This window comes from Solanum dulcamara, chromosome 3 (assembly GCF_947179165.1).
Source record: "Solanum dulcamara chromosome 3, daSolDulc1.2, whole genome shotgun sequence".
Classification (NCBI taxonomy): domain Eukaryota; kingdom Viridiplantae; phylum Streptophyta; class Magnoliopsida; order Solanales; family Solanaceae; genus Solanum; species Solanum dulcamara.
This window is the reverse complement of record NC_077239.1, coordinates 36,709,518-36,770,465: the sequence shown is the minus strand read 5'-3', so window position 1 is coordinate 36,770,465 and position 60,948 is coordinate 36,709,518. Positions and strand designations below refer to the sequence as shown.

At 37.1% G+C, this 60,948-nt stretch overlaps 1 protein-coding gene across 4 annotated transcripts; it reads right to left on the bottom strand.

Moving 5' to 3' along the window:
* Positions 1-15,059: 15,059 nt before the first annotated feature.
* On the bottom strand, positions 15,060-28,948 carry LOC129882532 (protein FLC EXPRESSOR-like). Of its 4 annotated transcripts, none has more exons than XM_055956870.1 (4): positions 28,316-28,948; positions 25,875-26,074; positions 25,689-25,732; positions 15,060-15,436 (listed from the first exon to the last, which is right to left on the bottom strand). In XM_055956870.1, the coding sequence occupies exons 1-4, from the start codon at positions 28,861-28,863 to the stop codon at positions 15,356-15,358; spliced, it is 873 nt and encodes a 290-aa protein (XP_055812845.1). In that variant the 5' UTR covers positions 28,864-28,948; the 3' UTR covers positions 15,060-15,355. The 4 variants fall into 4 exon arrangements, with proteins under 4 accessions (XP_055812845.1, XP_055812846.1, XP_055812844.1 ...); XM_055956871.1 differs by having other exon boundaries at positions 25,859-26,074; positions 28,316-28,946; XM_055956869.1 differs by having other exon boundaries at positions 25,689-25,771; positions 28,316-28,945.
* Positions 28,949-60,948: the final 32,000 nt, after the last annotated feature.

The window sequence follows — 60,948 nt, the reverse complement described above, 5'->3', positions numbered from 1 at the left end:
CTTAACTGGAATAAAATGGGCGAACTTGGTCAGTCTGTCAATCACCACCTATATAGAGTCATAGCCACCCACGGTGGGAGGTAAACCCACAATGAAGTCCATAGTGATCATTTTCCACTTCCAATTGGGAATAGGCATCCTCTGACTCACACCCTCAGGCTGTTGGTGCTCAAACTTTACCTGCTGGCAAGTCAAACACTTGGATATGAACTCTGCGATGTCCTTCTTCATCCCACACCACCAATAGTGCTGGCATAGATCATGATACATCTTGGCTTCTCCCAGATGGATGGAATACCTTGAACAATGAGCCTCTTCGAAAATAAGTCTAGTCAGGTCACCCACCTTTGGCACACAAATCCTACTGTCAATCCTCAATACGCCTTCCGAATCAAGTACCGCCTCATTAGCTTCATCTCTTAATACCTTATCTCGAATGATACATAACTTCTCATCCTCAAATTGCCTATCCTGAATCTGCTCAACCAAGAAAGAACGAGCCTCCACAAAGGCAAGAACACCATTGTAGCATCCCCTTTGGGAGGATGCCACTTACGAAACAAAAGTTAATTTTGCTTACGTCATTTAGAAGAAACTTATGCCAAAAGATATTCACAAACATATTTAACGGCGGAAAGAGGCCCATGCGAATATAAGATTGAAAGTGCGACCCATTTTTTTTCCTTGCGCCCTCCAAAAATTTCTTAGATGAAATACACTATTAGAGTTTCATTTTAAAAGGGTTATCCCCCTTCTCAAATAGTCAACACATTTAGAAGAGTTTATTGTGAAATTTTATTTCCAATTCAACACCATTACCGGTTCATAAAATACACAACTCAAACTAGTAATTACCACAAAACTATTAGATTCCTTTCTGCATAATGACAAATCAAAGTATAAACCTATTACATGGCATGGCTTGAGTTAAAAACACACTTTAAAATAGCAAAACTAGTCACCCAAGTCAAGTTACAAGCATATAGTTTTGTTTTCACAAGCCTTCAAACTTTCATACATAAGAGTCACATGTATCATGTACAAGTCCCCAAAATATTTACAAAAACTAGATGCATATGCAAATGTGATCTTCACTAGGTTTCCCAAATAGTCTACTCCAAATGGCCATCTTCAAATCTCGTCTCGCGCATTACCTATGATAGAAAATAAATATCACTAAGAATAAAGCTTAGTGGTGTATAAACTTTGGGCTTGGAACCATGAAATTCGCCAATTCCCTTATTCGTCGTAGGTGGCTCAATAAGTCCAAGTGAACAAGTATAACAAAGTATCGAATAAAAACCTTGGATAGTTTTAAAATATCAACACTAATATTCGAAGGCTCAAGTATCAAGAAAGCTTATAATTCAATTCAAAAGAGTTGTCAAATAATTAATTTCGCCCAATATGTACGTCATGCCATCACACTAAGCACAATCATTATCAAGACGGACCGAAGCCCAAAAATCAAGAATTACCAAAGCCCATATCAAAAAAGACCATCACCCAATATCAAGAGGATCAAAGACCATGTTGAAAGTGGCTTTCCACTCGTACTCGAGAATGGACGAAAACCCATCATCAAGATAAAATATAAATCCAAAGTCAAGATGGGCAAGATCCAAATCAATAGGCATGCCAATATCGATGATAATTCACCTTAACAAGAAGCACAAAGTCCCAACAAGAATGCAAAATGATCAAGCAATTCATACAAGTGGGCGATTTAGCAAAAGTTTTGCAATACTTGAGATAACAATCATACCATGATATAAGAAGAAGTGTAAGGAGACAACCCATTAAGATACTTTAAATTTCAGAAAATAAAATATTCCAAGTTCAAGTTTATATACAAAACATGGCATTTTAGCACACAACAAGTTCTACCACCACTCGAGGAGTTCAATTCCTCTATGGCATAGACCAACCAAAATCTCCTTCGTCAAACAGTTTCTCTTAGCTTGTATAAGAGAATATACACTTTAAATATACAATAAAATATCTACTTAAGTTTAAAAGTCTCAACATATCGAAACTAAATATGAAATCAATGAAAATCAGCCCAAACTATCAAAACAGAAATTCTGGGCAGCACTACTGCCTTGTATTGTTGCTCAGTTTTGAAGGGGTAAATGGGAGAAATAGGCTTTGTGTCCTCAATAAAAGTTATATATATGTCTTAGGGTCTCATAAAATTTCTAATCACCCCTACAGCAATTATGTACAAAACGATATGCTCAAAATACCAATAGCAGTCCATGTAGGATTTTCAAAACAAAAATCTGGGCAGCAACTCCCCTGTACTTCATCACACTTTTTCGAGTTGATAAAAGCAAAACTGGGTTTTGGAGACTAAATGAAAGTTATATCTCTATGAAATATCTTTCCAAAAAATCTTGAATCACTTTAAACTAAGATTTATACAAGGTGTTATACTAAAATTTCTAACAGCAGTCCCAACTAAAAACGGGTTTGCCAAACAAGAGTTTATTCTCCCCATTTCGAAACAACAACTTATCAACAACATCAACAACAATATAAAAAATCATTATACATCATAAATTAAATAAATCCACCCATTTAATCCAACCAAAATAGCCCCTAATCCATAAGTCTCAACAAAGCAACAAATAAGTTTATAATGCTACTTCCTCCATTCTAATCCGTTAAATCTCTAAACAAGCTTGCTAATAAGGAAAAAGAAACCTCAATATTACCTTAAGTGTAAATCAACCACATCAATACACTCCTTATTCACTGATTTTGAGATCAAAGTAAAGACAACTCAACGTGCAACGCCTTTTTCTTCATGAGCTTTGGAATTTAGAACTCGGATTTGGGTCAAAAATGGCTTCTTAGCCTAGAAGTTCTTTCTCTCTCTCTGTCTCTCTCTCTCTATATATATATATGATGTCATGGAAGTGTATGGTATGAAATAGAAGAAATAAGGCTGAAATTATCCCTTACATCGTAAGAAATATAGGCTTGACCCGACTTGGAATCGAGTTGGGCCGAATTTTCTGCCCATCTTGACCCTTCTGTCTTATAATAGACATAACTTTTTATTACTATATCATATATAAACCCATGAATTATGGTTGGAAAGTTATTTCGATTATCTATAACTTTTATTTTAGGGGTTTTTCCAAATTTCCAAATTCTGATGAGTTTATGGCCTTCTGAAGTCAGATCACCCGAAATGTAACAAAAACAAGAATAATTTTTTTTTCTTAAACAATATTTGGGGTGTTACAACCACCATCCTCTGAAATTTATAACCGGATAAGGTTATTAGCCAGCCTCTGAACATCTTTATCCAATGGTCGCTCCTCAACTCGGATCACAGCAAGACTCCCATACTAGAGGACTTCCTCCTCAAGGCATCTGCCACCACATTGGCTTTTCTTAGGTGATACAAGATAGTCATGTCGTAGTCCTTCAGCAACTCAAGCCATCTACGTTGCCTCAAGTTCAGATCCCTCTGACTAAATATATACTGAAGACTCCTATGATCGGTGAAGACCTCGCAATGCACACAATATAGGTAATGAAGCCATAACATAAACACAAAAACCACGGCCGCTAACTCCAAATCATGAGTAGGATAATTTTTCTCATGGGCCTTCAACTGTCTTGAAGCATAGGCAATAAATTTCCCTTTTTATAACAACACACTGCCTAAACCAACACCGAAAGCATCACAATATACAGTAAATACCACATCCTCTTCGAGTAGCATCAAAATAGGAGCCAAAGTCTATAAAGTCTTGAGCTTTTAAAAGCTCGCTTCACACTCGTCGGACCAATAAAAATCCACCGCCTTCTGAGTCAATCTAGTCAATGGAGCTGCAATAGTGGAGAAGCCCTGCACAAACCATTTGTAATAACCGGCTAACTCCACAAAACTACGAATCTCAGTAGGAGAAGTAGGCCTTGTCCAACCTCTAACTGCCTCAATCTTAGCTGGATCCATTCTAATCCCCTTTTTGGACACCACGTGTCCTAAGAATGTCACAGAGTCAAGCCAAAATTCACACTTGGAGAACTTTGCATACAACTTTTCTTCCCTCAACTTCTGAAGTACTAACCTCAAATAGCGGACATGATTTGCCTCAGTTTTGGAATACACCAAGATGTCATCAATGAATACTATCACAAAAGAATCTAAGTACGGGCGAAACACTCCATTCATCAACTCCATGAATATTGCGGGGGCGTTGGTCAATCCAAATGACATCACCAAGAACTCGTAGTGACCATAACGAGTCCGAAAAGTTGTCTTAGGGATATCTGATACCCTAATCTTCGACTAATGATAGCCGACCTCAAGTCTATTTTGGAAAACAATGTCGCTCCCTGTAGCTGATCAAATAAATCATCAATATGGGAAAGAGGATACTTATTTTTAACAGTTACCTTGTTAAACTATCTGTAATCGATACACATCCTCATAGTCCCATCTTTCTTCTTTACAAACAGAATTGGTGCACCCCAAGGCGACACACTAGGGCGAATAAACCCCTTACTCAACAAGTCTTGCAACTGATCATTCAACTCCTTCAACTCAACTAGAGACATGCGATATAGAGGAATAGAAATGGGTTTAGTGTCAGGCTCTAAGTCAATAGCAAAATCAATGTCCCTATCTGGAGAAACACCAGGAAGATCAGTAGGAAATATATCATAAAACTCCTTAACCACTGGAATAGTCTCTATAGGAGGTGGCTCAATACTGGTATCCCGAATAAAGGACAAATAAGACACACACCCTCTATCAATCAACCTCTGAGCATGAATATATGAGATAACCTTATTGAATAGGAGCCACTAGTACCCTTCCACTCAATCCTTGGGGTAACAGGTATTGCTAAGGTAACAGTTTTAGCATAACAATCGAGAATAGAGCGATGGGGAGAAAGCCATTACATACCCAATATCACATCAAAATTTATCATACCTAGAATAATCATATTTACCCAAGTATCATACCCATCCAAGGAAACAAGATAGGATCGATCTACTCGATCCACCACTAAGGGTTCACCCACGGGTGTAGAAACATGAACGGGCAAGGACATATGATCACATGTCAAATCAAAGTCAAATGCAAAATAGGTAGACACATAGGAAAATATAGACCCAGGATCAAATAATACAGATGCAGGTCGATGGTAGACTAGGACAATACCTGTGATAACTTCGTCGGAAGCCTCAGCCTCGGGTCTCCCTTGAAAAGAATAACACTAATCTCTTCTACCACCTCCGACCTTCCCAACACTTCTACCTCCTCCCTGAGGGACTATAGAACCACCCTCACCCCTACCAGGAGTATGACCACCTCTACTAGTATGGGCTCTACCTCGATCTCTGACCGACGACGCTGGTCCTCTAACTAAAACTGAAGAACTAAGTTGGGTTCTTCCTCGACCCTGAGATGTATACTGCCACGAAAGATGATCTGGATCACCACAAGTATAACATGTTCTCCCATGCAAAAACCTCTGCGATAAACCTGAAGAACTTGTATAACCACCCCAGCTCACCGGCCTCTGCTGTGACCCCTGGTAACTCTAACCTTGTAGGACCAATGAAGTGTCTGACCATCCTCAGAAGCCATCATAGATACATGAACTGGTCCTCTACGCTGGAAGGAACCAACTCCTCTATAGGACCCTCTACCTCTAGATGAGGTACCCGAAAACTGACCAGCAGCACGAGCCCTCTTAGGGTCCCTGAACTCCTCTCTCTCCATCAACCCGCCTCTTTGGCAGCACTCATAATGGACTGGAAGGAAGTTCCCTCACGGGCGGGTCAAAAAATTGTTGTATGAATGGTATAGTTCAGTCCTCGCACAAATATGTGAATCCTCTCTATCTCATCAGAAAGGACAACCATGGCATGTCTAGACAACTGGTAGAAACGAGTCTCATACTCAGCAACTATAAGACCCTCCTGCCTCAAATTCTCGAACCATAATCTTCTCTCTTGCTTCACACTCCAGGGGATGAAACGATCATAAACGGCACTTTCAAACTCATCCCAAGTCATCTGGGGTGACCCAACTGGCCTAGAACTCAGATATACTCTCCACCACTCTTTAGTTAGCCCACGTAACTGAAGTGTAGTGTAATGAACTCCATGAGTCTCAGCTAAACCTACTGCCTCTAACAACTCTCGGCACATAGTCAAGAATTCGTGTGCATCCTCAGTCTTCCCACTCTGAAACTGTGGTGGGTCTATTTTTCGAAACCTCTCATATCGGCGTTGCTCATCGTCAATCAACATGACTACAGGTGCACCTTGGGCTCCCCCTTCCTGTACTCCATCCTCATCAGCTCTAGGGCCCGCAAGTGGCTGGCCTATCGGATCCTGAACAACTAGAATCTGATATTGCCTAGGGTCTGATCCCCTACTCTAGTCTGAGAACCCTCGGGTGTACCATTTGCCCTCACACTCTGATTAAATCCTTCGAGCGCATCCAATACTCGAATCAAAGTGGCCTGAAGCAATGGTGCAGTAGCAAGCTCTGGAGGGACATGTTCCTCTCTAGCATCAATCTGTTGATCAGGAAAAGTCTCTCTAGCACGACCTCTAGTTGGTGTCGCTCCTCGGGTACAACCTCTGCCTGCCACCATACCCCGACCATGGACTCTAGCTCGGCCTCTATCTTTACCCCTAGTTGGGGTCCCAACATCAACCTCAAGGAGTGCCTCCCTTCCTCTACCTCTAGTCGTAGTTCTGGTCCTAGCCATCTGTCCAAAGGGACAAGTAAAAATTTAATACCAACACAACACGCACGATACAAAGTGAAAGAAAAAAGGGAAAATTTCCTAAAATCATCACAGCTTCTCGAAGATAAGTACCGATGTCTCTATATCGATCCTCAAGACTCTACTTAGACTCGGCTTGTAAACATATAAGACCTATGAACCTGGGCTCTGATACCATTTTGTCACGACCCAAATCTGGGTGTGATGGCACTCATCTCAACCCACCGAGACAAGTCAGTCTAATACCCAACGAAAATTAGATGTGGAAGAAAATAAAATAAATCAAAGTTTAAATTAATCAAAAACACATAAAACAAACTCAAATTCCTCCAAGATTGGTTGTCATATGTAAAAGCCACTAATACATTATCAAAGTACGAAAGAAAATACAGTCACAATATCTTTGTCTCTAGAATAGGACTAAAACATATTAAAAGAGTAAGAGGTGTCCGCTAGATGGATGTAACAGCTACCTCAACACTCGAGATGATATCCTCAGAAGTAGTAGGAAACACTAGAAGATCAAGCAGGTCCGGGCTCACAACTACACAAGTGTAGAAGCAAGGGGTGAATATCAAACAATATGGTACTCAACAAGTGGATAACTAAAACAAAGCAAAGCTCGATAGATACAAGTACTCCTGTCATCCCAACCGAACCTCCTCAACTATAACCTGCATAAAACCATCCCAACTCTACACAATAATAACAATACATTAATACATTCCATGAATATTCATCGGTAGTCTTATCAAGTGAATCATATCAAGTCAAATTCAACATATATAGAGCAATAAGTGGTAAACACGAATTCACAAATATCAACAAAATGTGATCCAATGCAATGAAATGATGCATGTCTGTTCTATCGATACACATCCTCTCAATTACAGTCTGGAACCCATGGGGGATATTTCTGTCCATGTTACTTTCCATGGAGCATGTGGCCCATCCCCTCAATATACATATCCTGCCACGGAGCATGTGGCCCGACCCTTTTGTTTCATATTATTTTCAGTCTCAGCACAATATATCAGAACCAATGCAATCAACTCATGTTCATATGATTCACGATAATAACATGATAACAACAATAATTTTTCCTATCTCACATCAACATAGTCATTTCACATGTCCAAAATAAATCCATAATCACAACATATCAATTCCACCAATATATGTCATCAGATCACCATTTTATACCCCTCATCTCCATTTTTAAGGCCAATCATACAGTCAATAATCTAGTCCAATTCTCATTACTCCACAGTACACATAGCACGGAAATACAAGCATCTACAAGCTTAAACTGAAGTTTAGAAATTCATTTGTCTGAATTAAATTGAATAATCACTTTAAAATTTGAGTCTTTCGTAATACTTCCGAACGATCAAAATCTGTTCAAATACATAATCTTCATAAGAATACGATTTCAATGACACCCATATTGCTATATTTATATTTGGATCAAAAAATTGGATCAAAAAGTCATCCCAAGTCATTGAAGTCAAATCTGAAATTTTCTTTCCGATTATGTTCACTCATGATAAAATAAACTTTCATGTCAAATTTCAGCTAAAATAGATCGTTATTCGACTCCCAAATCAAGATTTTATGTGAAGAACCCTAGGGTCATATTTTCTTATTTCAGCGTTATTTCTCCACCAATATACCCTAAAAATTTGTTCATAATCACATAAAAATTTAATGAAAAGGATGAGAATAATTACCTTGATGTTTTGGAATGAAAATCCCTATTTTTCTCTTTTTCTTTATTTTTCTTTTCCCCTTTCTTTTCTTTCTTCCTCCGTATTTTTTTTTCAGTTTCTATCGCTTTCTCGTTCTCTCATTTACATCTGATGGCTTAATGCCATCAGATTATATATATATATATATATATATATATATATATATATATATATATATATATATATATATATATATTATTTTATAAATTATTTTTAACAACAAAATAATTTTTTTTATTAATATGAAAATCATGTCACTCATTCTCACAAGTCATAAATTATTTATAAAAGTTAAGAGTTAAATAGAAAAATCAACAAAAGTCATAAAATAAGGTCGTTACACATACCTAGCATCCTCAAGATACTCTTTAACCCTATGATCAATTATTTGCATTTTAGCCATCAATTTTCAAAATCTTCTTTTTTTTATAAGCCTTGGTCATTGAGTAGAACAGATCTCTGAGGGTGGTTCTTCTCCTCATAAAGTTTGTACAAACATTCTTTCAAGATATCATATACATGCATAATGAGGAACATTTGAAAACACAATGCTTACACATTTCATAATATTTTCGTTTCTATCCGATACAACACACATTTTTTCCCTCTACCTAAATGCATTTTTAAATTGTTGGAAGAATCATGTCCATGAACAATCCTTTTTCGTGTCCACAACTCCATAGGCTAATGACAATATGTAACCTAATCATAAAACAACCCACAACAGTTTTTAAATTTTGATCGATAAGAGTTAGATAATGTATTAGATTATTATTGTTACAGTTATTATTATTAACAAAATAATGATCACCATTTAAGAAAAAAAGGTACCTTCCCCATTGAGTGTGCTTGCCGATATAAATTTCCCTTTGTAAGCTGCACTAAGATGTGCACCGTCAATAACGACTACCGGTTTGCAGAACTCAAAACCTCTCATCAATGGCCTCAAGTCTATGAATAGATACATGAATTCATTTTTTTCTGACTTCTGCATCCTTATATATAGATATATTTTATTTAGTATTTATATGTATCTGGGCATCTGTCTATATCCGCCGACATGTTTACCCGTTATTATCTCCAGTGCACGTTCCTTAGCACACCATGCTTGTTGGTAGGAAATATCAATCTCATAGACTGCTCTAACATCCTCAATTACATCTTTAGGAGTATGAATTCTTTTATGATTGATCAATTTATGAGCTGTCACACCACTAACAAATGCAACAGTAGCTTGGACCTTCGTTAATATCCCATCTCTTAATGGACATGTATATTCACTATTGAAGTACCTCATTTTGAATACATCTAAATTATTCCTACGAGATACCTTCATAGTCCAACCACAATCATCCGAAAAATACACCAATACATAGCTGCACAATATGTTTTTTAATTTACTAAATGTACCAGATACATTACAAATCACTAATGTATCATGCATCACTCAAAAGTATGCTACACTTATTCACATAATTATCAATATATATATTTCTAAATTTGAAATTAATTATAACAAGTATCTGATACATATTAATGATTACTTATTTTTATATATACCAGATACATTATAAACAAATCATGCTCCTTAATATTAATGTATCATCAACATTATTAATTAGATACATTATACACAAATAAATGATACATACAAATTCACTCACAAAAATACATTTATAACATTCACTTACTAGAAATTTACATGTACTTGATACTTATTAATGACCATACGATAATCTACAGATCAAAAACAAGCAAATAAACAAATAGTAAATCTATTTGTATCAGATATATTTACTACTATGAATGCACTATATTTTTCATAAAATGATAAAGTATCATAGTGTATGAATACAACAACAAAAACATACCTAGTGAGATCCCATAAGTGGGGTCTGGAAAGGGTAGAATGTACATAAACTTTACCATTACCTAATGGAGATAGAGAGACTGTTTTCGAAAGACCCTCGACTCAAAAGTCACGGTCCCAAGTAAAAGAGAAAAATAATATATATAGTATAATGGCACAAAAAATGAAAAGCGATGTAAATTTTACAGGACAAGAACAATAATAAGAACAAAAATGATAGCAAAGTAATATAGTAATGTGATAATCAAAGGCAATAACAACACAACTATAAAGGCATGCTTAGAACTACAACCACCCTAAGCCGGCACACAGTCAGACACCATTCTATCCCTACTAGCCTTCTATCCTAATCCGTGGCCTCCACTCATTTTTATTTAAGGTCATGTCCTCAGTGATACAGAGTAGCGCCATATCTTGTTTGATCACCTCTCTTCAATACTTTTTCGGTCTACCTCTACCCCTCTGCATAACCCCAAAATCCAACCGCTCGTACCTCCTAACTGGGGCATCGACACCCCTTTTCTGCACATGTCCAAACCATCTCAGTCTCGCTTCTCTCATCTTATCAACTACATATGCCACTCCCACCTTCTTCCGAATAACCTTATTCTTGATCTTATCATTCCTAGTGTGTCCAAACATCCATATCAACATCCTCATCTCCGCCACATGCATCTTCTGAACATGAGAGTTCTTTACTGGCCAGCACTCTACTCCATATAACAACGCTGGTCTAACCACCATTCTGTAGAACTTACCTTTAAGTTTAGTGGTACTTTCTTATCACACAAGACTCTAGAGGCAAGCCTCGATTTCATCCATGCTGCCCTAATACGGTGCGTGACATCATCATCGATGTCTCCACTACTCTGGATGATGGATTCAAGATATTTAAAGCTTTCTGTCCTGGAATAGGTTGAGTGGCAAGCCTCACTTCCATGTCCTCTTCCTCCATCGCAGCACTAAATTTGCACTCCAAGTATTTTTTGGTCTTGCTCAATCTGAACTCTTTAGACTCCAGTGTTTGTCTCCAAACCTCCAACCTATCGTTAACCCTGTCCTGAGTCTCATTAATTCAAATGTCTCTAGTAAAGCAAAGTCCTATTGGTATACCTGTTCTTGTAGTCAATAAATATATCAATTCATCTCTCTCTTTTTATGAAGGGGACAGGGGGGAGAATTCCATTGTCAAAGCAAAGGGAAATCCTTAGAGCCACTTTTGCTAAAACTCGAGCGGTTTCTTGGATGGACTTTCTATAGGACCCATTTTATTTATAGGATTTTTAAAACTATGTCATCCGCAAATAGCATACACTATGGAACCTCCTCTTGAATAGACTGTGTCAGCTCATCCATCACCAAGGCAAAAAAAAAAGGACTCAGCAGAGATCCCTGATGTAGTCCCATCTCAATAGGAAAATGTTCTGAGTTACCTCTCACCGTCCTAACCCGAGTCTTGTCTCCAGCATACATGTCTTTTATTGCCCTAATATACATCATCGGGACACCTTTCGCCTCCAAACACCTCTAGAGAACATCCCTTGAAGCTTTGTCATAACCTTTTCAAGGTGAATAAACACTATATGGAGATCCATTTTTCATTCTCTAAATTTCTCCACTAGTCTCCACATAAGATAGATTGCTTCAGTAGTCAACCGCCCCAGCATGAATCTGAACTAGTTCTTTGAGGTTGACACTCCTCTCGTCACCCTCATCTCCACCACTCTCTCCCAAATCTTCATAGTGTGGCTTCGCAGTTTGATACCCTTATAATTATTATAATTTTAGATATCACCCTTGTTTTTGTACAATGGAATCATATTACTCCACATCCATTCATCGGGCATCTTAGTCGTCCTCAAAATAACATTAAACGACTTAGTCAACCATTCCAAACCTGCCTTGTCAGTGCTCTTCCAAAAGTCCATCAAAATCTCATCGGGCTTGATCGCTCTCCCCCTCATCATCCTGCTAATAGCACGTTTAACCTCCTCAACCCTAAAACATCTGTAGTATCCAAAGTCTCGAACACTGTGAGAGTATGCCAAATCACCCATTACAATGTCTCTGTCTCCTTTTTCATTTAAGAGTCTGTGGAAGTAAGCTTGCCACCTTTGCTTGATAGATGTCTCATACACTAATAATTCACCTTCCTTGTCCTTGATGCACTTTACTAGATCCAGGTCACAGGATTTTCTCTCTCGCGCTTTGGAGAGCCAATACAATCTCTTATCCCTACCTTTTTTTTCCTAACTCGACATATAAGCGTTCAAAAGCTATCGTCTTAGCACTGGTGACCGCCGACTTCACTTCCGTCTTCGTCTTCTTATAGATATCTTTAAGCCTACTCTTCTCCTCCTCATCCACGCACTCCAACCACTCCATATAGGCAACTTTCTTGGCTTTCACTTTGCCTTGTACTTCTCCATTCCACCACCAATCTCCTTGATGACCACCAAAGATTCCTCTCGATACCCCTAGAACCTCGGTAGCTTATTTTCTAATGCAACCAGCTGTCATGTGCCATATGTTGTTCACATCCCCATTACTACTCCAGGCTCTTAAACCAGTCAACTTCTCCCCCATCTCCCAAGAAAGGGCGAGAGTTAGGCCCTCACCTAATCCTCGGTCAGTCATAAAGGGTCTTCTTTCTCCTATCCTTCTTAATCTTCAAGTCCATCACCAAAAGCTTATGTTGGATAGTAATATTTTCACTCGAAATAACCTTGCAATTCTTACAAAGGCCTTTATCACCCTTTCGGAGAAGTAAGTAGTCAATCTGAGTCCTAGCTACCGTGCTACTAAAGGTGACCATCATAGTTTATGTATAGATACTACAAAATATCTTTGTATCAGATACACAGAGCAAAACGACTGGTTACATACATTTTAACATCTTATCTCTTTATCTTGAAATTGAAGGTTCTCTATCTTATATTTCGTCATTACACAGATCAATGTAGCTTTATCTTTATACAATTGCTTCTCCTTCACCCCTGTATTGTTTGAATAAATATGTAATTTGTTACTTCCAATTCAGAAATATAATACGAATCACCAATTTTTGATTCAACCACAACAAAAGTTTGGGTATCCTTTTTTGAACCTTCGACACAAACAATTTCATCGGATAAAGCATCGAAGCATTGTATCTCTTTATTAATCTTGTCAGATGCATCAATGCATAATGGGTACGTTGCAAATCCAGGCTCGATTTTTTCACCTCAATATATAGGCTTACTCCCATATCGTTCCTAATTACCATTGGAGATGAATTGCCTTCTATGATGTATCGAATTTTTAAGTTTTTCCTCATCTCATCTATCTCCAATTTAGCTGCAATGGCGGCTTTGAGATTTACAAAGGAAATTGATTGTCCAACAACTATTCTTTCACTTTTGTACCGCTCATAACTCACCTCTCTTTCTCAAATTCTTGAATGTCGCAATAAAATCGATACATTCATTATGTAGCAGCTACAAATTGAATCTGTTATGAACTTTGGGATCGATTGGGGTAAAGAGATTTTGAATTTTGAATTGTGAGAAGTTGTTAAGAAGGGAGAGATTGATATCAATTAGATTAGCGTTATTAGTGGAACTGAAAATTAAAATTTACTTTTTAGTACCTTTTTTAGCTCAACTAATTAGTTTATTGATGTATCCGTAATTATGTATCAACATTGCATAGGATGTATCCGGATGTATATATTTTGAAGGGATTTTTGTAAAATGAAAAAGGATAGGGACAAAATGTAATTAGTTCCTTATACTATGTGATTCTTAAAAATTTTACTAAAAAAATTAGGGGTGGGTTGGGGTAGGGGTAGGGTTTAGGGGCGACAATTATTTTTTTTTTGAATTTTGGGTGGAGATAGGGGGTCCAAGTGAGGGTGGGCGAAAGGGGGGGGGGGCAATTCAGAGGTAGAAAAAATTAAATTTCTTTATTGTATGAAAAATTAATTTTTTAAAAATAATAATTTAAGGATTGGGTGGGAGTGGTAGGAGTATTAATAATTTAGCTGTGATTTAATTTGTTTTACTTTAGAAAATTAAAGTGGATTAAAACCATTTTATCCATATCATATTTGATCAAATTCATATTTATCCATATTTTATGAGTGAATTGTAATTCAATTGATTGACTCAATCCATCCTAAATCAATAATACCATTCTCTACCACCCTGACGCGAGATAGGGATGCAACTTTATAAGAACATTGAAAAATGATGGAAGACAAAAAGCATGACATGTGACAACTTGTTTTCATTCTTCCCTTGTGTACAACATGCAAGTGCCATGGTGTAAACCCGATGTGTCTTTTAACACACTTTGAAAATATTTGATGGGTATTACAGATGAAATTAAGATCCGTTGGTCACTGATAAAAGATAAATAGAAAAAAAAGATAAAAAATCTCTTGTAAAAAAACATAAACTAAAATAAATACGTAACTGACCTACAAAAACAGTTCTCCCCGCTACAGATCAGTGAGGGGATAAAATATGATAAGGATTTAAATTCCACTACCCCTTTCCCTTCCACTTCCCCTATTCCGATATAATGAAGAATAAATTTTGAAAAACATCTGGTGTGATTGCTTCATTATTTCCAGTCTCCGATCTTCCAAATTATTTCGTGCCGTGCTCAGTAGCGGTAAAATAAAGTGACTTGCAGCTTGAACTGGATTTTTAAAAACGACATTTTTAAGTATGCATTTATTACAGGTTCATATTAAGGCAAAAGAGAGATGCAGAAAGAACAAGAACTGTCATTATCTGACTTCCGAGGCTACACTCAAGACGAATGTTGCAGTTTGATCAGCATTAATGCACCAAGAAAAATCATTTGATCTGTGCTTCTTCAAGAAACCACTGTTCTCATGCAATCAAAAAAAAAATCCCAAGTTTGTCACATCTACATCCTGCTTGTGATCCAGCAGATATTTTTCAGTTGCAAACCACAAACTAGTGATGTACATAGGGTTGTGAACCATATGACATGGCTCCTGGAACATATTGGGTGCTTGCATCAGCACTGCCATGAACCTGAAACATTACAATAGGACACTTGTATTATAGCTCATTTAAAGTTTGGACAAAGCTTAAGTTGCATTAGATGCCAACTAGCATGTGCTACTACTTTATGTCCTCTTTATAGGTTAACAAGGAAAGTGTCATTAATCAAAAGTCAAAACAGGTGGAACCAACTAAAAAATAGTTCAGTTTAATAGCCTTTTAAATAGGAAACTCCCTACAAAAGAACAATTTTTTGCTTCTCCTGAGGGCCAAAGGTTCATCTATCTATCTATATCTATACTATTCTAGAAGTCGGAAAGCACGAAATTAAGAGTTCAAAAGACTAAAATAGCCCTCAAAAGTTGAACGGCTATTTTGCCCTTCATGAAGAAATTATTCTTTTGTGCAAAAATGCAAGTGTTCATCTTTAAATATGACAAAAATAAGATAACAAGTAAAACAATGAAAATAGAAGCATTGAAATACCATTTGACACTTGAGATGACCAACTTTTAATAAAGCCTTTTATTTTCTTGAGAAAGTATGTCAAAAATCACAGCAAATGAAAGACATTCAAGAACAATTAAGAATATATACGCATGTCCTAAAAAATATTGAGGAGAAGGCTCCAACAAGGAAACATTGGTGGAAACATAGAATGAGCATCTTGATTCTTTAGGCTCTGATGATGGTTTGAATGAGCTTTTATTTGGGTACCAGAAATACAATAACAATGATCATGTAATTTCTGTATTGATACTTATTTTCTAGATTTATTTTGATGATTCTTTTTCTGGTGTGTTGTAATATTAATAAGCTTTTTACAGATATTCCTTAAAGTTATCTTGCTATAAGTTTACTTCTTTTATTTGGGAATATTTGTGCTTTATTTTCTGGATTTGTACTTTTTGATAGGTTTTATCAGTTGCAATCAATTCTGTTTTTTATAGGCTTATGCTGTGTCGAAGAAGATTCAGATTAGATTATGACAGGAAATTCTTTGCACATAGGTATGTATGCTTGTATTGGACACGGCTATTTATCTCCAAGCTCTACAAGGGTTGCTCCAGAAGATGGAGGCATGTGAACACATTTTAATGCCATCCAAGGATTCCACATCACGAAGAGTACCTTAGGAGACGAAATGGAAGTAGGGGCTTCAGTTTCAACATGCGGGTCCATCTATGGAAAAGCATACGGTCCGGTCCATACAATCAATTTACGAACTGCATCTCAAAATGACCCCCTATAACCTACAAGATACAGTCATACCTCGTACCGTAAAGCTCACATACAGGCTGTATCTGGGAGGCTGGCAACTCTATATGACACTGTATCAAACATCCAAAAACTTGGTTCCTCTTTTATTTCACTTCGATTTCACTTTCTTCAACTTTCTAAGCTAGTTAACTTTGGTAATTGCTTTTACTTAAGGTTAATTAGTTCTTGTGTCTGTATTTCTTTCGTGCCAATTCTTTTCTGTGCTTTCTCGTTTAATTTCGTTGTTAATTGTTTGATTCAAGTCTATAGCTTTTGTGAGAAATATAGGAGAAATATTATTGAATTGTGTAAGAACAATATTACACAAAGACCCTATTTATAGAACCTATAAAACAATCATTTTCCAAGTAGAATACTATAAACTATTCATATTTCTATTCTTATTCTAAGTAGGATACTATAATCTATTCCTATTTCTATTCCTATTCTAAGTAGGATTGTGTACACATATTCCTATCCCCCTCAAGTTGGTGCATACAAATCATATGTACCTAGCTTGTTACAACAACAACAACAACAACAACCCAGTGAAATCCCACAACATGGGGTCTGGGGAGGGTAGAATGTACGCAGACCTTACTCCTACCAAGGTAGGACGGCTGTTTCCTGGAGACCCTCGGCTCAGTAAAAGCATAAATGCATAAAAAAATGTTAGATAAGAATAGAAAATTAAAAGCTTTATGAGAAAAACAACAAACAAATAACAAATAGATAACAAATAAATACAAATAAATAAAGACTAATAACAAATAACGATTAAATAAATAATGAAAGCGTCACAGGTAAAATTGAGTAATCAGAGCATAGAAAGTAATAAATAATAACAGAAATAACAGAAATCAGAACTCAAAGCGCAAGAGATCGTAATGCACTACTACACCTATGAATAGAGAAGAATAACGAGACTATGAACTAGACTTCTACCCTAATGTGGGTCCTCCACACCCTCCTATCTAAGGTCATGTCCTCCGTAAGCTGTAACTGCGCCATGTCCTGTCTAATCACCTCTCCCCAATACTTCTTCGGCCTACCCCTACCTCCTATCTAGCTTGTTACAAATATAATTAATACGAGGACCAGTGAGGGACTTGCTGAAGACACTTGACTTCACAAACTTTATAACAATATCTCCTGAGAGTATCTTTTCACTGACAAAGTGACAATCAATCACAATGTACTTAGTCCTCTCATGAAACACTGAATTTGATGTGATATGTCGATAAAACACAGAGTGATAAATTCCTAAATTGCAATGTTGAACTTCTTAAATCAAGCCTGAGAAGACTGTCTCAGACCATAGATTGACTTGAGAAGACTGTTTTAGACCATAGAGTGACTTACACAATCGACATACAAAGGCTATCAAACTCCCCCTAAGCAACAAAATCAAATGGTTGCTCCATATAGACTTTTTTCTAGAGATCACCATGGAGAAAAACATTCTTAATATCCAAATGATTAAAAAGCGAATGGAGAACGACAACTATAGATAGAAAAAGGCGGACATATGCTATTTTAGCCATGAGACAGAAAATATCACCATAATCTAGTCCAAATATCTGAGTATGCCTTCTTCTTTTTTTGGCGAAAGTAAATCTGAAACAGAAAGAAAATGCTGCAGGAAAACTCAAATCTCTTAGAAACATTGCAATGGCCGCTGAAAAATGCTCGAAATCTGGTATATAAAATATATGAAACGTCTCGAAATCAAGAGATGAGTATATCTTAAACAAGAAAGTCATCGTAAAACTGGCTGAAACATGCTCATGCCCTAGATTATTAGATTTGATAGCTGAAAATGGTCACAATCTAAGAAATAAAACTATATGGGTAGGGTCAGAATGATGACATGACCCTACTAAGGAAGAAAATGATATGGATAGGGTCAGAATGATGACAAGACCCTACTGAAAAACATAAATTATATGAGTAGGGTCGAAATGATGGCACGACCCTACACAAATAAAAAAGTAGTCACCAAAAAAATGGCAGAGTGCTACGCAAATCAAATATGAAAAAGTAGTCACCGGAAAAATGGCATGGTGCTACACAAATCGAATATGAGAAAGTAATCACCGAAATGATGCATGATGCTCCACAAATAGATATGAGAAAGTAGTCCAAAAAAATGCACAGTACTACGCAAATTAAATAAGAAAAAGTAGTCACTAAAAAGATGCAAGGTGCTACGCAAATTAGATATGAGAAAATAGTCACCAAAAATATATACGGTGACCCAGACTTTTACTAACATAATCATTGCCCAGATGGGCGGCATATATGAGTAATAGTCGCCCGCCGACAGCAGAAGCTCTTTAATTCTTTACCAATATCGTAGAGACTCTGATACCATGTGAGAAATATAGGAGAAATATTATTGAATTGTGTAAGAACAATATTACACAAAGACCCTATTTATAGACACTACAAAACAATCCTTTTTCAAGTAGAATACAAAAAACTATTCATATTTCTATTCCTATTCTAGGTAGGATACTATAATCTATTCCTATTTCTATTCCTATTCTAAGTAGGATTGTGTACACCTATTCCTATTCTAACACTTTTAGAGTCGTCTATTTTTCATAGTTTTTAGTTTCGTCTATTGTTCATTATAGGGAAAAATCATTCAGATTAGTTTGCGGCTCTTGACAAGCGATTGATCGAATTAACAACAATGGTTGAATCCTAGAGTGGTAAAAGGCAAGAGAGTTTGAGCACATTTGAGTGGTGCTAGCCAAGCACAAAGGTATGCAAATACGAGTGATGGTGAGGAACTTTTATTACTAACTTTGTTTGCTCATTTTGTAGGTACAAAGAGTTAAAAGGAAATATGTCATCCATAGCTTCGGATCATTGTGATGATGACATGGGAGATAGACTAAGCTTGTAGCAATGGATGCTATGAGTCTGATGATGGAGATTACGGAGGCTATGTTGACAACAACGATCATGAGCATTATGGAGAAGAAAACTACAACTTCAAAGGTGAGTATGAAGCAAGGCATGGGCAATAGAATCCGTGTTCTTTTAATTTGTCCTTTAAGAACTTCTCATAAGTTTGGACTTATAGCAATTATCATACTTTATCAAATTCTGTCGTAATAATAAAATTTCCAATACCATACTAATTCCAATTTGACAACATATTGACATAAACTCACCACATACTTGCATACTTAAATCAATGGCAAAGCTAGGATTTTCTCTTAGGAGGTTCAAAATATTAAGAAGTAAACACATGAAGAAGCCGAAAGGGGGTTTACCGTCTACTGTATATACATAAAAATAATAATTTTAATCATGTATAAATAGTGTAATTTTTCGCCGAAGGGGATTTGAACCCCGTTGTTCGACCTGGCTCCACACTTGATTGAAATAATACAATAAGAGAATTATTGTGGAATAAGGTTTCTTTCATTACTGAGTTAGTAAGGCAAAATCAACTTTCATTACTGAGTTAGCAAGGCAAAATCAAATTTCATTATTTTTATGAACTTGCATTTTTTTCCACTAAATTTTATTTTAAAAATCAAATGCATTAAAAAATATTACTAAATGATACGGGTGTACACGCGCATCGCGCATATAAGTAAGAAGCCTTCTAGTAAAAAGTTCAAAAGACCAAATTGTCCTTCAAATGTTGAACGATATTTTTGCCCTTCAAGCAAGCACTACTACAATTATATTTTTGTACAAATATGTAAACAAACACTTTAAAGTTAAAAAAGAGATAAGAGTTAATTCCTACCTCACATTCATAGCATGCATTAGATTTAGACATTTGCTTTTAGTAATTGTAACCCCAAGATTAACTTTTTCTTAGAGTTGAATTTATTGTTCTTTTATTAATGTACAATGTACGCGTTAGCTTGTATTAATGTATATATACCTGTTTGACATTATAGTGAACACTTTGGTGACTTTTCTACTCCCCAATTAATACTTACAATAAATCAGCCAATATATTCATGGCAAAGCCATTTACAAACTACTTTTCTTCACTCTTTTCAAAAATTATATTTGAGAAACGGTTATTATTGTTGTTTAAATATTAAATTTCAATGCTTATCCTCTAAAATGATATTTTTTTCATTTCGAACCATGTTTAGCACTAGATCAAATGTGATTCTTATCCCAACTAATAATGGTATTTTTAAGAATGCATCCACGATAAATTATAACTCAATGAATTCGCACTTTTGGATTTCGCAAGAGCTTTCGGGTTGGTGATAGCCAACTCGAGTTTCCCAAAGAAGGAGGACCACTTGATAACCTTCCGTAGTTCAGTGGCTAAAACTCAGATAGACTTTTTACTCCTTAGGAGGGATGATAAAGGTTTGTGCAAAGACTGTAAGGTCATACCGATCGACAACCTTACAACCCGACATAAGCTCTTAGTGATGGATTTAGGGATCAAGATGACGAGGACGAAGAGGGTCGGGGAAGAACGACCTAGGATCAGATGGGGGAGTTTGACAATGGTTAGTGCCCTAGAGATGGGAGAGAAATTGAAGGATATGGAGGCCTGGGATAGTAGTGGGGATGCGAACGGTATGTGGGATAAGACAGCTAGTTGTATTAGGGCTGTAGCAAGGGAAGTGTTAGGAGTCTCGACAGGTAGCCGTAGTCGACATCGAGGGGACTGGTGGTGGAATGGAGAAGTACAAGGGAAAGTGGAAGCAAAGAAGGTGGCGTATGCTAAGTTGATGGAGAGCAAGGATGAGGTGGAGAAGTGGACGAATGGGGAACTGTATAAGATAGCGAGGAAGGAGGCGAAGTCGGCGGTTGCAACGGCAAAAACGGCAGCTTTTGAACGCCTTTATGCTGAACTGGAAGAGAAAGGCGGGGACAGGAAATTATTCAAGCTAGCCAGGGCCCGAGAGAAAAGGGCACGCGATGTGGACCAAGTGAAGTGCATTAAAGACGAACACGGAAAAGTATTGGTAGAGGAGACCCTTATCAAACAAAGATGGCAGTCATACTTCCATAAACTTTTGAATGACAAAGGGGACAGAGAAATTGTGTTGGGAGATTTGGAACATACAGGAAGTAGTCACGATATTGGGGGTTGTAGGAGTATTACGGGCGATGAGGTTAAAGATGTCGTTCGTAGGATGCGCTGGAAAAGAGCGACCGGACCTGACGAGATCCCTGGAGAATTTTGGAAGAGTGCGGGCTCGGTAGGTTTGGAATGGCTGACTAGGTTATTTAATGTCATCTTTACAACGGCAACGATGCCCATAGAATGGAGGTCGATCATCATGATCCCTCTATACAAAAACAAGGGGGATAGCCAGAGTTGCGACAACTATAGAGGTATCAAGCTTCTAAACCATACTATGAAAGTGTGGGAAAGAGTGGTGGAGATGAGGGTGAGGAGAGGCGTGTCTATTTCAAAGAACCAGTTCGGATTTATGCCGGGACGCTCAACTACGGAAGCCATCCATCTTATGAGGAGACTAATGGAGCAATATAGGGAGAGGAAAAGAGACTTGCATATGATATTCATCGACTTAGAAAAGGCCTACGATAAAGTCCCACGAGAGATACTATGAAGATGTTTGGAGGCTAAAGGTGTACCTGTAGCGTACATAAGGGTTATCAAGGACATGTACGAGGGTGCCAAAACTAGGGTAAGGACAGTAGGAGGGGATTCAGAACACTTTCCAGTTGTGATGGGGTTGCATCAAGGATCAGCTCTTAGTCCGTTTCTATTTGCCTTGGTGATGGATGTATTAACGCGACAAATTCAAGGTGAGGTGCCATGGTGTATGCTTTTTGCGGACGACATAGTCCTCATCGATGAGACTCATAGCGGAGTTAACGCTAAGCTGGAAGATTGGAGACGCACCATAGAGTCTAAAGGGTTTAAGTTGAGTAGGACCAAGACAGAGTACCTAAAGTGTCAGTTCAGTGAGACTCCTCAAGAGGTTGGCGCGGAAGTTAGGCTCGGGGACCAAGCCATCCAAAAGAGAAGTAGTTTTAAGTACCTTGGTTCTATCATGCAAGGCAGCGGGGAGATCGACGAGGATGTCACACATCGTATTGGGGCAGGATGGATGAAATGGAGGCTCGCCTCCGGTGTGTTATGTGAGAAGAAGGTGCCACCACAACTTAAGGGCAAGTTCTACAAATTGGTGGTTAGACCAGTTATGTTATATGGGGCGGAGTGTTGGCCAGTTAAGGTCTCCCACGTGCAAAAGATGAAAGTTGCCGAGACGAGAATGTTGAGATGGATGTGTGGGCATACCAGGAGCGACAGAATTAGAAATGAGGCTATTCGAGACAAGGTAGGAGTGGCCCCGGTGGAAGACAAGATGCGTGAAACGCGACTGAGATGGTTTGGGCATGTGAAGAGGAGAGTCCAAGAAGCACCAATGCGGAGATGTGAGAGGTTGGTCATGGATGGTTTCAAAAGAGGTAGGGGTAGGCCGAAGAAATATTGGGGAAAGGTGATTAGACAGGACATGGCGCATTTACGACTTACCGAGGACATGACCTTAGATAGGAGGGTGTGGAGGACACACATCAGGGTAGAAGGCTAGTACATAGTGGCATTATTCCCCCTTATCCGTAGGCGTATTAACGCACTATGATTTCTTGTACTCTGATTTATGTTATTTATGTTATGTATGTTATGTTAGCTTATTATGGTATTTATGTTATTATTTGACGATATCTACTGTTTTTTTGGTGCTTTGATTATACTATTGTTTGGAACTCTTCCGTTATCTACTTTTCTACTTTTAATATTCTTGTCTGGCCTTTTTTCCTATGCTTCTATTGAGCCGAGGGTCTTTCGGAAACAGCCGTCCTACAGTGGTAGGAGTCAGGTCTGCGTACACTTTACCCTTCCCAGACCCCACGATGTGGGATTTCACTGGGTTGTTGTTGTTGTTGTAATGAAGATTGTAAAAGTGTTTTTTGTGAAATGGTACTACAAGTTGGCTAATTAGCATCTGTTTTGATTCCTTTCACTTGGAATTGAAAGTGTATGGTTTACAACTCATTGCTAATATGTTTTAATAGTTGATCAATGTCTTTCTATTATTGTTGTACAAAACTATAAACATTCATTGTAAGTTTAGGTTGGTATTGGGATACTTCAGACGCTAATGGTAGACTTGAATTTAATACTCTCCTTGTTTCACTTTGTTTGTCATAGCTTGACTTGGTATAAAGTTTAATAAAGAAATCTTTTGAAACTTGTGGCTTGAAATATTTCATAAATTTGTGAGACTAAAATTCTTGAAGCTTGTGGTGTTAAATGTGTGTGGTTGTAAGAGCTTCCCATTAAGGAGACATATATAGGAACAAATCATTCTTTTTTGAAACGGAAACTAATAAAAAGATAGTGTCAGACAAACTAAAACGAAGCAAGTAGTTCCCTGTTAAAAAGGAAGTGCCTCAAATGTATTATGTATTCGTCAGTTTGGTAATGGATATGAATTATGAAGAGAACCAAAATCCATTTTTGTGGATCTTTATGATCCTTAAAGATTTTGATGAAAGATCAACTTATGTATAGACAATGCTTTGAAAATTGAAACTGAAATGCTCCTTTTTGGATTTTCTTTCTTTTAATTGGTCCTTCAAGTTTGTCACCTATAATTCGAAGAGCAATATGCAACCGTTACATCCAGAACTATATTCATACTGCTTGATATTCTTGTATGGACAAATTTTACAAATATTCTGCCTAATTACAATTTAATTTGAGATAATTCTGAAAGCAAATTTCTTATTATTATTTTTACAAATGACGCCCACATTTTAGTAATAATAGTTGTACTTTCAAGAGGACACTAAAATCACAACAAAGGTACTGGACATTAGCCACATTACAGAGCAACAAAGACGTCATAATAAGCTATCCATACAACATCATTTATAAAGAAATATTACGTAAGACCAGACCATATCACATGCTTGAAATTCATCAAAAGTAGTATAATTACAAATCAAACCTACCTATATAAATAACTAAATTATTCTTCGTAAGTTCCAATTAGTTTGAATTAACTACGATGTTGCTTTAATAGGATCCTTATTCATCATTTTGAGCTTATATTTTGTTTTCTTTAAATGTTTTGCATCTCATGCACATGTTCCATTAATATTTCAGTCGTATTGAAAAGTTTGTACTTACTAATATGAAATACAAATGCAACGCACGTGTTCACAAACTAGTGTATCATTATAAGCATAGAAGTCCCCGGGTATGATTTGAACAGGCAATGCCATCTTTTTTTTTCCAGAGCAACTATCACAGAGTCAATATGTATATGAAAATCATCTCACATAAAATCATTTATGATGATCCATTTCCTGCGGGTTCTTTTTGGAGAAAGGATGGTCTTATTTCTTGATGTAAACTAATCAAGTGAAGAAAAGGGAAAAGAAGACAAAGTGACCATGGAAACAATCGTCACCAAGCAAGCAATATGTAAAAAATCCATGAGAGCTGTTGCTTTTTGATGAAAAAAGAAATTATTCTCGAAAGTGTGTTATGGTATTAGATTAGAACAAAAAACATTTCCCAGTATTCCCCCAGAAATCATCTTTAACATGACCATCTTGACTTAAAACAACTTCATGTACCAAGAAGCATGAAGGATACTATCATTGTCCTGACATCCAACAGAACACAGTACCGGACAGAGGAAATTATTGAATATGGATGGAAAAAGCAGTTTTTAAGTGCACATTGAACAAGTAGGAAATTTACCTATTCTGCCTATGCTAATTTAGCTCATTGATAGGCAACGGACAGAGGAAACTTAGATGGAAAAGAGGATCTAAATTGTCTTAAAGCATGGAAGGAACAGCAGGCAAACAACAAATACTTAAGATCAAATGCAGCATTACATCTCATTGCTGCCACACTAATAGAATTTCTTTTTAAATTTCTTAATGCAAAATGTTACAGAAACTATTAAATCAAAAGTCGCTAGAAGCTAAAACCATTTTAGAATGTGAGAGAGATGTAATTACAAACCTGATGCACAGCATACGGAGCAGGGTACAGATTCTCTCCATATCCTGTTTCAGAATTTCCATAATTGGCAGAATATGTAAAATCTGGAATAATAAATCACAATTTCTATTTTAATTAGTTGAGTGTACTATAAGGTAGATAATAAAATAACTCTTAAAGGAGCAGCATACAAGTGGTTTGAATTACTTGGAGTTGCTGCAGAAAACTGGGGGTTTAAATTACTTGGAGCCGCTGCAGCCGCTGCTGCCCTTGCCCTCTTCTCTGCATTTGCAAGCTCAGCATGTAGTTTCTCAATTTCAGAAGTCACAGTAATCTTATGCTTCTCCATTGCTTGACTATATTCAAGGTTGCTGGTGTGCATCTTTTTTTCATAGTCGATAGCAGCCCTGTTCATGTACACAGCACAAAAAAATCTCCAAAAATCACCAAAAGTATAAGAGCCTGAGAAACAACAACACTGGAACAAATGCAGACATGTGATGCAGATATAACCAAAATGGCAATATGAACACTATAAAGGGGCTCATGTCACAACAAAGCTACTATACTTATAATGTGATTTTTCCATTGCAATGTCCATTAATATCATAGAAATGTGACTTTGATGCATGGTCGCCACAATTATTTTTTTATGATGGTGGTGTACAGCCAGGTTGCGCGCAGTACATCGACTGTTTCATCGGGTACCTTCTTCTTCCCACCAGCACAGGCACAAGTACATAATAAGGGGATGTTTGGATTGTCTTTTCAAAGTAGTTTATAAGCTAATAGCTAAAAGTCATAAGTTGGTCATACCCAACTTTTGGCTTTTAGCTTATTTTTTAAAATTTTTTGGACTAAAAGTAGGTGCTTAGCATTTTTTGTCTTACCCAAACGTCTCCAAAAATTAAAAAAAAAAAAGCTTAAAAGCCAAAAGTTACTTAAAATAAGTCAATCCAAACACCCTCTAACTCTGCCCACTAAGGCAAAAAGCAGATGGGAAGAATCAACTAGTGTTTTTTGCCGCCACTGGGATATGAACTTGAGACCTCATGGTTCTCCTCCCAATTTCAGATAGATATATATTTGATTGCTTATCTTTAACTGCATCTGAACTAAAGTAGAGTTAACACATGACATTGGAGAAGTTAAAGCAATATCCATCATTTACTAAACAAGGGAACAAGAAGTTTTGCTCATTAATAAGCAAACATGAAGGACCTTTAACCACATCTGAGCTTAAGTAGGGTTACCACAAGATATTGGAGAAGGTGAACAGATATATTTCGAGTTTGAGTAGGTTACATTTCAATTTGGATATAACTATGACTTCCACAACAAACGAAGATGTCCAGTTTTCCACATTTCATCATTAATTGCAATGGCGTGTGTTGTTTTCCTTTTCTAAAATCTGTAAATGCAGCATGTCTTCGCATGTCTCTGAGATACACTAAGACATGGCTCAGGCTTGTTATATCATGATAAACTATAATTCTTAGGATGTCGTGTTGATTTACTGATGTAAACCTTGCATCTATTGTTGCTGATCTATTTGGTATTAAGAGTCCAGTTACACGCAGGTCTTGTTCCCATTAGTGAAACCAGGTTTGAAATTTTATCTCTTTTAGAATAAGGGGGTGTTTGGATTGGCTTTTTCAAAATGGCTAATAAGCTAAAAGCCGGAAGTTGGAGACACCAAACTTTAAGCTTTTGGCTTCTTTTTTCTAACTTTTTCAACCTTGAAAAAATGCTTAAAAGCACTTCTTGTGTTTCCCAAACACTTTCAAAACTAAAAAAGAGCTTAAAAGCCAAAAATCACTTAGGCCAAAGACAATCCGACACATACAAAAGGGAAGGTGAGTAGCTCCGACTTAATATGCATTTCAAAATCCCTGATGATTATATTGACCTTAATCACGGACGCAAACCTATAAATGAGAAACAAGATCCTGAAAACTTGTTATCCATTCTCACTGTTTGTCTTTCTTAAAACTTATTATTTTATTTCACACAGATAAGCAAAGATGAAGAAGTGTAATGGGGATAGTTATAAAACCATAAAAAGTTTGTACAAACATGTTTACGGAAAAGGAATACCACACGAAAACATGTGATGATGATTGGTCATCTCAATATGGCAACCGAAAAGAAATAAATGATAAGTGACTATATAACAGCATATCTCATTTAGATTCGTTTCTGCATCCATATTATCTTCAAAATTTCCATTGTTCTATCTTTCTCTTACCTAGCTATTTTTAGTTTAGATAGCACCCAGTTGTCCTATTGCAAGCATTTGCATAAAATACAAATAATTGTTTTATTTTTTGGCTATCAAAGCTACTTAAATTATTGTTATTAAAATCATCCTGATTATCTTTATTGACATCATCCTGATCATGTCACATGTTGCATTGAGACATATCTTCTTCACATAGGAAACCCAAGGGTGTGGCTTAGTAGACAATGAAATGGTTGCAGCCTTCAAAGACCACAGTTCAAATTCCAAAAGGCGAAAAAGCTAGGTCATTTATCTCCTTAGCCTTGGGTGAGCAGAAGTACCCCTTACTTTTGCAGGTAGCCTCTTGGTCACCAGCATTACAAGAAAAACATGACATGATACAGTGGAATAGGTAGTAGTGGGTTACCTTCCTCGTTGAACTTCCTTATGCATGGCCTCAATTTCGGCTTTGATTACGGGAAACTGCTGTAACTCGGAACCAACCTTGACGAGATCATCCTCCATCTTCTGCAATTTGGCAGTGAGCTCTTTGCGGTCGTCAATTAGGTTCTGAATATCGGTCCTAACCCTAGCCATGTCTACACTAAGTTCATCGACTATACGAACATCGGACTCCTTTTTCCGTGCCTTGTCGTAAACCTCACGCACTTGAGCATCACTTTCGGCCTTGACGGTTGCGGCTGTGGAAGAGAGAAGACGGAGCTCCTGCTGGACGGAGGAGAGATCCTTCTTAAGAGAGACGTGAGCGGCAGCTAGACGGTGGTTGTCCAGGAGAAGGGTTTCAATCTCGCGTTCCTGAGCCGCTTCCCGATCATCGATTAAGACTGACGGGTGAATATGGGCTTGGGACTGGGGTTGGGCTTGGGATTGGGCTTCGGGTGGTGGAAAACGGCGGCGAGAATCGTCCGGTAGTGGTGGTGTATAAGGGGCGTGGCGGCGTTTTCGTCTCTTCATGACCAATGCACAAACGGACCTCTCTGGTGACGATTTCCTTATTTCTTGTGTTTTTGGTAAACACTACTTGTATTTATAATTTCAATACTTTACAGCTTAGCATGAGGCTAAACCAAAAAGTTCAACATCTACACCATTAATGAAAATATTTGGAATTTATTATGTGTAATGAATTTCTTTTTCATTCAAGCATATTTATGCTTTAACTTTATTATATATAAAATCTATAGATTTGATTATGCTTTAATTATATTCGATATTAAAGATATGTGTATGTTAGATATCAAAAATGCTAAATCAAGTTAAATATCTACATAATATGCATGAGGGTATGATTACAATATTTACATAACATGCTTCATTGTATGTTACAATAATTTTGTGAAATGTTACAACAGGAAGCGTGCTAGATAGGGCAAAATACATATATATTTGTTAGCGGTAAAATCAAATTTTAGAATCAATTAGTGAATTTGTTTGCGCTTCGCGCGATCATAAAAAAATATTAATAATATTTTTTCTATCGATTCAGTAGAGCCAAAAAAACATTAAAAAAATATAAATTCATATATATTACAAAAATTAGTTTCATGGACCGATGAAATTAACAAACATAATTTTCTTATTAAAATTAGAGTTTATTTTCTTTCTTTCCTTAGATAGTAAAACTTTTACTTTTTCAAAGTTTTCTTCCATTCATATATAAGAAACCATGAAAAGGTTATAGGATCCAAAAAATGAAGAACTGAAATTGAAAAAGAAGTAAATGACAAACAAATTTGTAAAGAATCTCTATTTTCCTCCTATGTAAGAAAGCATGAAAAGGTTATAGAAACCAAAAAATGAAGAACTGAAACTGAAAAAGAAGTAAATGACAGACAAATTTGTAAAGAATCCCTATTTTCCTCCTATGTTCTAAGTACTACTTTTGCTTGCTTCCCTTTACATATATTTTCCTTTGTTACTTCTTCTGTTCCTTTTATTACTTCTTCTATTCCTTTTGTTACTTCTTCTATTCCTTTCGTTTTCTTTTAGTCGCTTTCTGCAAAAAATCAAGAACTCTACTATCCTTTTCATGCAGGACAAATTACTTTTATTTTTTTAATATTATCATCATCCAACCTATATAAAAGAGAAAATTATTTTACAAACAAAAAGAAATTCAAATTATCGGAGATGTAATTCATCAATTAAATAAATATTGATCATGTTATCAAGATTATGTATTGAGGAGAAACATTTATTTACATATAGGTAGGAGACTTTCTAAACATAAATGTCATGACCCAAGTTATGCCCTAGGCATGATACGGCGATCGAAATCTCGAAGGACTCCAACCAAGCCTCTTGGCATATATCATACATAAGCACTCGTAAGGTATTTAGAGCAATAAAACTAAATCATGAAAGCGGAAGTTAAGTCTCAAGAGGAACATCTCAATAAAGGAGGAAAGACGTCAAAAGATGCGACAACGTAGACTCAGTGAACATCTAACGTGCGTCTTCTAACTCGATGGGGGCATAAGACAAATTTCTAGCTCACCCATGACAATATGAGAGAATGAAATGACAAAGTCAAATAACGTAATGAAAAAAATAAAGTGTCACGTCCTCGTATCATGAGGATTCACCACCAACACAACTACAACAAGCTCTAGCCACGAACCGGAGGATGAGCGAGATCATCAGACCCTACATTATGATACAATGTAGGAAAAAAGTATGCATTAGTAAATGGAATGCACTAAGCATGTGAGAAGTATGCATGAACAATAAATATAGGACATAACGATATGAATCATGAGATGCAAGACCAATATCTTAAAACATGAGTAAAACCACGAAAACATTATAACATTAAACTCATTGGTCAATGCATCAAAACATCATCATCATGAGGACTTCATAACTTTACTTTAACTAGTGTGGGATAAGTCTTTTAACCGACATATAAGGCCATGCGAGTTATTTCATGGAATTCGATGATCCCCACATCGAGAATAGGGAGGCTACTTGCCAAAGTAGACTCTGTCCAACATTATCATTATTAAAAGTTATATGTGGATCCACTAGTTAGGCCATAATAACAAATCTACGGTGGAAATACAGTTTACAGAACTACAGGTTGTTACTAAGTCTTAGGTCGATCCCCACCTCAAGGTCCTTTCGGTGTAAATTCAATATCCCACGAAATACATGTCATATCATAATCATAAATTATACTTGGCATCAATCATAAACCTTTCATAATCATACTTGATAGAAACTTGTTCATAAGAATATGTCGTTGTCATGTGATTCATGTAATATGGGTGTAGGCCTTCCATCATTACGAATCCTTTTCATAGAAACATCATAAGGGTCTTAAAGCACCCTCATTCACAAAAAAATGCTTGCATACTTGGAATTCATAATCATAGCTTATACTTGAAATTAGGGTAGAAACATGAGTACACGATCCATTTACTTAGAGATCTTGAAATTGGATTAAAAACATGCATGATCATATACTTTAAATCAATCCATACTTTTTCATGAAAATAATATTAATTGAATGCTTGATTTAATCAATAGTCATAGAATATATCATGAATAAGAAGACCCAATGCAGTCATCATAAGATTAGGGCTTTTTGAATAGAAATCATAAATGGATTTGGGGCTTGGAATTTCATGGGTGAAAGGGCCTAATGATAAATTCCCACATACCTTGACTTTTAGAAACCCTAGATTGAAGAGAATTGAGGTTTGACCTTGAAGATTTCCTTTCACTTGATTGAGGAAGAAGAAGACTTGGAGAGTAAAATTTTAGAGAGAAGATTTTGATTTAGAGTGTTAGGGTGAGAATGAGAGGGTTAGAAGAGCTTAGGGTAGTTAATAGGTTAGGGTACAGTCCCAAAACTCATCCACATTCATTAATGAAAATATAGGAAATGACCAAAATATCCCCAACTTAAAACTGGAATCGGGCAACTAAATAGACTTCCACCACGGCCCGTGATGGCCAATACAGTTGTGGTCACTATCATGGTGATGGACTTGGATTTTGGACAAGGTTCTTTGCAAAGGTTCCTCTCCACGAGACCCACCAAGGTTCGTGAAGGGAACTATGGCTCATGGAGGTCATACGTGGGGTGGGGACTGTCTAGGAGTCTAGGAGAATGTCCATCACGGAGGGCACCATGGCTCATGGTGCTCACCACGGACTGTGGTCCCTGTTGTGAACCCCTCTCCTGCATACCTAAGTTTTAGAATCTCCACCACGGTAGCTCACCATGGGCAGTGATGAGGAGTATGACCCGTGGTGGCCTTTGTGGCCCTCAACTATGCCAAAAAGTTGAGTTCTCTGGGAGACTTCCTTCAAACCTTGTTTTTCGACTTCTCAACTTCTAAGGTCTTACAATATCTCCTCATTGGGAACATTCATCCATGAATAGGACTAACTAACATGAATGGAATAGGAAAGAACATAACAATCCAACATGAATGCAAAACATTTCGAAACTGCATAAAACATAAACTCTTCAATCTCAAGATAAAACATTTCTTTAAAACTCATTTCATAATTATGAATGCATATGAAAATATGAGAATGACTGAAATGCATAGTTTGATCTGAATGGATCATGAAGGCACTAAATATATCAACTAGACATGGAAGGAAAGAGATGAGGATATCGCGACGTCATATCGACTTTGGCTTCCCATGTAGCACCCTCTACCTCTTGGTTCCTCCATAACACTTTAACTGAAGTTATTTCCTTGTTTCTCAACTTCTTAACTTTTCGGTATAGGATCTCAACCAAAACTTTCTCATATGAGAGACTCTTATTTACCTCAATTTTGTCCAAAGGTACTATAGAACTAGGATCACCAACACACTTCCTCAAAAAAGACACATGAAACACTAGATGCACCGATGCTAAGCCAGAAGGCAAATCCAACTCATAAGCCACCTTGCCAATTCGCCTCAAAATATGATATGGCCCAACATAGTGGGGACTTAGCTTTCCTTTCTTACCAAAATGCATCACACCTTTTGTGGGTGAGATCTTCAAGTAAACCTAATCATTAACTTCAAATTCAAGATCTTTTCTCCTTACATCCGAATAGGACTTTTATCGAGTTTGGTAAGTCTTCAATCTTCCTCTAATGAGTCTGACCTTCTCTATAGCCTCAAATACCAACTCAGGTCCTATCAAAGCAACTTCACCAACCTCGAACCAATCGATAGGAGATCTACACATCCTACCATATAAAGCCTCAAATTGAGCCATCTGAATGGTGGAATGATAATTATTATTATAGGAAAACTTTATCAATGGCAAATGATTATCCTAATTTCCTTTAAATTCTATAATGCAAGTTCTCAACATGTCCTTTAATGTCTAAATGGCGTGCTTGGCCTGACCATCCATCTGAGAGTGAAAAGTTGTACTAAGCTTCACTTGAATACCAAGACCCTTTTGGAAAGATCTTCAAAATTGAGATGTAAACTAAGTACTTTGATCCGAGATGATAGACAACTCAATACCATGAAATTTACCCAACTTTCAGATATACAATCTAGCATAGTCCTTGGCTGAATATGGAGTCTTAACAGGGAGAAAATGAGTCGACTTAGTCATTTAGTCAACAATCACCAAATAGAATCATGTTGCCTATGAGTACGAGGCAAACCAGTAATAAATTCTATATTCCAGGCTTTCCACTTCCAAGTAGGGATCTCAATGTCTTGAGCTAAACCTCCTAATTTTTGGCTGAACATTTACCTATTGACAATTCGTACACTTAGCCATAAACTCTGCAATATACCTCTTCATACCATTCCATCAATAAACTTCCTTCAAGTCACAATACATCTTTGTGGAGCTCAGATAAATAGAATATCGCGAACTATGAGCCTCAGACAAAATCATTTCCCACAAGCCGCAACATCTTAAACACATAATTGACCATGATATCTCAAAAGACCATCCCCCCTTGGAAGAAAGCCTCAATGGCTTTTTTGGCAACCTCTTTCTTCAATTCAACCAAAGAATGATCACTATCTTGTTTTTTCTTAACATTCGCGACAAAAGATGATTCAGAACCATTTTGAACAATCACTCCATCATTCTTGGAATCAACTAATCGAATACCTAAGTGGGCTAACCTATGAACATCCTGAACTAGCTACTTCTTCTCATCTTTAATATGGGCAACACTGTTTATGGATAATCTACTAAGAGCATTGACAACCACATTTGTTTTTCCCGAATGGTATAGCACACTCATATCATAATCCTTCAACAATTCAAGCCATCTCTTTTGTTGAAGATTCAAGTCCTTTTGAGTGAACAAAAATTGCAAACTTTTGTGATCGGTAAAAACATCCACATGGACACCGTACAAGTAATGTTTCCACAACTTCAAACCAAATACTACCAGCGCTAATTCCAATTCATGGGTTGGGTAATTATTTTTGTGCACCTTGAGTTTTCTAGATGCATAGGCTATCACTTTACCATTTTGCATTAGTATGCAACCAAGACCAACTTGTGAAGTGTCACAATACACAACAAACCCATCTGAACCTTCTAGCAGATTCAACACCAGAGCAGAGGTAAGTCTGATAGCATAATCATATAATGGGACAGGGCCCCATCGTACCCTTAACCATTACGAATAAATATACAACAAAAAGGTTATTGCCAAAGTAGGGCTCTAGATAAAGGAGCACTGCCAACCAACAGGGTGGATGTCCTAGGCGAGCAGATCAGCAAACTGAGTATCTGTACCTATGAGCATGTAATGCAGCACCCCGAAGAAAGAGGGTCATTACAGAAAATGTACTGAATATGTAAACCACAGACTGTAATAAGTAAAATCATTACCAGAACCGGATGTGCAAAAATGAGCAAAATATCCAGAATACCAAAATGCTTTTCATAACCACAAATAATGTATGCAGAGAACATATGCCATATTTGTCCCCATTATAGGACTCGGTGAACAAATTATGGTCGCCGCCCCATCACTGGCGCCACAGCACATCATAACTCCAGAGTAGGGAATATCTCCGTAATAAATCATATCATATCAGATAATCATAACAGATCATATCATATCATCTGTCTACATGGCACATCATAACTCCACAAAACCCATGTATAAGTCGTACCTTCCCCCTCATGTTGGGGCACAACGAACAATGCAGAGAAGTACACACTATAACAAAACCTGACCCGGGCTCAGTGAAAGAAGCATTGAGGCATCCACGAGTGGAGTAGTGAGAAACTATATGCAATATAAAATACAAAATATTTCCAGAGACTTGATAGTGTAACTCCGATGCCAAGTCATATAAGAGAAATTGAGCGATAATCATAGTGCATGTCTTTCAGATGTCACGATGGTCTATGTTAAAATAGTCTTTTTGAAATCATTTCCATATTTCCAGATATATTATGGGGATCAATGGAATAATTAAAATAAGCTATCGTTCACAATCAAGACAAGAATCATATTAAGTATCTTTTGAAAGTCACTATGGATTACATCAAAATGGAACTTTTGGAATTATACACTCGTATCAAAGCGCAATAAAATGTCTTTTGGAAACCAAGAAATTGTCCATCCTAGTGGCTCTAGGAATAGGAACTTCCTTGGAACCATAAAAAAGTCATATATTTGTTTCATAAAAACCATGCCAAAAGAAAGATTAGATTTTCATACTTATGTCAAAACATGCCAAGAGAAAGAGTAAGCTTTACATACTTATGCCAAAAACATGCCAAAAGGAGGAAACATTAGCTTTACATACCTCTTACGGATTACTCTTAACATGTTCGCCTCGTCGTCTCTTGAACCTATTTAACATGAAAGCAATACGAGCATCAACAACCCTCGACTTTCCAGCATCTTAAGTTACATATGAGTATTCATAGAACTCATCTCCTCACTCTCCTTCTCGACTAGTTCCTTAGTTAGTTAAGGAGTTAACGGAAATCGAGCAGCACCTCTCCTATAACATGCCTTATCCGAATTTCCAATTAGATCCCTAATCACTAAATCCAACTAACAACAACAAACTACAGCTCATATACAACTAAAACATGGCAACATTACACAACATAAGCTCCAAACAACTTGCTAAAACTTACGATACAAAAATAGGGTTTCTAGTCTTTATTTCGCAAAACCTTTAATTGTACGAAATGAGGGGTCGTGTGGATGAAAAAATAAGCCCCCACACCTATTTTAGAATAATTTTAGGCCCTGAAACATACCACCCCACACCTGCAGAAGCACACCACAAGCACAACACCTTGCTTCGACTACAATTTAACTATAGCGACTCCAATTTAGTTTGTTTCGAACGTCAAGCATATTTATGGGATTTTCATATTTCCAAATACTTAAAAAACATTTAAAACACTTCATAACATCACCATAAACCCCAAATTGAAACAAAAATCCTTACCTTACCCGAAATTGGCCAAAGCTTGCCAAAACTCGCCTCGGAAGTTCCTTAATTGCGGCTGAAATGTTGTGGTTGTTTTCTATCCATTTTGTGCTACTTCAAACCCTAAATTTACATTATTAACACCTTAATATCATTTCCAAACCCTTACCAAAACGTGGGTGAAGATAACCAAGTCATACCTTAACAAACAGCTTCCCAAACTTGCTGAAAATTAACTTTGGAAACTCCTTAACATGCTGAAAGTTGCGGACTATTCGTGTCCCTTCTTTGCTGTCCCAAATATTAATTTTATGATATTAAACCCCATCATGTAGCCGTTGGATACCTTAAATAATTAATTCATGGAACGAAATCGGAGGGCTTACCTTAAATTGGAGCAACCCGTGGCTGCCTCTCTCTTGTTCTCACGTTTTTGCTCTCTAGTTTTGGCTAAGTCCAAAGATAAAAATGACTCCTTAGTCATCCATCCATATATATATATATATATATGCATACTTAGGAGGTTCCACATGGCATCCCCTAGAGATGACACGTGCCAGCCTCCTAGGGCGCCACCTCAATCATGCCTCCAATAGTTGGCTGCCATGTGGCAGCATGGGGGCCACCCCAAGCTGCTGCATCACCTACTTGACCCTAAGTAGGTGCATCAACTGCTTGTCCAAGTAGGTGCATCACCTACTTGCTTCGAGTAGGTGCGTCATTTCCTTATTTCTCTTTCGTGAGCTCGTAATCTCGTCTCACTTCAAGAGCCTATGTATTTCTTGATACTTAAGCTCGACGTATACTCAAGTAGCTTAGTATATAAAATGCCCCAAGTAATAGCTTTCACAAGTAAGTCAAGTCCTACGACTCACTACTTAACCTCCAACTTCTTCCGAATTCTTATAACCTTATTTTCAATCTTTTCTCTTATGGAGTATCTCCTTCTCCTTTCCTTAAGATTATTTGATAGCGTTGTAGATTATTCGACTCACATGAAGACTTCTAAGAAATTTAAGAGCCTTCCCAGAAACTTAAGAAGCTTAAGAAGCGTTCCAAGGTACCAAAGTATAGGGTGTAACATTTTGACCCCTTGATCAATATTACGAACTCGAATTTTTCAAAAAGATTAAGGATAATGCGTTACATGAGCGACCTATTTCCAAGTCATTCTTAAGGTATTTTGTAGGCATTTTTTAGGGATGTTACAGAATTATAACAAGGTGGAGGCTCGATAATATTCCAATTATAACAAGGTGGTTGCTCGATAATAATCTAACTGTAATAAGGTGGATGCTCGATAATATTCTAACTATAACGAGGTGGATGCTCAATAATAATCCAATTGTAATGAGGTGGATGCTCGATAATAATCCAATTATAACGAGGTGGATGCTCGATAATAATTCAAATTTAACAAGGTGGATGCTTGATAATAATCCAACTGTAATGAGGTGGATGCTCGATAATATTTTGACTGTAACAAGGTGAATGATCAATAATAATCTAACTTATGGAGTGGATAACCCAACATAATTCAAAATAGAGGCTCTCAAGAAGGCAAACAAAATATGTGAACCACTTATGGGTGGACAACCCAACAAAATTATATGTCGAGGCCATCAACAGATAAGTAAAAACACATAGTCCACTTATGGGGTGGATAACCCAACAATTCTAAGAGATTGACCCTCACATGGTCAATAAACACGTATAGCTATATAGATACGTGACAATCATCCTAAGGGACAATAATAAAAACCATATTGACATATATAATTCGTCAGAATTTTGACTCTCTCTTTTTTAGAGATAGAGTTACCGAGGTGAATGACTAAATTCTTTTATACAAAGATTAAAGTCATTTACACCTTCTTGTAAAAACTCAATAAAAATTGAGTTCATTGCTACATCTTCAATCATTATCGTATACTTAAATCGATTTGATGACTTCAATTGTCTCAAAGACATTGTGATCTTCAGCATCTCTTTCGATATGGTGGACTTGGTCTTTGTCCTTGTAGCATTTCTGGGAAAACATCACCTTTGGTCACCTTTAAATTTGATGTTGATTTTAGGTTTGATCCCAACTCTATCAATATTTCCACCTGGTGATTCTCTAGCTTGATTCTTTAAACTTTGGGAAAACCTAATGCGCTTGTCTCCCATTCCTACAAAATACAAAGAAAGTGTTTAGAAATAATTTTGAAGTAACATAATAAAATGGAGATTAAAAAAGAGATGAGATATTATCTGAGTTATTTTGATGAAGCCACAATGGGTGTAAATGACGCATTTTATCATGCTTGAAAATTCCGACATTGTCATCTTTGTGACTTCATTATTTCTGCAATCAAAGAAAAATTCTTAGTTTGAGAGATTGATTTGTGTTGGTCTTGTCTTCATGCTCGTTCATGCAGCGCTTGTCTCCCATTCCTACAAAATACAAAGAAAGTGTTTAGAAATAATTTTGAAGTAACATAATGAAATGGAGATTAAAAAAGAGATGAGATATTATCTGAGTTATTTTGATGAAGCCACAATGGGTGTAAATGGCGCATTTTGTCATGCTTGAAAATTCCGACATTGTCATCTTTGTGACTTCATTATTTCTGCAATCAAAGAAAAATTCTTAGTTTGAGAGATTGATTTGTGTTGGTCTTGTCTTCATGCTCCTTCATGTAGTTGATTTGCACACTAGTCCACTCTTTGAAATATAGTCATGGAGGAATTTTTGAGGACCCTCCTCAAAAATTCTATGCTAGTTTAAAATATGGAAGAACTCTTATAACTCCCGAGTTTGTCATCGTGGAATTTTGAGATACCTTCTAAAAATTTTGCATTAGTTTTGACATGATTTCAAGCTTGATTCATTGAAAAAAATGGCATCTTGATCATTTCAAAAAGTTTATACCATTTTCTTGCGAATTTTTGAGATCGTCTCAATAATTCTATCTATTTTTTATTATAAAGTGAAATGAAAATCTTATGAAAAATATGATCGAGCCATTGTGGTGCCTACATATCTCGTTGAGGCAGGAATTAGGTCAAGCATAGTTTCCCATCAAACAAAAAATTTTAAAAATTGAATAAGGGGTGACCGAAGCCGACATAGGCCGCCTACATATCTCATTATTTAGAATATAAGTCAAATGTAGTTCATTACAAAAAAAAAAGGTGTGATGAAATGTAAGAAAAATGATTAAATATGCCTTTACAAAAGAAAGAAAGTAATAACTTCAAATGCAAAATTCTCACTAATGTCATACAAACTTCTTTTTGACTTATGATGGAGAATTTCTTCAAATGACCCCATTTATAAACGTCTTACGCTTATTCTTAATCATCAAATGGGTTATCACTTGGGAAGCTTTCTCAATATTGATTAACTTGTTGTTGATCGTGTTTTGAATTTTGTGTTTGAGGGTTGAACAATTCTTTGTATTGTGTCCAACTGCTCCTGAATGATAAGAACATCTATGGTTAGCCCTATAAAATTTACCCAAAGGGTCGGTCGGTCTTCCCTCTATAGGATGAAGCATACCAACTGCTTTCAACCTTTCAAAAAACTGAGTTTGAGATTCCTTCAATGGTGTAAATAGTTGGGAGGCTTTTCGAAACTAGATCAAGCAAAATTTTCCTTATTGGCATGGTGGTTTAGACATTTCCTTTGTGGGGTCGAGTACATACAATTCTGACAATAGACACTTCTTCTTGTTTTTTCCTGGCGCTTTCATATCACTAATTTCGATGATCTTGTCATTAGCTCGTAATGTGGTAAGGTTTGTGATTTTTTCTATCTTGAAGCCATCCTCCAAATCTTCCCCCATCTTGACGACCTCGGTAATTTTTTGTCCCATCATACACAACATCCTTTCATAGTACTCGGACTTCTGATTACGAATAAATATTTTGGTGATATCGCATTCGGTCATGGGAGGTTGAACTCTTGCAACCTCCCTTCTCCAATGAAAATATATTCTCGATAGTTTTCTGTAGACTTCTTGATCTTCTCTAAATAGTAGCAATCAGGGACAACTTCTACATTATATGCAAATCATTCAATAAAATCCTTTGTGAGTGCCTACCAATTCGTCCATTTTTTTAATTCTTGTGATATTAATCATTCTAAGGCTTCTCCATTCAGACTTCGACTAAAGAGATGCATCAACAAAGCTTCATTTTTTCCAACTCCCACGAGTTGGTCATAATATGCTCTTAGATGAGCCAAGGGGTTTCCAGTTCCACAAAAAGTGTTAAACTTTGGTACTTTAAATCCTTTTTGGAGCTCCAAATCTGTATGAATGCATATATCTTCATAGTTCAACCCCATAGAGTCTAGAATATAGTGAAACTCTTTCATATCTTCCATAATTTATTCTCATGCTCTGCTTAGTCATGTTTTCTTTGTCCCTCCACTCCTTCTTCTTCTCCTCATAGTGATCGAGCTTGACATATGTGTGATAGGGAGAATATGATTTTCTGAGGACCGGGACATGAAAAGTGGCCTTTGGAGGCATAGGTTGAGTGGTAGGTGGGTTCTAGGTATTTTGAGTAGGGGTTTGGTATATGGTGGGGAACATCTAGAAATTATCGATATTTGGATTTTAAAGAGGGGGTGGTGGTATAAGGAGCTAGTGTGATGTGGATTAGGAACAATTAGGGTCGATATTGAATGGTTTTGGAATGAAAGGATGGATGGGTTGTTTAGGAAATATCCAGATGTTGGATTCGGATCAAGGAAAGGGAGTGAAGGTCTTCCGTTTCTAGTAGTGAGAGTATTGGCGAAAATATCCAAATTTGCCAAATTCTGAATCTTATGCGATTCAATCCTCATCTCAATAATTTGTTGTACCAATTGTGCAGTCAACTCATTATGTTTAGCGATGACAAAGTCCACAGTAATTTTTGTCAAATCATTTTCCCCACTATCTTTAATTTTTTTCCCTTCGACAAGCTTTGGCCAGTAAAGAAATCTTTGAGATCTTTAAACCTTGTGAAGTAAGAATGTTCAGCCATTTTCTCAACACAAATCAATTTGAATTACCTGATAATAGAAAAAATAACTCAAAAGGTAAACATGTTAGTCCTTATTCACGATAGATAATGCAAAACATTATTTAGAGAAGTAAATACATAAGAGTTTCTTTGTTTGAAGAAGAACTAGCTTACTGTCACGACCCTAGCCTAGGGCCTACATGTAACATGGCAAATGAGAAATCCAAAAGTACCTCAAACAAGCCTCTTAGCATTCTTTTATCCTTTCATAGGTAATGCCAATAAATAAATAAGTGGAAAACATAATAGTAAATCTTCAACTTACATATGTCCAACAATACCTCTAACTTTTAGATTTAGCGTGGCTAAGACAAGTCCCTAGTTCACCTTCAATTATAATTGAAAGAAATGTCATAGTAAGTGTCTAAAGATCTAAATATATCATAAGTTAAAAAGATAAAGAAGTATTATTTCTGAAACATGGGAACTCACTAAAAGTAGCCTTTAAACGGAATCTCAACTAGCCACGTGGAAGAGAACGAGGAGGAGTACCAGTCCTACATGATGATATCATGTAGTAAAAAGAGTATGCGTTAGTAATTTGAATGTACTAAGTATGTAGGCATGCATGACAAAGTAAAACATTTAGGACATTTATAAGGTAAAGTACATAAATTAGTGCATGCATGATTAATCAAGTAGATATCATTTAAATTATATATATGTGGGAAGTTGACTATAATCAATATTAAGAGAGCTATTACATGGAATCCAACATAACCCCTTATGTTGGCCGGAAAGTCTACTTGCCTAGGGTAGAACTCCGTCAACTTTACATTCATTCTTTAACTTTAACTTTTAAGTGCTTTGATGGATCCATTAGCCTAAGCCTACAAGGGCTCCTATGTTGGCACATAGTGAATGAGACAAGGGGTTGCTACTAGTATTCCCTTACCGAATCCCACCTCAATGACCCATTCGGTACTAAGTTAATTCCATGGAATAGTTTAATACTTCAAAATAGTCATAGCATATAGCTTGAGAATTCAAAACATCATATTCGGTAGAATAGCTCATTAAAAAATTTGGTGATTCAAATATGTAAGAATTATCCTTATAGCATAAAGAATCCATCATTCATAGCATTTTATCATTCTTTTATTTTATTGAACTCTCTTTTTATCATAGATATTGCTTTCATAAATATTTATTTGGAGTCAAAGCTTTTAAGTTAAACTTCATTGAAAACATAGTAAAATTAGGTGGGTTCAAATCACTTCAACTTGCAAATATGTATGTAAATGAATATGCATAAATACTTTGAAATCCATTAATTAAAAATCATGCTTTAAATAACCCACCATGAATTTCAAGAACCTTTAAAGAGATAAATAGAGAAATTACTTGCAAACCATCAATTCATACATATGAAATCATTTTGCATTAAAATAGACAAATAATTATTAGTTTAACCATGATTTATTCTATTAAGTAGAAATAAGAATTACCCATAAGAAAATCTTACTTGAAATCAATAGATTTAGTTGAAAGAGTTTTGGACTACATGGATGGAAAAACTCATGGATAAACACCCACATACCGTAGAGTAAAGCTTAAAGAAAATAAACATAATTTATCATATAATCAAAATACTTTAAGCATGAGAGTGGAAGGAATATTCTCATTGAAGCCTTACACATCAGAAATCCGAAGTGTTACTCAGAATTGAAGGACTTAATGAACACTCTTGGATCCTAGCCTTTTATCCTTGTCGGAGCATTTTGTGTACTACCCGGAGTATATGAATCACTGAAATAGTATTTCTACACTACTAAGAACTAAAACTATATTTTGAGAATAAGTAAAGAAGTGTATAGAGAGAAGAGTTGCTTGAAAAAGCTTGATGAACAAAATGATAAAATAAGGTCGGTATTTATAGGTGTGAAGGAGGGACCTAATAATAATTAAAATAATTATATAGAAAAATATGAAAATTTAATAGAGGATTAAGATGCCATGAGTGATGTCAAATGGATCTAGATCTTCTATGGTTGGTGATATAAATCTTTTTTTTACAAAATACCCTTTTTCAGAGCTATGTTTGAACAAGAAAACTTCCTAATTAGGATTTGATGTATTCATATGAGTTGAACCTCTATAAGTCTTTCTTTGTGTTGTTCAATAATCAACTAATTTGGAGTATCCTACAGTGCGATATGATTTGTTTCCTACAATTACTCCATTTCATCACAACACTAGGTCTTGCAAAGATTAATTTATTTGACTTACTTAGCCTTCGAATCATAAGTTATGGTCTTCATGAAGGTTGTAGGTAATGATATTAGGGTTATTCAAAAATTTAAATCAGCTAATTTGGACCATTATATGAAAACTTTCCAAAATACAGAAACAATATCATTTTTATCGAGAATTGGAACACCATATACAACGTTTTTGGGGGTGTTACAGCTACACTATTGGGAAATAACTAAATAGATAGAATTTTGTCTATTCGATTTGAGATTTATGAATCAAGAAGGTTGACTAATGTTGAGCTGAGGTTTTCTTGCATTTTCACAATTGTATCTTGACATCTGTTGGTGTGAAATTTGAATTTCCTCATAATAAAGGAGGAAAACGTAATGCTTTAAAAGGTAGGGATCGAGCCTTGAAAGGATATATACGTATCTAACAAAGAGAAGTCAGCCCTTAAGTTGGACTAGATCAGATCTTTTTTCGAATGAAAAATCAACCCTTTTGAGATGAAATAGAGCAAGATTTGAGATATGGAAGTAAAGTTTGATTTTTTTGGGAAACTTAAGACTCTCCAAGTGTTTGGACAAATATTTGATAGTGACTTGATATTTGTGCTTATGAGGCTATAGAAAAACTTTAAAAAAGAGTGGACTAGCATGCTACCAAATAAAGCAACACATTCACAAAAATAGTTATAGCATATAGCACACATATAATTATTGCTCTTTTTAAACAGATATGTGATCTTTTTGTGCCAAGGGTAGACCTAACGATTTGAAGGATGTATAATGCTATTTAAAATATTCCATTGCCCCCAAAAAACATATTTATACAAGTTTTATCAATAAAACGAATGGGGATACACAATCGGGAAAATGGGATACTAATAATCAGTTCCACGCAGGGGTACAATCCTTAATTCTGATTCCATGAAAGGTCCTTCATTCTTGACTACTTGACATCTCATTTCGCTTGTAATGACCTTCAAGGTCATTTTCATACTTTTGTATATTTTTACCATTTTAACCTTTTCCGTAGCTTCTTTCTAGCTCTTATGTGATCTTGGAATGGGCGAAACACTCCCTAAGGTGTTCGGTTGAGTTTTGAGGTATTTTGGCCATTTTTGAGGCTTAAGGTTTGAAAGGGTAGACATTAGTCCACATTTGGAGATTTGGGAGTCGTATGAGAATTTTGACAATTCCATCAGCTCTAGAATGTCTATTTTGGTCTATAAGGAAGGTTGGTTTGGGTTTTGGAGTCTTTGTTTTGAGTTTGTGTGATTTTTCATTTTAACGTTAAAGTTTTGGCCAAGTTTGACTTCAGCCAGCATTTTGAGCAAAAGCACTTGGATGAAAATTTTGTCAGCGCGATTAGCTCTAAAATGCCAAGTTTGGTCTAGAACAATCTTTGGTTTGATTCCCAAGATAATCAGAATGAGTTTTTGGCCATTTGTTCATTTGTAGTGTTTTGTTTGAAATTTGTTAACTTTGGTCAACATTTTATCAAAACTACCTCCGTTGGGAAATGTATTGATTTGGTTGAGTCCGGAATGTCATTTCCAGTTGGGTAGCATAGTTCATTTGTGTCAATGGGATTACGAACGAGTTTTGAGCCCCCGTTGAGGAACTTGTTTCCCTTAGTGAAATGCACCAGCATAGCTGCTGCTGCACCAAAAATTTACTATCCACATTTGCGGAGGTCAACATTCTTGTTCTATGCATTCGCGGGCCTCAGGCCGCTTTCGCGAAGGTTTAAGTATTTATTTTCCGCATTCGCGGAAGGTCAGCTAACTGACCTCCCCATTTGTGTAGGCCAAATGGGGCATGGCATTAAAGTCTTTTAAGAACTGTTGCCATCCCCTTTCCTCTAATTTTTCCACATATCAAACACAAATATTAGCAGCAAATCTTGACCATTTTTGATCATTCTCATTTCGGTACATTGGAGATTCTTATGGGAACATTTCGAGACACTTTCTCATCCTAAAAACCTTGTATATTTTGCACATATTTGTTGTTTCCTTGCATTTTGACTATTCTAGGGCTTGAAATTGGTGGGTTGTTTGAGCTCTTCTAGTGCTCAGAATGTGCCCATTTTTGGGGCACAAGTTCCTTGAGTTATTTGGGATCTTATGATGGAGTTGATTTTTTGATTTCGTGCGCAGGTCCCAATGATGAATTTTTCCCGATTTTAGTTCCAGTTTTAATTAAAGTAATATAGCTATCATTGGCTTTGTTTTGATGTGTTCTTCGATAATTTAATGGAGTGGCATCGTTCCGAGGTGGACAGAAGGGAAAAGCTCAAGTTTAGCAGTTCATGTGTGGTTTCAACTTTGAGGTAGGTTATGTTTTCCTCTTGATAGACTTGGCTTGGTTGTAATTGATATATTTTGGGCAGTAACGTGTAATTAGGTTGGTGATTTAGGTGTTAATATCTTATTGAGCATTTTTGGAGCTAATGATCATTGCTAATATCTAGTTTGGGTTTTAGCCGTTGGAGCCTTACTCTAGATGCTAGCTTGACTTATTTACATCGATTATAATCCTTAGAAATTGCTCCTAGGTGATTTGAACTTAGGATGCCGTTTGATTGACTTACTTAGTTTTGATTGTTGTTTGTTGTGGTTTTAGTTTATGCCTATGTCTTTCTTACTTTTGACATTGAAATATTGGGCTCGAGGCCATGCTTGTGGTATACCAGAGTCTCAGGTTAGTGATTGATGCCTTTGATGGGATGATTACCCCAGTATGAGTGATATGTAATATTCGGTATGCTACTATTCTTGATTTACCTTGTCGGTGTTAAAAACCCTTTTTAAAGAAAGAATAAATGGTGCAAATAATACATTTGGTTGATGAATAAATATGAGGAATTTAAGGAAAATGTGGTGATATCTTAATTATGGAAAATCATGATTGATAAGCTCGAGGTACTATTTCGGGTGACCCTTTTATTGACTTTGGGCTACACTTTATTTTATTTGATAAGCCCTTCGAAACTCCCTTCTGGAAAAGGTTCAGTAGATCTACCAGGTTACCGGAAATGACCAAAGAACAAAAAAAAGGTCAAGATGTGAATTTTGGGCAGCCCGTTGATACATAATCCGAGTTATTATTTTGATGTGGATGAGCTCGAGGTATGATTCCATGAGACTATTTTATTGATGAGCTCGAGATTTATTCTGGGCGCTTCATGATACTTTTGGAGAATATTGAGCCATACAACAAGTTTACATTTGTGCCTTCTTTTGGTATTTTATGAGTTGATATTATTGATGTGATGACATGATTTGTTGGATTTACTTGATTATTGTATGATCTTTCCGCACCCCATTCCCCGAGATCGTGGTTTTATGCTTCTCCCTTGATATTATTAGTATCATTATGCTGCTTATTATATATTTATTTTTTTAAGCTCGGTCGGTATATGATTCCTGCTGAGTGCACCATGTTTTTGTACTCATACTATATTTCTACATCTTTTTGATGTACCTCCAAGTTCGATCCACCTCCAGTGTATGCCTTATCATACGTAGCGATGCCAAATTTGGATTGTGATGAGATCTAGCATTCAAAGACTTGCTATTTTCCTTCTTTTGTACTGGCTATTATTTTGTTTTTTGGGTATAGTCAGTGTTGTATTGTATATATATATTATCAGCTTTTGTACTTAGTAGCTCTTGTATGGCTGACACCAAGTCCAAGATTTGGTCTAGTTTTGGTCTATTATATTTGGTCACTTTCGAGCCTTTTTGTATATTTTGTATCATATTTACATATCTATACCTTTGCCTGATTTCTTTTGTTATATTCGGATTGCTTCCGCCTTCTTATGTTATTTCTTATTTATTTAAAATATGATTTGACTTCCATTTGATTGGGTTTGGCTTTCCTACTTGGGGGTTATAGTAGTCGCTATTAATTGATTGAATTCGGGTATGACAGAGTGGTATCAGAGCCCAGGTTCACTGATATCACCATTACAGGAGCAAGTGTCTAGTAGCATCCCATGGATCAATACGATGACATCTGTATCCAATCTTTGGAAGGCTATATGACATTTTTAGGAATTAATTCACTATTCTTTTTTTTGATCTTGCGCTAAAGATGTTGAACACCTCTAAATCTTGTTTGTTTCACTCTTTCTCAGATGATGAAGATGAGATCTAGTCGGGGTGGACGAGGACCCTCTGCACCTATAAATAGAGCCCCAGCTCGGGGTAGGGATCAAGGTCGACATAAAGGCCAGGGTAGAGCTCAAGCTACAATACCAGTGTCGGAGCTGGATATAGAGGTTGAGCAGTTCGTGCCTGAGCCAACGGAAGAGGATCCAACCTAGCCTCTACCAGGATTCATGGCCACGCCAGCATTATAGAATACTCTAGCCTGTATCCTCAACTTCATGGAGGGTATGTCCCGAGCAGGGAAACTACCTAGCACTTCAGTGGGACCTCAGTTTCGAGAGGAGGCACAAATTTTATGGAAGGAAAGGGCACAATATGATCCGACCCAAGTTCTACAGCATACTATTATAGCTCTCCGTCCGGTGATTCAGTCTATTCCCACAGAATTTTAGCACATGGAAACTAGACCAATTTTAACTGTGGAGGAGTAGCAGATGTTGGGCGAATTTATTAGATTGGCCCCTCCCAAGTTCTTGGGAGCCACGAGCAAGGATTCCCATGAGTTTTTTGTTAGTTTCCATGAAATGTTGCATAACCTCATATTGGTGGAGTCCCACGGGGTTGATTACACTACTTTTTAGCTGGATGGACTAGCAAAGCAGTGGTGGAGGTCCTATCTTAGTTGCAGAACTATGGGATCATCATCGAAGTGTGTATCCCGCAGTTTGAAGGAAAGGCTGAGAGATGAGTTCACAGCGCTGGTATAGGGATCAATGATGGTCACAGTGTATGAGTCTCGATTTCATGACCTCTCAAGGCACGCTACCATAATTATGTCGACAGAAAAGGAGTGGGTACGCTAGTTTGTCAGAGGGTTATCTATCCCTTTGAGGTTGACTACAAAAAAGATGGTTGTACCGGGCTGTTCATTCTTACAGATGGTAGATTATGCCTGTACTATTGAAGCTATACATCGTGAGGCCTACGGAGGCAGCGATAAGAGGCCTTGCCACCAGGTCAGTTTCAGTGGACGCTAGTCATATGGTAGGGGCTTTTTTGGTAGAGGCCATCCACATCAGTATCCACCAAGTAGATCGGTTCAGGCATCCTTACAGCTTATCGATGATAGATCAATAGATACTGATGGTCAGAGCGTCTAGACTTTGGGTCAGTCTTCTTAGGGTCAGACTTTTGGGTATTCAAGTCGTGATGGCCATTCAAGTTTAGCTGGGATATCACAGGGAGGTGTGATAGGTCCTCTTGCCAGGGATTATACTATTATTAGCCATCACAGATGCCAAAGCCAGTAGGGTATGTAGGGTCAGTAGGTTTATTCCTCTCGGCCTAGTTTAGCCACACAGAGAGAGTGTGAAGGGCGACAAATGTGATTCTCAGGGTACTAGTAGTGGTCCCCATACTGGATGGACAATTGTTTGAGGTAGACACAATCATATATATGCCTTTTCGGGTATGCCAAAGGAGGAAACATTGAATGTCGTTATCACAGATACAATCTTCATCTCTTATCAGCTTGCCTATGCTTTATTTGATCCAGGGTCCACTTACTCATATGTGTCTGTCTGTTATGCTACTCGATGGGATGTTTTATATGAGCCGTTGCCTGTGCCGATATATGTAGCTACCTCCGTCGCTGATTCTTTAGTAGTGGATTGACTGTTTCATTCCTATGTGGTGACTATCTTAGGGTATGATACTAGAGCGGAATTGGTTGTGCTAAACATGGTAGACTTTGATTTGATTCTAGGCATGGATTTGTTGTCTACTCATCATACGGATTTAGATTGCTTCTCCAAGACCGTTACCTTGTACATGCCTAGTATTCCTCCAATCGTGTGGGCAGATGCAACTAGTCATGTATCATGTGGTGTGATATCCTTCCCCAAGGCTTATCGATTGGTGGGAAAGGGGTGTCTAGCCTATCTTTCTTAGGTCCGTGACACTAGTGCTGACACTCCTTCTAATAATTCTATTCCGGTGGTCTGAGAGTTTCTTGATGAATTCCCACAGACCTACCTGGACTTTTTCCTGAGTATGATATTGATTTTGGCATTGATGTTGAGCAGGGTACACAACTAGTCTTTATCCACCGTATCGAATGGCTCTAGTTGAGTTGAGGTTTGACCTTGAAGATTTCCTTTCACTTGATTGAGGAAGAAGAAGACTTGGAGAGTAAAATTTTAGAGAGAAGATTTTGATTTAGAGTGTTAGGGTGAGAATGAGAGGGTTAGAAGAGCTTAGGGTAGTTAATAGGTTAGGATACAGTCCCAAAACTCATCCACATTCATTAATAAAAATATAGGAAATGACCAAAATATCCCTAACTTAATAGGTTAGGATACAGACCCACCAAGGTTCGTGAAGGGAACTATGGCTCATGGAGGTCATGCGTGGGGTGGGGACTGTCTAGGGGTCTAGGAGAATGTCCATCACGGAGGGCACCATGGCTCATGGTGCTCACCACGGACTGTGGTCCCTGTTGTGAACCCCTCCCCTGCATACCTAAGTTTTAGAATATCCACCACGGTAGCTCAACATGGGCAGTGATGAGGAGTATGACCCGTGGTGGCCTTTGTGGCCCTCAACTATGCCAAAAGGTTGAGTTCTCTGGAAGACTTCCTTCAAACCTTGTTTTTCGACTTCTTAACTTCTAAGGTCTTACAATATCTGCTCCTTGGGAACATTCATCCATGAATAAGACTTAACTAACATGAATGGAATAGGAAAGAACATAACAGTCCAACATGAATGCAAAACATTTCGAAACTGCATAAAACATAAACTCTTCAATCTCAAGATAAAACATTACTTTAAAACTCATTTCGTAATTATGAATGCATATGAAAATATGAGAATGACTGAAATACATAGTTTGATCTGAATGGATCATGAAGGCACTAAATATATCAACTAGTCATGGAAGGAAAGAGATAAGGATATCGCGACGTCATATCAACTTTGGCTTCCCATGTAGCACCCTTCACCTCTTGGTTCCTCCATAACACTTTAACTGAAGTTATTTCCTTGTTTCTCAACTTCTTAACTTTTTGGTCTAGGATCTCAACCAGAACTTTCTCATATGAGAGACTCTCATTTACCTCAATTTTGTCAAAAGGTACTATAGAGCTAGGATCACCAACACACTTCCTCAAAAAAGACACATGAAACACTAGATGTACCGATGCTAAGCAGAAGGCAAATCCAACTCATAAGCCACCTTGCCAATTTGCCTCAAAATATGATATAGCCCAACATAGTGGGGACTTAGCTTTCCTTTCTTACCAAAATACATCACACCTATTGTGGGTGATATCTTCAAGTAAACCTAATCATTAACTTTAAATTCAAGATCTTTTCTCCTTACAACCGAATAGGACTTTTATCGAGTTTGGTAAGTCTTACATCTTCCTCCAATGAGTCTGACCTTCTCTATAGCCTCAAATACCAAATTGGGTCCTATCAAAGAAACTTCACTAACCTCGAACCAATCGATAGGAGATTTATACATCCTATCATATAAAGCCTCAGATTGAAGCATCTTCACTTGAATACCAAGACCCTTTTGGAAAGATCTTCAAAATTGAGATATAAACTAAGTACTTTGATTCGAGATGATAGAAAACTCAATACCATGAAATTTACCCAACTTTCAGATATACAATCTAGCATAGTCCTTGGCTGAATATGGAGTCTTAACAGGGAGAAAATGAGTCAACTTAGTCATTTAGTCAACAATCAGCAAATAAAATCATGTTGCCTATGAGTACGAGGCAAACCAGTAATAAATTCTATATTCCAGGCTTCCCACTTCCAAGTAGGGATCTCAATGTCTTGAGCTAAACCTCCCAATTTTTGATGCTGAACATTTACCTATTGATAATTCGTACATTTAGCCATAAATTCCGCAATATCCCTCTTCATACCATTCCACCAATAAACTTCCTTCAAGTCATAATACATCTTTGTGGAGCTCAGATAAATAGAATATCGCGAACTATGAGCCTCAGACAAAATCATTTCCCACAAGCCGCAACATCGTAAACACATAATCGACCATGATATCTCAAGAGACCATCCCCCCTTGGGAGAAAGCCTCAATGGCTTTTTTGGCAACCTTTTTCTTCAATTCAACCAAAGAAAGATCACTATCTTGTTTTTTCTTAACATTCGCGACAAAAGATGATTCAGAACCATTTTGAACAATCACTCCATCATTCTTGGAATCAACCAATCAAATACCCAAGCGGGCTAACCTATGAACATCCTGAACTAGCTACTTCTTCTCATCTTCAATATGGGCAACACTGTTTATGGATAATCTACTAAGAGCATTGACAACCACATTTGTTTTTCCTGAATGGTATAGCACACTCATATCATAATCCTTCAACAATTCAAGCCATCTCCTTTGTCGAAGATTTAAGTCCTTTTGAGTGAATAAAAATTGCAAACTTTTGTGATCGGTAAAAACATCCACATGGACACCATACAAGTAGTGTTTCCACAACTTCAAACCAAATACTACCAGCGCTAATTCCAATTCATGGGTTGGGTAATTATTTCTGTGCACCTTGAGTTTTCTAGATGCATAGGCTATCATTTTACCATTTTGCATTAGTATGCAACCAAGACCAACTTGTAAAGTGTCACAATACACAACAAACCCATCTGAACCTTCTAGCAGATTCAACACTAGAGCAGAGGTAAGTCTATCCTTAAACTCTTGAAAACTCTTCTCACAAGCCTTAGACCACTGGAATTTAACCTTATTTTGAGTCAAAGTAGTCAAGGGCGATGTAAGGGAAGAGAAACCTTTCAGAACCCTTCTATAATAACCAACTAAGCCTAAAAAACTCTTAATATCAGAATGAGACAACGATCTAGGCCAATTCTTTACCGCCTCAGTCTTTCTTGGATCAACCATAATTCCTTAACTACAGACGATATGGCCATGGAAGGCTACTGAACTTAACCAAAATTCACACTTACTGAATTAGCAAACAACTGATGATACTTGAGAATTTTCAATACAATCCTCAAATGATCGAGATGCTCTTCCTCACTCCAAGAATAGATCAAAATATCATTAATGAATACAATAACGAACATATATAAATATTGCTTAAACACTTGTTTATCAAATCCATAAAAGCTGCAGGGGTATTGTTAGTCCAAAAGACATAACAAAGAATTCAAAGTGACCATACCGAGTTCTAAAAGTTGTCTTCGAAATGTCACATTCCCTTACTCAAAGTTGATGATAAACCGATGAAGATCAATCTTAAAAAATGGCTTTCTCTTTGAAGTTAATCGAATATCAAACCTTTGACCCAGATCTTGTGAGGACCTTGGCCTTGAAGCCTTTGGCCTTGTTGGAAACAACCATTACCACCATTGAATTTGGATTGCAAAAACCCTCTTTCAAACTAAGCCCTCTCGGACTCCCTCACCTTTCTCTCCTTAATCTTCTCTAATTTGTTCAATATATGTAATAAGCCTAGAAATATCTATCTATTTGATGAGCATAGCAGTTTATCACTCTTTCATCACCAAGTCTGACACACCCAAAATAAACTTATTCATTCAAGCACGAGAGTCGATTACTAAAGAAGGAGCATACTTGGACAAGTTTGTGAACTTGATGACATATTTTCTCACACTTATGTTTCCTTGCTTGAGATTGATAAATTCCAACACTTTCGCCTCCCTCAACTCAAGGGGAGAGAAGCGGTCGAGAAACACAACCTTGAAATTTCCCAATGTATGGGACCTTTTTCAACCATGTCAACCTTCCATTGATTGAACCACACTCGAGAAACTCCTTTGAGTTGGTAGGCCACCAATTCCCCCTTCTCCTTCAAAGACACTCCCATAATAGTGACAATCTTATACACTTCATCAACAAAGTCTTGGGGATCTTCATCAACCTTGAATCCATGAAACTCAAAAGGGTTCATCCTTATGAAGTATCTAACCTTTGAAGTCGGTGTAGACATATTTGGGGGAGCAGCTAGTCCTTTGGTTCACCTGAGTAGTCATGGCTTGAGCAAGAGCTTAAAAAGTGGCTCAGAACTCCGCATGAGACACTTGTTCATTCAGAGCGATAATTGGAGCTTGTTTCTCTTTCTCGACATTTCTTCAGATGGAGTATCTTTGTGGAGACATAATTCTATAATTTTCAATGAGAAACCGTTAGAGGATGAATTCTTAGAGTCCAACTCTATAGCCCGATAGGATCATGATAGAAGGGATGTTTTTTTGAAAAATGTCTCATAGCCTCCTATTCATAGATGTGGTGCACTTCACGTCAATGAACAAGAATCTACTCGATGCGTCATGTTAGACTCCCTAAGACACTTTAAATCTCATTTTCTAATACCAAATTGTCATGATCCAAGCTAGGACTCAAGCATGACACGATAATTGAAATCCCAAAGGACTTTAACCAAGCCTCTTAGCATATCATACATAAATACTCATAAGATATTTAGAGAAATAAAACTAAATCATGAAAGCAGAAGTAAAGTCTCAATAGGAAAATCTCAATAAAAGAGGAAAGACGTCAAAAAATACGACAACATAGACGTTGTGAACATCTAAATGCCTCTTCTAACTCGATGGGGGAATAAGACAAGTTTCTATCTCACCCATAACAATAAAATAGAATAAAATGACATAGTCAAATAACATAATGAAAAAATAAAGTGTCACATCCTCGGAACATGAGGATTCACTACCAACACAACTATAATAAGCTCTAGCCACGAATGGAAGGATGAGCGAGATTGTCGTACCCTACATTATGATATAATATAGGCAAAATGTGTGCATTAGTACATGAAATGCACAAAGTATATAATAAGTATGTACGAAAACTAAACATAGGACATAATCAATATGAATCATGAGATGCAAGACCACTATCTTAAAACATGAGTTAAACCATAAAAACATTAAACTCATTGGTCAGTGTATCAAAAGATCATCATCATGAGGGCTTTATAACTCTACTTTAAATAGTGTGGGATAGAACTTTTAACTGACATATAATACCATGCTAGCTATTACATAAAATCGGATGATTCCACATTGAGAAGGGGGATTCTACCTGCCAAAGTAGACTATGTCCAAAATTATCATTATTAAGAGTTATATGTGGATCCACTAGTTAGGCCATAATAGCAAATCTACGGTGGAAATACAGTTTACAGAACTACAGATTGTTACTAAGTCTTAGGTCGAGCCCCACCTCAAGGTCCTTTCAATGCTAAGTCAATATCCCACGGAATACATGTCATGTCATAATCATAAATCATACTTGGTATCAATCATAAACCTTTCATAATCATACTTGATAGAAACTTATTCATAAGAATAGCTCGTTGTCTTATGATTTATTTAATATGGGTATAGACCTTCCATCATTATAAATCCTTTTCATAGAAATATCATTAGGGTCTTGAATCATCCTCATTCATAAAACATGCTTGCATAATTGGAATTCATGATCATATCTTATACTTAAAATTAGGGTAGAAACATGAATACATGATTAATTTACTTGGACATCTTGAAATTGGATTGAAAACATGCATGATCATATACTTTATATCAACCCATACCATTCATGAAAATAATATCAATTGAATGCATGATTTAATCAATAGTCATAGAATATATCATGAATAAGAAGACTCAATGCAGTCATCATAAAATTAGGGTTTTTTGAATAGAAATCATAGAGAGAATTGGGGGGAAGCATAAGATTTCATGGGTGAAAGGGATCAAGGATATATTACCGCATACCTTGAACTTTAAGAGCCCTATTGAAGAGAATGGATGCTTGACGTTGAAGATTTTCTTTGAACTTGATTGAGGAAGAAGAAGAAGACTTGAAGAGCAAACATCTAGAGATAAGATTTTAATTTAGAGTTTTAGGGTGAGAATGAGAGGGTTAAAAGAATTTAGGGTAGTTAATAGGTTAGGATATAGGTCAAAACCCATCCACATTCATTAATGACTTTGAGAATGACCAAAATAATCCTAATTTAAAACTGGATTCAGACAACTAAACGGTCGTCCACCAAGGCCCATGATGGCTAATACAGGTCATGGTCACTATCATGGTGATGGACTTAGATTCTAGATAAGGGTCTTTGCAAGGGTTCCTCTCTATGAGACCTACCACATTCCGTGAAGGAAACTATGGCTCGTGGAGGTCATGCGTGCTGAGGGGACTATCTAAGGGTCTAGGAGAGTGTCCACCGCGGAGGATACCATAGTTCGTGGTGCTCATCATGGATCTTGGTCCCTATCGTAAAGCCCTTCCCTACACACTTGAGTTTTAGGATCTCTACCATGGTAGCTCACTTTAGGTAGTGGTGAGGAGTACGACCCATGGTGGCCTTCGTGGCCCTCAACTGTGCCTAAAAGTTGAGTTTTCTAGGGAGACTTCTTTCAAACCTCATTTTTGATTTCCCAACTTTTGGGGTCTTATAATAAAGGCAATACAGTTATTTACAACACCAAAATATATTACTAAGATTAGACAAATTAGCCCCTAACTTAATAAGTACTACCAGTAACTAACTTAACTTCTAGACTTGGTTGGTCATTACGAAGCATAAAAGTTCAGGACTTGTAGTTTTCTTGTCATCTTTATAGTCTACTTTATCTGAAATAGGATCTACATCCTGATTATAGTATCTGCAGGTCTTGCTTTGTTCTGAAAAATTCTTTGGTTTATCTCCTGCGAAATACAACAACCAGTTAAAGCTATCTTGTAAAATTCTTTATTGGAGTATTTGAAGTGTGTTTCTGCCTATCTTCTTTCATCAGGCCAACACATAGTTTTTTTATTTCTTTCTTGCCAATTCAATATCCTTTTTGAGATCACTGCAGTAGTTTGACATAGAAAAAAGAAGTGTGGAAGCTTTTATTTATCAGATTACATAGGAAACACAATCCATTGGATGTCACCCCCAATTGGGCCTGTCTATATGTTGTGTATAATTTTTCAAGTGCAGCTAGTTCGAGAATGAAATTCATTTGGGGACACCATAGTTGTTGCAGACTAATCTTCTCAAAGTTACCTTAGGAAAGTCACATTTGGGTCTTTGATAAATGTCCCTGATAACTGCCATAGAAATCAAGCCATCCATTGTCAATCCATCCCTCTTATTGTATTTGGAGCTTTAATATTCATAATCATATATACATTTAATATACTACAAAAGGCATGGATGCTTCTTTTTATCACTTGTCTCATAAACTTCATCTTCAAGTACAAGAAAACTAATCATTTATTCCTCTAAATCATCCATTAACTTTTTATTGATAAAACATCTCACCAATTTTAGGCATGTTTCATAATTAAACACAATAACATTTGATGAAACAAATAAAATTAAGCATTAAATGACATGAAACAAACTCATGTGGAGTAGTAAAAATAAATTAAGATCACATAATGAAAAAGAATTGAAAGTTAACAAAGCTTTACTTCTCCTAGTCGATCTTTGCTTGATCAAATGACTTTATTTTTATAATGATCTTGAATGTCATTTTTGGAATTTTTGATAAAATGGACATTTTACCCTTCCCTTTATTTGTCCAGATCTTTTTTGATTGGTACTAGTGTTGGTTTTTAGAAAATTCTATGAAAAGTTGAGTCTTTGAAAATTTTGAGTTTTCATAAGCTTTAAGTATTGAAAAGTGGTATTAGGGGTCAACCAGAGCTACGAATCTCGGAACAGAATTTTGCCAATTCCTGCAGCTCCAGAATGTGGAAATTGGCCTAAGAGAATTTGCAGAATTAGTTTTGGAGTTGTAATGAAGATTTGAGGTATTGAATTGGGAATTTGAGGAATTTTAGGCCAAGGTTTGACTTTGGTCAACTTTTAGAGTTTTGAGGCTTGGAATAGAATTCCGATGACTCCATTGGATTCGAGGAATGAGTTTTGGTCTAAAAGAAATATTGGTTGAATTTTTAGAGGTACCGAGCTGTTTGGGTATTTTGAAGGCCTAAGTTGGTTTAATTGCGACTTTTTGAGTTTTGGATTAAGGAAACCTCAAATTTAAATTCTGATGGTTCCATCAATTTTAAAATGACTAAATTCGTCTAGTAGCATGGTCTGTACAAATATCGAGCTAATTGGTATGAATTTAAGGCCATTTGACTCTTTTGACTTGAAAGTTAATCTATGATTGACTTTGGTCAACATTCTTGGAAAATGCCCTCGGATGGAAATTTTGGTAGCGCGGTTAGTTTTGGAATTTCAAGTTTAATCTATAATGACCTTTTGTTCGATTCTCAAGACTTTCGAGTTTATTTTGAACCCCTTGGTGGATTTTAGTATTCGGAGGTGGGATCCACATTTGATTGTAACAATCTCTAATGGGACTTTTGACTACACTATTGAGTCTGGAATATCATTTCTAATCAGATTTCTTATACGGTTTGTGTTTTTCCGACTATGGATGAGTTCGGAGCATCGAAATCAAAGATTTGGTACAACAACAACAACAACAAACCCAGTATAATCCCATAATATGGGGTCTGGGGAGGGTAGAGTGTACGTAGATCTAACCCCCACCTTGAAAGGTAGGGCGGCTGTTTCTGAAAGACCCTCGGCTTTAAGAGAGGACAAGATAAAAGGTCAGATAGGTGCAAACATATATAAAACAAGATGAAAACAGGAATAGCAAAAGGGAAAGTCGTGGTAGAGTGGTACCGGAAGAAAGAGGCATAACTACAATAAATAAATAAATAAATAAATAAGATAAGATAAGATAGATAAGACAGTTAAAGTACAATGGCGCCACAACTATAAACAGCAATATCATGCAGAAATCAAAAGGCAATAAACAATGGGCAGAACTACTGCTACTATGGTGCAAAAGATGAATCACTTAGCCTTTAATCCTAGTCTTAGTCCTCCACAAAGGAAATTATAGTGCGTTAATGCGCCTACTAATAGGGTTGGATAACACGACTATGTACTAGCCTTCTACCCGAATGTGGGTCCTCCACACACTCCTATCTAAGGTCATATCCTCGGTAAGCTGTAACTGCGCCATGTCTTGTCTAATCACTTTTCCCCAATATTTCTTCGGCCTACCCCTACCTCTTCTGAAGCCATCCATGGCCAACCTCTCACACCTCCTCACTGGGGCATCTGTGTCTCTCCTCTTCACATGCCCAAACCACCTAAGTCGCATTTCCCGCATCTTGTCTTCCACTGAGGCCACTCCTACTTTATCTTGAATAGCCTCGTTTCTAATCCTGTCGCTCCTGGTATGCCCACACATCCATCTCAACATTCTCATCTCGGCTACTTTCATCTTTTAGACGTGAGAGACCTTAATTGGCCAACACTCCGCCCCATATAACATAGCCGGTCTAACAACCACTTTGTAGAACTTGCCCTTAAGTAGTGGTCGCACCTTCTTGTCACAGAGCACCCCGGAAGCGAGCCTCCATTTCATCCACCCTGCCCCAATACAATGTGTGACATCATCGTCAATCTCCCCGCTGCCTTGCATGGTAGACCCCAGGTACTTGAAAATACCTTTCTTTTGGATGGCCTGGTCACCAAGCATAACTTCCGCGCCAACCTCATGAGGTGTCTCACTGAACTTGCACTCTAAGTACTCTGTCTTTGTCCTACTCAGCTTAAACCCTTTAGACTCCAGGGTGTGTCTCCAATCCTCCAGCTTAGCGTTAACTCTACTACGAGTCTTATCGATCAGGACTATATCGTCCGCAAAGAGCATACACCATGGCACCTCACCTTGAATTTGTCGCGTTAATACATCCATCACCAAGGCAAATAAAAGCGGACTAAGGGCTGATCCTTGATGTAACCCCATCACAACTGGGAAGTGCTCTGAGTCTCCTCCTACTGTCCTTACCCTGGTTTTGGCGCCCTCATACATATCCTTGATCACTCTAATGTACGCCATCGGTACACCTTTAGCCTCCAAACATCTCCATAGTATTTCTCGTGGAACTTTATCGTAAGCCTTTTCTAGATCAATGAATACCATATGCAAGTCTCTCTTTCTCTCCCTATACTGCTCCACCTGTCTCCTCATAAGATGGATAGCTTCAGTAGTTGAGCGTCCTGGCATAAATCCAAACTGGTTCTCTGAAATAGACACGCCTCTCCTAACCCTCATCTCCACCACTCTTTCCCACACTTTCATAGTATGGCTTAGAAGCTTGATACCCCTATAGTTGTTGCAACTTTGGATATCTCCCTTGTTTTTGTATAGAGGGATTAGTACGCTCGACCTCTATTCTTCGGGCATCATTGCTGTCTTAAAGATGACATTAAATAACCTAGTCAGCCACTCCAAACCTACCTGGCTCGTGCTCTTCCAAAATTCACCAGGGATCTCGTCAGGTCCGGTCGCTCTTCCCCAGCGCATCCTACGCACAACACCCTTAAGCTCTTCGACCGAAATACTCCTGCAACACTCACCAATGCGAAGCCTCCCTGTGTGTTCAAAATATCCCAACATAATCTCTCTGTCTCCTTCTTCGTTCAAGAGTTTATGGAAGTACGACTGCCATCTCTATTTAATGGGGGTCTCTTCTACCAATACTTTTCCATGTTCGTCCTTAATGCACTTCATTTGGTCCACATCGCATGCCCTTCACTCCCGCATCCTGGCTAGCTTGAATAATTTCCTATCCTCGCCTTTTTCTTCTAGTTCAGCATAAAGGCGTTCAAAAGCTGCCGTTTTTGCCGTCGAAACTGCCGACTTCGCCTCCTTCCTCGCTATCTTATAAAATTCCCTATTCGTCCACTTCTCCACCTCATCCTTGAAATTTGGTGGCGCACTGGTGCACCGTATTTGGTCCACCCTCGCCTCTATTAAAGCAACCAATTCAGCATTTACTGAAAAATTAGCTTCACTTCATACCTTGATTTCTCCTTCATTTCAAGCTTAAATTTGATGATCTAAAGGTCTAGATTCAAAAGAATTTCATGAGGAATCCGTTAGTAAGCTCAGAATCATGCGGGGAGGCTACACATGAGGTAAATCTATTAATCTAGCTATTGTTTTAGCCATTTTGAAATTAAAATTGTGTGGAATTTTGAAAGATTATATCTTGATTATTTGAGCTCCGTTTTTAGTGATTTGTGAGGCTAAGTTGTGGGCTTTTTCTCAAAGAATGTCATACTGCAATTTGTTTTGATTGGGAGAGTTTCGTTTTTGAGAAATCACTGTGTAAA

Bases quoted from the DNA above. Each gene is read 5' to 3' on its own strand.
- LOC129882532 (XM_055956869.1), bottom strand. From the start codon at position 28,863: ATGAAGAGACGAAAACGCCGCCACGCCCCTTATACACCACCACTACCG. The intron at 25,772-25,874 runs GTAATTCAAACC...TTATTATTCCAG, and splicing joins GTTTTCTGCAGCAACTCCAA to ATTTTACATATTCTGCCAAT. The intron at 15,437-25,688 runs GTTTGTAATTAC...GTAATGTTTCAG, and splicing joins CTCCGTATGCTGTGCATCAG to GTTCATGGCAGTGCTGATGC.